We start from the raw sequence: 72,089 nt of genomic DNA, 5'->3' as shown, positions 1-72,089 counted from the left end.
ACAAAAAGTCTGCTTTGACGGTCACTACAAATAACTTGACCAGCTAAAACTGTGCAGATTTGGTTGAATAGAGATGTGAGACCTGTTTTTTTTTGCGCTGTGTGACAGTTATAGGTTTAATCACAGAATTACACTTCTATCAGCACGCTAGCGTGTGTCTTCGGTTTTTCTGAATGACACTATCAATAACTTCAATGTAAGATTTTCTTTTTGGGATAGATTTCAAGTAGGCCTGAAATACCACAAACTAGTTATTTTCAGAATGGCAAATTTGGGAATGCTTTTTCAACCCAGAACAAAAAGTCTGCTTTGACGGTCACTACAAATAACTTGACCAGCTAAAACTGTGCAGATTTGGTTGAATAGAGATGTGAGACCTGTTTTTTTTTGCGCTGTGTGACAGTTATAGGTTTAATCACAGAATGACACTTCTATCAGCACGCTAGCGTGTGTCTTCGGTTTTTCTGAATGACACTATCAATAACTTCAATGTAAGATTTTCTTTTTGGGATAGATTTCAAGTAGGCCTCAAATACCACAAACTAGTTATTTTCAGAATGGCAAATTTGGGAATGCTTTTTCAACCCAGAACAAAAAGTCTGCTTTGACGGTCACTACAAATAACTTGACCAGCTAAAACTGTGCAGATTTGGTTGAATAGAGATGTGAGACCTGTTTTTTTTTGCGCTGTGTGACAGTTATAGGTTTAATCACAGAATGACACTTCTATCAGCACGCTAGCGTGTGTCTTAGGTTTTTCTGAATGACACTATCAATAATTTCAATGTAAGATTTTATTTTTGGGATAGATTTCAAGTAGGCCTGAAATACCACAAACTAGTTATTTTCAGAATGGCAAATTTGTGAATGCTTTTTCAACCCAGAACAAAAAGTCTGCTTTGACGGTCACTACAAATAACTTGACCAGCTAAAACTGTGCAGATTTGGTTGAATTGAGATGTGAGACCTGTTTTTTTTTGCGCTGTGTGACAGTTATAGGTTTAATCACAGAATGACACTTCTATCAGCACGCTAGCGTGTGTCTTAGGTTTTTCTGAATGACACTATCAATAACTTCAATGTAAGATTTTCTTTTTGGGATAGATTTCAAGTAGGCCTGAAATACCACAAACTAGTTATTTTCAGAATGGCAAATTTGGGAATGCTTTTTCAACCCAGAACAAAAAGTCTGCTTTGACGGTCACTACAAATAACTTGACCAGCTAAAACTGTGCAGATTTGGTTGAATAGAAATGTCAGGTCTATTTTTTAGGAGCTGGGTGACAGGCTCAACTTGCCCCTGATGTAATATATGGCCAAAAAATAACCACACTGTTGATGGTTAAATGCACTTGGGTGACACAGGCTCAGCCTGCAGCTGATGTAGTATATGGCCAAAAAATAATCAGACTGTTGATGGTTAAATGCACTTGGGTGAAACAGGCTCAGCCTGCAGCTGATGTAGTATATGGCCAAAAAATAATCAGACAGTTGATGGTTAAATGCACTTCGGTGACACAGGCTCAGCCTGCAGCTGATGTAGGATATAGCACAAAATAACCACACTATCGATGGTTAAATACACTTGGTGATAACTCGTGCTGGCGCACCACAAGTCACAAAATGGCCGCCGATCACCCCAGAAAAAAAGTGATCTAAAAACGCTCTGGGCAGCCTCAAAAAAGTGAGCAAGTCAATAATAGCACTTCAATGATCCACAGCTGCAGATCGATCACAGAATGAAGTCTTTTGGAGGAGTTAATCTGCCTAATCTCGCCCTAACGTCGCAGCTGCAACCTCTCCCTATACTGATCATAGCAGAGTGACGTGCGGCGCTACGTGACTCCAGCTTAAATAGAGGCTGGGTCACATGGTGCACTGGCCAATCACAGCCATGCCAATAGTAGGCATGGCTGTGATGGCCCTTTGGGCCAAGTAGTATGACGCTTGTTGATTGGCTGCTTTGCAGCCTTTCAAAAAGCGCCAAGAAAGCGCCGAACACCTAACCCGAACCCGGACTTTTACGAAAATGTTCGGGTTCGGGTCCGTGTCACGGACACCCCAAAATTCGGTACGAACCCGAACTATACAGTTCGGGTTCGCTCATCCCTACTCCTGACCAGAAGGAGACGCCGGAAGATCAGAACATCGTCAGCGCTGTAGGCACGTGGGACGCCGCGACCACAGGCACAAACAGCACCAACCTACCGCTCCAAACACCGGGACTACAAAAATATCATCTGCGGCAGACACGTAGTATACTGGCTGACCCTCTGCTATACTGCGATACTGCCAGGCTGTGCTCAAGTCGAGTCATCAAACTGTGAGTAAGGGCATTGCCTCTTAGGCCGATTACTTACAATTGCAGGAACCGCTGAAAGTTGCTACAATTACTAATGTATTCCAAGGTATGATACCTCATTTCAACACTGAAGTGATACCTTGCTATATAATTGGAATTATTTAAAGCCATCTATTGCAATAGATATTGCCGTTTTACATAGTGGATGAACTCACTTATTTTTTATTATTTTTTGTTACATTTATACCAATGCAATTCCGCTGTGGATGAAGAATCTTTACACACAGTTTTCTATCAAATAGAGGTGGAATCCTCCCTCTTTTTTCCCTTTCCCTACAGGTGGAACTCTCCATATATAGGTGGAAACATCCTATATCTAAATGAATGATTTTTCTCCATAGGTGGACTCACTTTATTTATTATAATTTTAAAGGTGGACTCACGTTATTAATTTATTACAATTCTTTTTTTTTAATATTAAATATTTTTATTTTCATTTTCAACATATAAAAAATACAAGAAAACTCAAGGAATAGACAATAAAGATACACAAATATGCGCAAACATATGTTGCATGATTGCACATAACATCAAAATTCTATCCTTGTCTAGTTTCCTTTCACAAACAAAAAAATAAAAATACATACAAAAAAGAAACAATATAACCCGCCCTCCCCCCCGCCCTCGGTTGTTTTGGGAGTTTCTATAGGACATTTTCCTTTCATGATCTCATTTCAGGGGTTTCGGTCATCATTCATTCATTTATTTAATTTTCTACTCTTCCTTCCTCACTCCTTTTTGCCCCTTTTTCCACCTATTCGTTAGCGTTCCTTATTTCATTTTATCTTACAGGCTTGTTCATATCTCTGCACCCTCTCGCATACATTTTTCCACTCTACAACATTTGGCGGTCTGTCCGCTCCCCACTCTCTAGCCACCACAACCCGCGCAAGCATTAATCCTTTTTCCCATTTAATTTCACTTTTTCTATCCAACCCAATTATTCTAATATATCCAAGCACCGCTATCGTGATCTCCAATGGGGCATAGCACCCAGTTGCTCTGGTAAGCTCCTGAAATACCTGGGTCTAATAAACCTGCATAAGAGGACAATACCAGATCAAATGGATAAAATCCGCATTGTCCTTTCTGCACTTCCAACATCTTGCATCCTTTGTTTTAAACATCCTGCTCAGCACCCATGGAGTTATATAAGTCCGATGGAGAATAAAAAACTGCGTCAACCGGAAATTGCTCGAAATAGTACTCCTTTTTATACTTTTATAAATACATCTCCAGTCCAAGGTATTAGGCTCCACCTCTAGTGCCCATTTCTTTTCACTTTAAAATTTGGTCACACCCCCTAACCCGCTCTTAATTTTTTTTATATTTCTGTGAAATGGATATTTTAGTCCCAATACTGTAATAACAGAATTCTGCAAATTCTGAGTGTTTAGTAATTAAATATTCTTTATTCTCAGTTGAATCAAATGCATGCTTTAACCCCTTCACGCAACATCACGTACATGTACGTGGGGGAATGTGGTGCCTCACCGCATTCCCACGTGCATGTACGTGATCGGCTTTCACTGTCAGCGCAGGGAGCGAAGCGCTGAAGCTCCAGTGAAGCCGGCGTGCTGGGGTTGCTAGGCAACCAGAGAAGCCGGCAGGAGCTGTATTGTAGCTCTGACCCGCCTACGATCGCTGTGATTGGTCCATTACTGCAGAGGGACCAATCACAGCGCATCGGGGCAGGTAAGGGGGGGTTAGGGAGGGACTATGTGCTTCTCCTTCTCTGATCGCCCCAATTCCTGTCAGGGAAGCGATCAGAGAAGGAGAAAGTGTGAAAATATTCCCCACCTATGACGAGTATACTCGTCATGGCGCACTGCTACTTAGCGCGCCATGATGAGTATACACGTCATGGCATAAACTGTCACCATGTCTGCAGACATGGTGACAGCGCTGAGATCCCGGCTGTCACACACAGCCGGGCACCTTGGGTCAATGCCGAGGGGGGTCCTGTGACCCCCCCATGTCGGCGATCGCTGCAAACCGCAGGTCAATTCAGACCTGCGGTTTGTAGCGCTTTCTGCGGTTTCTGATCGCCGCGGTCCCTGACCGCGGGGATCAGAAACTTTACTATGCCCAAAATAAAGCTTTTTCACCCCCCCTGCACCCCTGAATGATGTTATGTGGGCGGGTGGTGCAGGGGGGGTGTCGCAGGCGGTGGGGAGGTGCGGTAAGCTGCGGGAGGCGGGCGGTGCGGCAGGCGGGATCGCGATCCCCCGCCCGCCTCCCTTTCAATGATCGTTGGTGTCTAGTGGGGATACCAGGGTGCCAGCACATTGCTGGCACCCGGGTATAAACGGCTGACATCTGCGATGCGATGTCAGCCGTTTAACCCTTTCCATACAGCGGTCCGTACGGACCGCTGTATGGAAAAGGTTAACAGCGCAGGGAGCTCTCTCCCTCTCCCATCGGGGGGCTGCTGTGCCTTTGCAGCCCCCCGATGGGAGAGGGAGAGAGCCCCCAGAGAGCCCCCCTCAGACCTGTACTTACCCTTCCCCGTCTGCGCAGTTCTGACCAGTACTGAGCGGACGGGGAAGGTTCCCATGGCAACAGGACGCCTCTCAGGCATCCTGCTGTCCATGGTGCTGAACAGATCTGTGCTGAAAGCATAGATCTGTTCAGACAAGTGTAAAATACAGTGCAGTACAATATATATTGTTCTGTACTGTATTATACAGACATCAGACCCACTGGATCTTCAAGAACCAAGTGGGTCTGGGTCAAAAAAAAAGTAATAAAAAGTGAAAAAAGTAAAGTTTCAAAAAAACACATTTATCACTGAATAAAAAAAAAATAAAAAAAAATACACTACACATATTAGGTATCGCCGCGTCCGTAACGACCTGATCTATAAAACGGTCATGTTACTTTCCCCGCACGGTGAACGCCATAAAAATAAAAAAATAAAAACTATGAGGAAATTGAAATTTTGCCCACCTTACTTCCCAAAAAAGGTAATAAAAGTGATCAAAAAAGTCGCATGTACGCCAAAAAAGTACCAATCAAACCGTCACCTCATCCCGAAAAAAATGAGCCCTTACATGAGACAATGGCCCAAAAAATAAAAAAACTATGGGTCTCAGACTATGGAGATACTAAAACATGATTTTTTTTTTGTTTCAAAAATATTATTGTGTAAAACCCTGATAAATTATAAAAAGGTAGACATATTAGGTATTGCCATGTCCGTAAGAACCTGATCTATAAAAATACCACATGACCTAACCCCTCAGGTGAACACTGTAAAAAAAATTTTTAAAAAACGGTGTCAAAAAAGCTATTTTTTTGTTACCTTACATCACAAAAAGTGTAATAGCAAGCGATCAAAAAGTCATGTGCACCCCAAAATAGTACCAATCTAACCGTCATCTCATCCCGCAAAAATGATACCCAACCTGAGACAATCGCCAAAAAACTGAAAAAACTATGGCTCTCAGACTATGGAGACACTAAAACATGTTTTTTTTTTGTGTCAAAAATGATATTATTGTGTAAAACCTAAATAAATAAAAAAGTATACATATTAGGTATCGTCACGTCCGTAAGAACCTGCTCTATAAAAATAGCACATGATCTAACCTGTCAGATGAACGTTGTAAATATTAAAAAATAAAAACAGTGCCAAAACAGCTATTTTTTGGCAAATTTTCCATTTTAATTCATTTTTTCCCATAACAAAGCAAGGGTTAACAGCCAAACAAAACTCAATATTTATTGCCCTGATTCTTTAGTTTATAGAAATGCCCCATATGTGGTCGTAAACTGCTGTATGGCCACACGGCAGGGCGCAGAAGGAAAGGAGCGCCATATGGTTTTTGGAAGGCAGTTTTTGCTGGACTGGTTTTTTGACACCATGTCCCATTTGAAGCCCCCCCGATGCACCCCTAGAGTATAAACTCCAAAAAATGACCCCATTTTGGAAACTACACCCCTCAAGGTATTCAAAACTGATTTTACAAACTTTGTTAACCCTTTAAGTGTTCCACAAGAGTTAATGGCAAATGGAGATGAAATTTCTGAATTTCTATTTTTTGTTACTTTGCCTCACAAAAAAGTGTAATATAGAGCAACCAAAAATCATATGTTCCCTAAACTAGTACCAACAAAACTTCCACCGTATCCCGTAGTTTCCAAAATGGGGCCACTTTTTTGGAGTTTCTACTCTAGGGGTGCATCAGGGGGCTTTAAATGGGACATGGTGTCTAAAAACAATCCAGCAAAATCTGCCTTCCAGAAACCATATGGCATTCCTTTCCTTCTGCACCCTGCCGCGTGCCCATACAGCAGTTTACGACCACATATGGGGTGTTTCTGTAAACTACAGAATCAGGGCCATAAATAAAGAGTTTTGTTTGGCTGTTAACCCTTGCTTTGTTACTGGAAAAAAAATATTAAAATGGAAAATCTGCCGAAAAAGTGAAATTTTGAAATTTAATCTCTATTTTCCATTTATTCTTGTGGAACACCTAAAGGGTTAACAGCGTTTGTAAAATCAGTTTTGAATACCTTGAGGGGTGTAGTTTCTTAGATGGCGTCACTTTTATGGAGTTTCTACTCTAGGGGTGCATCAGGGGGGCTTCAAATGGGACATGGTGTCAAAAAAAACAGTCCAGCAAAACCTGCCTTCCAAAAACCGTATGGCATTCCTTTCCTTCTGCGCCCTGCCGTGTGCCCGTACAGCGGTTTACGACCACATATGGGGTGCTTCTGTAAACTACAGAATCAGGGCCATAAATAATGAGTTTTGTTTGGCTGTTAACCCTTGCTTTGTAACTGTAAAAAAAATATTAAAATGGAAAATCTGCCAAAAATGTGAAATTTTGAAATTGTGTCTCTATTTTCCATTAAATCTTGTGCAACACCTAAAGGGTTAACAAAGCTTGTAAAATCAGTTTTGAATACCTTGAGGGGTGTAGTTTCTTAGATGGGGTCACTTTTATGGAGTTTCTACTCTAGGGGTGCATCAGGGGGGCTTCAAATGGGACATGGTGTCAAAAAAACAGTCCAGCAAAATTAGCCCTCCAGAAACCAAACGGCGCACCTTTCACTCTACGCCCCGCTGTGTGGCCGTACAGTAGTTTACGGCCACATATGGGGTGTTTCTGTGAACATCAGAGTCAGGGCAATAAAGATACAGTCTTGTTTGGCTGTTAACCCTTGCTTTGTTAGTGGAAAAAATGGGTTAAAATTGAAAATTAGGCAAAAAAATGAAATTCTCAAATTTCATCTCCATTTGCCAATAACTCTTGTGCAACACCTAAAGGGTTAATGACGTATGTAAAATCAGTTTTGAATACCTTGAGGGGTGTAGTTTCTTAGATGGGGTCACTTTTATGGAGTTTCTACTCTAGGGGTGCATCAGGGGGGCTTCAAATGGGACATGGTGTAAATAAACCAGTCCATAAAAATCAGCCTTCCAAAAACCATACGGCGCACCTTTTACTCTACGCCCCGCTGTGTGGCCGTACAGTAGTTTACGGCCACATATTGGGTGTTTCTGTAAACGGCAGAGTCAGGGCAATAAAGATACAGTCTTGTTTGGCTGTTAACCCTTGCTTTGTTAGTGGAAAAAATGGGTTAAAATGAAAAATTAGATAAAAAAATGAAATTCTCAAATTTCCTCCCCATTTGCCAATAACTCTTGTGCAACACCTAAAGGGTTAACAATGTATGCAAAATCAGTTTTGAATACCTTGAGGGGTGTAGTTTCTTAGATGGGGTCATTTTTGGGTGGTTTCGATTATGTAAGCCTCGCAAAGTGACTTCAGACCTGAACTGGTCCCTAAAAATTGAGTTTTTGTAAATTTCGGAAAAATTTCAAGATTTGCTTCTAAACTTCTAAGCCTTATAACATCCCCAAAAAATAAAATATCATTCCCAAAACAATTCAAGCATGAAGTAGACATATGGGGAATGTAAAGTCATCACAATTTTTTGGGGTATTACTATGTATTACAGAAGTAGAGAAACTGAAACTTTGAAATTTGCAAATTTTTCCAAATTTTTGGTAAATTTGGTATTTTTTTGTGCAAAAAAAATAATTTTTTTGACTTCATTTTACCAGTGTCATGAAGTACAATATGTGACGAAAAAACTATCTCAGAATGGCCTGGATAAGTCAAAGCGTTTTAAAGTTATTAGCACTTAAAGTGACACTGGTCAGATTTCCAAAAAATGGCCTGGTCCTTAAGGTGAAAATGAGCCCGGTCCTGAAGGGGTTAATCTAAGATATCTAAACCGTGTAAGATTATCTAAGCCTATACTAAGCCCCATTTCCTCTAGTGTCTTAAGCTTTCCTTCCGCCTCTGTCTGTGAAATAAACTTAATACCATTTCTTTCCCAAAATACAAAATCATCTAACCTCTGGAACTCACCAAAATTTATATTTCCCCATATATGGGTAAACCTTAATGAATAATTTATACCCAGTAATTTTTTAACATTAACCCATATTAAGTGCATCATATTGCTAATTGGGCACTTCCTGCCCTTTATTTTTATAATTCCCGTTTCTAAAACACTAACAATATTATATTGGAGACCTTCGAGCTCCCCCCCAGGAAACGGCGCAGTCTGTCATCCTCCATCATTAACCACTGAAGCTGGGATGCATACTAGTAGCCTTGAAAGCAGGGAACAGACAAACCGCCATCTTCTTCATCTAACCACAAATATTTTTGTTTCAACCTAACCATTTTTCTCCCCCAAATAAGATCATTTATCAATCCTTCCAATGCATTAAAGAAGTGGTCCCATATCCATACAGGGCAGGAGGAGATGACATAGAGAATCTGAGGTAGTAAAACCATCTTAATAATAGCAATTCGATCAGCCTGTCGAATCAAAAATTTTTGCCAGGTACTTGTTTTCTCTTTAACCCTTTTAAACAGAGGGCAGATGTTAAGTTCTATATACTCCTGGATCCTCGAACTGACTTTTATACCAAGATATTCAAATGACTCTGTGGGTTTCAGTATTTTGACATTGATATCCTTTTGCGTTATTTCATGTCCGATTGGGAGCAGCACCGATTTTGTACAATTCACTGAAACCAGAAATTTGACCAAACTGATTTACTATACCCATCAGGTATGACACCGTTAATGCCCCCCCTTCCAAAATGTCGTCCGTGTATCGGCATATTTTATCTAAAGCACTCCTTCCCCCAAATCCCCTGATTTTATCATCTGCTCGAACCTTACACGCCAGTGGTTCGACAAATATAGCGAACAATAATGGGGAGAGTGGGCACCCCTGCCTGGTTCCCCTTTGCAATGTTACCGCCTCTGATATCACGCAATTGATTTTTACCCTCACTTTCGAGTTACGATAAAGCAGTTGTACCCATCTGAAGAATTTTTCCCCCAAGTTAACCCTTTTATCACCAAGGGTCATTGATGCCCCAGTGTCCAGGTCAAAATTTACAAATCTGACATGCGTCACTTTATGTGGTAATAGCTTTGGAACACTTTTAATTATCCACGCCATTCTGAGATTGTTTTCTCGTGACACATTGTACTTCATGATAGTCATATATTTGAGTCAATATATTTCACCTTTATTCATGAAAAAATCCCAAATTTACCAAAAATTTTGAAAAATTCACAATTTTCCAAATTTCTATTTCTCTGCTTCTAAAACAGAAAGTCATACCTAATAAAATATTTATTACTTAACATTCCCCATATGTCTACTTTATGTTGGCATCATTTTGGAAATGTCATTTTATTTTTTTAGGACGTTAGAAGGCTTAGAAGTTTGAAGCAATTCTTAGAATTTTTAAGAAAATTTCCAAAACCCACTTTTTAAGGACCAGTTCAGGTCTGAAGTCACTTTGTGGGGCTAACATAGTGGAAACCCCCATAAATGACCCCATTGTAGAAACTACACCCCTCAAGTTACTCAAAACTGATTTTACAAACTTTGTTAACCCTTTAGGCGTTCCACAAGAATTAAAGGAAAATGGAGATGAAATTTCAAAATTTCACTTTTTTGGCAGATTTTCCATTTTATATATTATTTTTCTTTAACACATTGAGGGTTAACAGCCAAACAAAACTCAATATTTATTACCCTGATTCCACGGTTTACATAAACACCCCACATGTGGTCGTAAACTGCTGTACGGGCACATGGCAGGGCGCAGAAGGAAAGGAATGCCATACGGTTTTTGGAAGGCAAATTGTGCTGGATTGGTTTTCTGAACGCCATATGTTTTTTACTTTTCTGCCGATTGTCTTGTGCAGGGGCTCGTTTTTTGCAGAAAGTGTTGAGGTTTTTATTGGTACCATTTTTGGGTACATAGGATTTTTTGATCATTCATTATTACACTTTATGGGGCAAGGTGACCCAAAAATTGGCTGTTTTGGAACAGTTTTCATTTATTTATTTTTACAGCGTTCATCTGAGGAGTTAGGTCATGTGATTGTTTTATAGAGAAGATCGTTACGGATGTGGAAATACCTAATATGTATACTTTTTCTTATTTATTTAAGTTTTACACAATAATAGCATTTCTGAAACCAAAAAAATGATGTTTTAGTGTCTCTATAGTCTGAAAGCCATAGCTTTTTTATTTTTTGGGCGATTGTCTTAAATAGGGTTTAATTTTTTGCGGGACGAGGTGACGGTTTGATTGGTACTATTTTGGGGGTCATATGCCTTTTTGATCGCTTGCTGTTGCACTTTTTGTGATGTAAGGTGACAAAAATGGCTTTTTTTTGCACAGTTTTTATTTTTATTTTTTTATGGTGTTTATCGGACAGGGTCTATCATGTGATATCTTTATAGAAACGGTCGTTACGGACGCGAAGATACCTAATATGTGTAGTTGTTTTTTTTTCTTCATTTTTTATAGGAAAAGGCAATTTATTTTTTTAATTTTACATTTTTATTTATTTATTTTTACTTTTATTTTTTGTTCACATTATTTTTTTTTATCAAGTCCCTCTTGGATCTTGAAGATCCAGTGGGGCTGTACTATACTTTGCAATGCTCTTGCATTGCAAAGTGTAATACAATCAGATGCTCTGTAGGTGGCAACAGCGGACGCTTTTGCAAAGCGTCCGGTTGCCATGGCAACCTTCGGGGCTGCCATCACAGTGCAGCAGCCCCGATGGTGGAGAGAGGGAGCCCCCTCCCTCTATTAACCCCAAGGATTCCGCTGCCGCGGCATCTATGGGGTTACAGCAGATGTCAGCATAGAGCTGACACTCCGATGATGGAGGCGGCTCAGGAATGGAGCCGCCGCCATCAAACACAGCAGGGGGACCGAGCGGGGCAGCGTTGGAAGGGGGGGGAGGGAGGGAGGGTGGCACGGCCAGCAGGAGGAATGTATGGGGCGGGGAGGGGGCGGACTCAAGGAGGTGCACTGTGGACACAAGATGGGGCACAGATGGAGGGGGCACAGATGGAGGGGGCACAGATAGGGGGGCTGCACAGATCAGGGGGCGGCCTGCACAGATCGGGGGGGGCTGCACAGATCGGAGGGGGGCTGCACGGATCGGGGGGGCACGAGGACACTGTGATTTCAGGCTCTGATCTGCAGAGCGCAGATCAGAGCCTGAAACCGGCACTTTTTCACTGCCGCAATCCGATTGGTTAGTCTGCACAAACTAACCAATCGGATCGATTGCCGGCAAGGGGCCACTCCGATTGGTCCCTTGCCGGCATTACTGCACTGTATGCTATCCGTGACAGCATACAGGGCAGGGGCAGAAGCTTTAATCCAAGCGCTTTGCAATGCTTGGATTAAAGAGCTGCCAGAACGTTTATATACGTGGTAGCTGCATGGGGTATGTGCAGCTATCACGTATATATACGGATTGCGGTCGGGAAGGGGTTAAATTCATACATTATTTTCCAGAGGTATGCCCATTCCACCCTGTCAAACGCTTTTTCCGCGTCCAAAGACAGGATAGAATGGGCACCCTCCCCACTCATCTGAATATTCAGCAGAGTCCGCCGAATATTTGTTTGGGCCTGACGTTTTGGCACAAACCCTGATTGGTCCGGGTGTATTATTTTCTCTATAACTATTTTCAAATGGTTTGCTAGTAATTTAGCACACAATTTAAAATCGGTGTTGAGAAGAGAGATAGGGCGATACGAGTCCACCTTGCTCTCATCCTTCCCTTTTTTCCCCAACAGAGTTATAACCGCCTCCGAAAGAGAGGCAGGGAGTTCACCCCTGTCCATTGATTTGTTAAGGACCTGCACAAAGACTGGGAGAATAACCTCTCTATATCTTCTATATATCTCGAAGGGGAGACCATCCAACCCGGGGCTAGAGTTGCCCTGTATAGATTTCAAAGTATCCCGTAATTCCTGCAATATAAAGTTATTATAATATTTAGGTGGTTTCACGATTTATTATACAGGGTGGGCCATTTATATGGATACACCTTAATAAAATGGGAATAGTTGGTGATATTAACTTCCTGTTTGTGGCACATTAGTATATGTGAGGGGGGAAACTTTTCAAGATGGGTGGTGACCATGGCTGCCATTTTGAAGTCGGACATTTTGAATCCAACTTTTGTTTTTTCAATAGGAAGAGGGTCATTTGACACATCAAACTTATTGGGACTTATTTCACAAGAAAAACAATGGTGTGCTTGGTTTTAACGTAACTTTATTCTTTCATGAGTTATTTACAAGTTTCTGACCACTTATAAAATGTGTTCAATGTGCTGCCCATTGTGTTGGATTGTCAATGCAATCCTCTTCTCCCACTCTTCACACACTGATGGCAACACCGCAGGAGAAATGCTAGCACAGGCTTCCAGTATCCGTAGTTTCAGGTGCTGCACATCTCGTATCTTCACAGCATAGACGATTGCCTTGAGATGATACGAGATGTGCAGCACCTGAAACTACGGATACTGGAAGCCTGTGCTAGCATTTCTCCTGCGGTGTTGCTATCAGTGTGTGAAGAGTGGGAGAAAAGGGTTGCATTGACAATCCAACACAATGGGCAGCACATTGAACACATTTTGTAAGTGGTCAGAAACTTGTAAATAACTCATAAAAGAATAAAGTTACGTTAAAACCAAGCACACCATTGTTTTTCTTGTGAAATTCCCAATAAGTTTGATGTGTCAAATGACCCTCTTCCTATTGAAAAAACAAAAGTTGGATTCAAAATGTCCGACTTCAAAATGGCCGCCATGGTCACCACCCATCTTGAAAAGTTTCCCCCCTCACATATACTAATGTGCCACAAACAGGAAGTTAATATCACCAACCATTCCCATTTTATTAAGGTGTATCCATATAAATGGCCCACCCTGTATACTTCACGTTTGTGTTTTTATTATTTTTACCATTCTTATCTTGTGGTCCCACTGTGGATAACATTTACTGTTTTCACTTGGCCGAATTGTGGATAAATTTTCGATCACTATATTAATGAATTCTGATTAATGATTATACCCGTTTGAAGAGAATTGCCATATTTTACATATACATTTTTTTATTTCACATATTTATAATATTATTTCAATTATAATACTCTTTCTGAATGGTTAGAGGTTTATATAATCATATGGGGACTATCTGAGACATCCATTGGCTTACCCGACCCTGGTCCGCCCTTGAGTGTCTCTGAGACTCCTTACATATTAGATACTGCCATATAGTTATTGGATTAAAAATTTAGTCAATATATTTTTCTATAGGTTAGTTGTATTCTTCCAAATTAGGTGTGCACAACTACTCTATATTCTACATTGATTCTTTTTATTTACGGGGTATGTCTATATCAGTTGGGGCACCCACTCCATATGCGATAGTAGTGTGAGCCACTACAAACAATTATAGATAGGTTGTACTGTATTGTCCTTTTTGTATGTTTTGTTATAGGAGCAGGAAGGCGTAACTTCATTGTAGGTATTATATAATGCACTATGTCCTCCATAAAATAACTATGGTCTAGGGTGGTTTTGAAACACGTTAGGCTACTTTCACACTAGTGTTAGCAGGGTCCGGCAGGAGAACAGCCTTCCTAATCCATGATAATGCTAGCCCACAAGTGCCGCTGGAAGTCCACTCCAGCCCCATTCACTATAATGGGGGCAGGCCGGAGGTCGATTTGCAGTACGGCAAACATGCTGAGAGGCGGACAGACAAAAACTGCAGTATGTTGCATATCTCTGCCTGCCCCCATTATAGGGAATGGGGCCGGAGCATATTTCTGGCGACAGATCTGGCAGCCTGTTCCCTGCTGGAACAGCCTACCGAACCCTGCTATTGCTAGTGTGAAAGTACCCTTAGATTTATAATCAGCAGTCATCTGGAAACAACACTTACCGATTCAACTGTATGAGGCTACATGTGCTGCATTTAAAACCATATACATAAGGCATCACTCAATAGGCTGGTAATACAGCATACTTTCTGTGTTGAAGCATGATGCCGGCTCCACAAAGGGAAATTAGTGGCGAGTACCGCCTGGATGTAGACGTAGGGTGCGTTACTGAACAGAGGAAGTTCCCTGGATATTTGTAAGGTCACAACAGTGATTATATGCCTAGTAACAATTATTTTTATCTGAGAGGAACAAAGTAGTATGCCATTTAGCAACATAAAACATCATTGGGAAATATAACTTATTGGTGATGATTCACTGTAGACAAGACAACCGGAGCAATATTGTTGTATATTTTCTGAGGAACACTGGCAACTTTTATAACTGTTGAAACTCACTCTATTTATGGTTGCTTTCAGCTGAATTAAAAAGAGATATTATCAGTGCTAATGCACAAGCACTAATTACCCATTGAACCCTAGTACACACCTAGTGCTTTATTGATTTATTTATTTTTTGAAATCTTTATTTTTTTTTTTTTCTAAATAGCTTTTGAAGAATAGTTTTTATTTTCTTATTATGTTGTATATACAGTATGTGAAATATTTGGTTTGTTCCATGCTTATGGTGACCTCCAATACATTTGGCTACTTTCACACTGGCGTTTTGGCTTTCTGTTTGCGAGATCCGTCATGGGCTCTCACAAGCGGTCCAAACGGATCAGTTTTGCCCTAATGCATTCTGAATGGATAAGGATCCATTCAGAATGCATCAGCTTGCCTCCGTTCCGCCTTCATTCCGCTCTGGAGGCAGACACCAAAACGCTGCTTGCCTAACGATGCGGAGGCAAATGGATACACATTGTAAGTCAATGGCATGGACTGAACCAAACAGTGGCCTAAGCTTCAAGTAGTGGCCCCATGACAGAGTGGGAGGGTGTCAGCAGTAAGGTTGTATTGATATCACTGTCTATTTTTCCCTTCTTCTGATCCATAAGAACAGTCCAAAAATAGCGGATCCTGTATTTTGAGCACCCTCCTTAATACAGTCAGCATTTTTTTGATTGAAAACAAATTTATTACAATGTGGATTGTAAGTCTGTGGCAGTCCAGGATGGACATGTTCTCCCTCCTGAGAATGAACCGGTTCCTGGCAAACCATATAGAGTCCTTAAAACAGTTCATAAGGCGCCAGGCCTCCTGAATGGCTCCAACAGTATGAATCCCAGGAAATAGTCCGGACAGCACTGAAGTTCCTGGGCACAAAGTCTTTGAGTTCATGTTCCAGGGCATCCAACAGGCCCTGCGTAAAGGGGCATTCCCAAAACAGATGTTTCCTTTTCGAAAGGGCACCTGGGGCAGTACCGGGTTTTGCACAGGTTGTGGGAGTGCATAAATGACCGGATGGGCGAGCCACCCTAGATGCCCATCCATGACAAGTCCCTGTGCCCATTGGTTAACCTGTCTGAGGACACATTAGTCCAAACTGTCTCTACGGTGTCGTCATGGATCCCTGGAATTGACTCCACTGCATCCTTTGCTCTGATGAGCTTGTGGATAGTCTTTGGTTTCCACAAGTCGGGCTTGAGGCCCTCCAGTTGGTGCTTCCTCACAAACTTGACAACATCTCCGTAATACCAGGGAGCGTGCCAGTTTTAAGGGATGGAGCTATCCCACTTGTCCCAGCCCAGACCCCTCCAGAGGGGCAGGAGGAAGAAGCGAGACATAGCCTTATCTGCAGAACTGTTGGCTGTTCTCAGAGTCCGACGAACGCTGTCACAAACAAAGGCGATCCGCAGTAAAGTGGGCAGGTCCGGAATGCCCTTTCCATCCTTACGGCGCCCTTTGTACATGATGGCTCGCTTCACTCTGTCCATCTTGGACCCCCAAATGAAGTGTAACACTGTCCTAGTGATTGCCCTGGAAACGGTGGCAAGAGGGGGCCATGCCGGTGCGGTATACTGTAGCACAGGCAGAACTTCATTATGCAGGACGAGTGCTTTGCCCTCAATAGTGAGTTGTCTGAGGCTCCACAGTCAAATTCTCTGGTTGACTTTGGCCAAGCGTTCTTCCCAAGACTTGAGGGCTGCTTCCTTCCTTTCTGAACCAGACTCCCAGAACCTATAAAGTCCTATAAAGTCCAATTTGATGGTAAATGGGAAGGGGGTAGAAGAAGCCAGTTGCCAGTCCCCGAAGAGCATGGCTTCCGACTTCCCGCAGTTGACTTTGATCCCTGAAGCTTGTCCGAACTCCTCGCAGGTCTGGACGAGTGCAGTCACCGAAAGCCAATCAGCGCAGAAGACGGTCACATCGTCCATGTACAGCGAGCACTTGACCTCATAGTGTCCTGGTCCGGTGATCCCTCTGATCTCTCTATTCTGCCGGAAAGGTACATAAGGTTAGCAAACAAGCAGAACCTCCTGCCCAGACCCAGCTTGCGCAAAGCCCTGCCCATGAATTCATGAGACACTCGGTCAAAGGCCTCCCCCACCGTCAGAGGGTGATCCACGGCCTACGCACCTGCAGGGTCAATATGGTTAGTGATACCTGACAGGAATTTATCGGCAGCTTTCGGGTCGGTGTTCTTCAGGGAGTAGAGGTCGCTGTAGTACGACTCCCATCACTTCCTACTTCCCTGTTGCCATCCTTGTCTCGAAGTTCGTACAGGGGCGTGTGGCCAGCGTGTAGTTTCCTGAAAAAGAACTAGTTACACTTCTCTAGGTTCTCCACTTTAGAGCGGAAGATGATTTGCTTGGATTTCTCCTCAAAGTGCCTTTTCAGGCTCCTTTTGGTCTCCTCCAGCTCCTCTCTAACGCTCCGGCCGCACCAGTGAAGGTCTTGCAGGGACCGCAGCTCATGCTGCAGCTCTCTGAAGGCCCTCTTCTTCTCACACGCCTGTTGTTGTTTGGCCTGAAAGAAACAACGAAACTAGAATTTAACATACTCCCACCAGTCACTAGTCCGTTCAAACAAGCATTTGTCATTCTGCCAATCTACGTAGACCTCTCTAAGCCCCGCAATCACATCATCCCGATTCAACAGAGCGCAGTTCAGTTTCCAGGATCCAGAGCCGGGGGGAAACCCGTTCCCTAGGATGCACTGGATCTGAATGGCTCTGTGATCGGAGAAGAAGCAGGGAATCATAGAGTGCCCACACTGCCTGACTACCCAAGAGGTAAACACAAAGTTTATCCGAGAACGGTCAGCATTTGATCAGAAACAGGAGTGGGTCCAAAACAGAGATAAAATGTGATGGAAATATATTTAAATGTGATGGGAGTATGTTTTGGACCCACTCCTACTTTTGAATTTAAAATCATGATCAAATCCTGATGCAAAATACTGACTGTGTGATAGCGTCCTTATGACGTTCCAATGACAGGACAGATTTTTAGTTTTCTGTTCTTTTGACAGATCAGAAGAACGGAAAAATAAACAGTGATGTTAACACAACCAAACAGGGACACTAGTGGCCCTGTAAAATACTGCTGAGGGTGGCAACGGCATGTAGAGCAACAGCCTAAAGAGTCACAATAGTGCCCCATAACAGAGTGATGAGGGTGGCAATAGCCTAAAGAGTCCCAATAGTGGCCCCAGAAAAGAGTGGTGAGGGTGTAAAAAGCATGAAGAGTCACAATAGTGGCCCAAGAACAGAGTGGGGAGAGGGGGGACAACAGCAGTGGCAGTAACAGCCCAAGATGGTGGCAAATCACAATAGGAGCAGATGGCTATAAAGGCAACAAGCATGTGGCATTAGGCAGGGGGCAGCATCAGAATAGTGGCAGCCGCATGTGGGCAGAAGTAACGGGCCATTTGTCACAATGTTCCAGTGTGGCAGCACACTACAGTTTGTTAAGCAGCCGCCGGAAGTAGAAGCACTGTGCGCAGTGAGCCGGCTGCTGCTTCATGAATTATTTTCACAGGGATCGCAGGTCAGTGAATGTAACGGAGCATTAGATTGCATAGAAATGGGGAATATAAATGTAATTTTAACTCCTAAGACTCCTGTGCCCAGCCTTCTGTCTCTCAGGGAAGCACGAGGCAGAAGCACAGCGTCTGCACAGCCCATCTCCCCTTTTCTAATCGGAGACGGATGGCCCTTTGCAACTCTCTTTTGAAGAGTGCTGCTAAGGGCCATTTCAGCCCCAGTTTTCTAACAAAAATAAACGTTTTGGCTAAATAAAGTCTATTGCAAAATTGTTACCTATCACTTGCCCTACACTTTAGCAATAAATAAATAAAAATATGACAGTTATCCTTTAAGTTTCTGTTGAAGGAGCTGGTGCTGCTCCTGTCCTTCCCCCCTTCAGCAGTCATGGCAGTGGAGAGTGAGCTCAGAGGGTCCTCTCGATAAGACCTTTGTGATGATGGGCAATGGCACATGTAGGCAGTGACCAACTGACTACAAAGGATGTCTTGACAGTAGATTAGTTTTCATCCCTCTCAGAAGGTGCAAAAAAGTCCAGATTTTGGACTGGTAGCGAGGGTCTAACTTTGTGGAGAGCCAGTAGTAACCCCTCTGCCAAATAGTAATAATGCGCCTGTCACTACGCAAGCAACTCAGCATGCATCTGCACAAGGGCCATTTGCACAAGGGACTCAGAGGAACTCCCTTTCTCCATCTCCACTGCATACTGCCACGGTCTGTTGGGGTCATCTGCGTCATCTTTGTTGTCGCCCTCTAGATCCTCTTGCTCCTCTCCTGTTGATTGGGCAGATAAGCCACCTAGTTCTGTACAGAATTCCTGGTTGTGTATGTCCTTAGCCTCCATAGGGCTTAGGTGGCTGTGAGATGTAGGAGCATTTGTCTTCTGTCCCCTCGCCAGTCAGATTTATCAGCATCCACTCCAGGATGTGAAGGAGTGTAATGACATCATTCATCCTGTAGTCCTGACAATTGACAAATAAAGTGGCCTCCTCAAAGGGCCTGAGCAAACAGCAGGTGTTACGCATGAGCTGCCACTGACTAACATCGAAGTTACACCGGGGAGTAGTCCTGTCTGTCTGCATCATCAAGAAATTGGTTATGGGATTCCTGTACTTATACAGTCGGTTCAACATGTGGAGCGTGGAGTTCTATCGTGTGGAAATGTCACATATGAGGCAGAAGAATACCCTTGCAGATCAAGGAGGGTGTGTTTTGCATGATAAAAGTGGCTGAAGTCCATGCACAGTTTTCTGGACATCTTTAACAGCTCTCGTAGTTCAGTGAAAGACTTGAGGAACTGGATGACAACAAGATTGAAAATGTGCGCTATGCAGGACGCATGGGTCAGCCCTCCCTGACGCAGCACAGACAGAATGTTCTTTCTGTTATCGGTGACCATAGTTCCTATCTCCAGTTGGCAAGGAGACAGCCAAGATTCAATTTCTTGATGACATGAAGCAGTTATTCCCCAGTGTGACTCAGTTTGCCCAGGCTGACCATCTGCAGAACCTCGTGACAACGTTGTGCTTTGCATTGGTGGTATGCAGGAGGACCACTGTGAACTGTGCCTACAGTGGAGGCTAAAGTCTAGGTATAGGATGAGGAGTAGTGATGAGCGAAGTATTGAAAAATTACTTCGTCACAAAGCCCATTTCTTTGTAAGTAGGGGGTGCACAGGGAACTGTGATTGCGCCGCTCCCCGTCATTGTACCACTCAGATGCCACATTCATTGCTAATCATTTGACATTAATATTGAAGTGTAAAATAAAAAATGTATTAATTAAATCATACTTACTTCATCGATTTGATTGCGAAGAACCAGCCGCCGCCATCTTGATTGAAGATCCAGCGCAAAATCTCGTGTGGCCTGTGATGACATCGCCACGTTGGCTAGTGTGGTGATGTCATACGTTACCGAGCATGGAATTTTCCGTGGGATCTTCAAACGGATGAGGTAAGTATGATTTTTTTTTTTTTTTTCGTCGCTTATGTCACCCTCACCAGTCTCATGGCCATGTCTCTGACCGCTTGCAACACATGATCCCACTCAACTGTCATCATCTGTTGTTGCACACCTAAAAGAGGAAGTAGCTACCACAACTCTTCTTCTGCTACTACTTGTGCCGCTATAGCAGGCATGCTCAACCTGCATGCCTGAACAGCCTACAGCTATCATCCTCCAGCAGGGCATTGTGGGAGTTGTAGTTTTACAACAGCTGGAGGGCCGCAGATTGAGCATGCTTGCGGTACAGCAACATTTTTGCCACTACCCATTTCTTTTGAGGCCAACACAATTAAAAGTCTCTTATATGTTGCCTGTCACTTTTGCACTGCAGGTCCTAAAGTGAAGTGGGTAGGTTCGCACAGTCAGTCTTGGCGTTTATCGGACTGCGCTGTTTTAAATCCTCAGGAAGTGTTCCTTTTTAGGTTAGGGCCATCTGCATCTTCAGGAATAGGAAAACATTGATATCCACACCAATCGCCCTCCTTCTCAGTGAGCCACTCTGCGAATCATCAAAGAGGTTGCAACCTATAGGGAGGTACCATCAACAAGGGTCAAATCGTAAAAATGTATTTTACTCACAGATGTAATCAAATTTAAAACATATCATAAAGAGGTTCGCCCCTGACAAAGCGTGAGCGAAACCTGGGTTAGGCAGAAACACGAGGGTTATCCAGTGCTTTATGATATGTTTTAAATTTGATTACGTCTATGAGTATAATAAATTTTTATGATTTGACCCTTGTTGATGGAACTTCACTATCAGTGCGACCTCTGATTATTCACAGAGTGGCTCACTGAGAAGGAGAGCGATTGGGGTGGATATCGATGTTTTCTTTGTCTGAAGGTGCAGATGGCCCTAAACTAAAAAGGAACACTTCCTGAGGATTTAAAGCAGCGCGGTCCGATAAACGCCAAGACATTCCTTTTGAGGGCCCAGGCAACTGTCTGTTGGCCCCAGTGTACAGTAATTGAATCAGTAATGTAACTGTATAACCAAGTATGAATGGCGCAGCTGGTGAACTAGATAAACACACCAATATATTAAACTGCCTGTAGACGCTGAATCTGATGCACAGTAAGTCTATGTATAACAGAACAGATTAAGTTTAAATGGCGCAGCAGGTGAACTAGATAAACACACCTAGATAAAAAACATTACTCTGTCCTCCTTCTCCTTGACCTGTCCTCTGCCTTCGACACTGTTGACCAGTCCCTTCTGTTGCAAACTCTCTCATCTCTTGGCATCACTGACCTGGCCCTCTCCTGGATCACATCATACCTCACAGACCGGACATTTAGAGTCTCCCACTCTCGCACCACCTCCTCGTCCATTCCCTCTCTGTTGGTGTCCCGCAAGGCTCCGTCCTAGGACCTCTGCTCTTCTCTACACTTTTGGCCTGGGACATCTCATAGAGTCCCATGGCTTTTAGTATCACTCTTATGCTGATGACTAAAGTTGAGCGGACACCTGGATGTTCGGGTTCGGCGGGTTTCGGCCGAACTTCACAAAAAAGTTCACATTCGGGACCCGAACTTGACCCAAACTTGACCTTGAACCCCATTGAAGTCAATGGGGACCCGAACTTTTGAGCACTAAAATGGCTCTAAAAATGTCATGGAAAGGGCTAGAGGGCTGCAAATGGCATCAAAATGTGGTTAAGAGCATGGCAAGTGCTCTGCAAACAAAGGATAGGGAAATGACTTTAAATAACATAAAATACATAAAAATAAAAAATAATAATCTTGAGCTAGGAGGACGAGAGGTTGAGATTGCAGTGGGTGGGGCGGTGTAGGTTGAAGCCGCGGTGGAGGAGGTAGCCTACACTGCATTTTGGTTTTAAATTTATTTTTATTTTTTTAAATTAGGGTACACCCCAAAACATTGGGAAATATAACCTGTGATAACCCCCTCCAGTCGTGCTAAACACACGTTTAGACAATACACTGGCTGCAGGGCAGGCCAGCACCTCCAAGACGTAAAGGGCAAGCTCAGGCCATGTGCCCAATTTGGAGACCCAGAAGTTGCAGGGGGCAGACCCATCAGTCAGTTCGTGTAGGCGTGTGCACACATACTGCCCCACCATGTCGCACGTCCCCGTGATGTTCACGATCCAATTAGATATACGATATGCTCTATCAACTTTCGATGTTCTTTTCTGCGCTTACCATGTTGATAATGGTTAGCGGCGAATCAGGGTTCCACACCGGAGAGGGAGCGTGAGAAAGGGATACTACATCCAAGGGAGGTCAATGGATGAAATTCAATGTGATCTAGCGGAAATGTGTGACAAAGTATTGAAGCAAAAGCTTCTAAGTTAAGGCGGGGGCGCGCGGCAATTACCCACTCCCGACTCGGGGAGGTAGTGACGATAAATAACAATACAGGACTCTTAAAATGCCCTGTTATTGGAATGATTAATAAAAAATTATAGGGAATGTCACTGGGGTATATCTATATGACTCTAGATAACTTCTGCCTGATCGCACATCCCCGTGACCTCCACGATCCATTTGGATATCTTCTCTATCAACTCTTGATGTTCTTTTCTGAGCCTATCATGTTGATCACGGTTATTGGAGAATCAGGGTTCCACGCCGGAGAGCGTGAGAAAGGGATACCACATCCAAGGGAGGTCAATGGCTGCAATGTGACCGAGGTGAAATGTGGGACAAGTTATTAAAGCAGAAGGATCGAATGAAAGGGCCAATTAAAGACAAATTTAGCAAATGTAATTCCCTGTCACCTATGCAGAGCAGGGATTTTTCATCGCCAGAAATGGGTTAATGTCACCCACCAATGGAACAGATGATTTTTAAAAATTTTGGTCCCTGTCACCTATGCAGAGCAGGGGTTTATTCACGGCAAAAATGGTAAAATCTCACCCTACTAGGTAGAGCAGGGGTATATCACACATAAAAATTGGTGAATTACACCGAATATGTAACAGACAAATTTGTGAAATGTTTTTAACTGTCTACTAGGTAGAGCAGGGGTATATAACACCCAAAAATTGGTGAATTTCACTTGAATATGTAACAGACAAATTAATCATATTTCTTTACCTGTCTACTAGGTGTAGCAGTGATATATCACACCCAAAAATTGGTGAACTTCACCAGAAAATGTAACAGCCAAATTAGTGAAATGTTACCTGTCTACTAGGTAGAGCAGGAGTATATCACACTCATAAATTGGTGAATTTCACCCGAATATGTAACAGATAAATTAATATTTATTTTTTTGCCTGTCTACTAGTTATAGCAGTAGTATATCACAGCCAAAAATTGGTGAATTTCAACTGAAAATGTAACAGACAAATTTGTGAAATGTTTTTACCTGTCTACTAGGTACAGCTGGGGTATATCACACTAAAAATTGGTGAATTTCACCCGAATATGTAAAAGACAAATTAATGATTTTTTTTTACCTGTCTAATAGGTATAGCAGTGGTATATCACACCCACAAATTGGTGAATTACACCCGAATATGTAACAGACAAATTAATGATTTTTTTTTTACTTGTCTACTAGTTATAGCAGTGGTATATCACAGCCAAAAATTGGTGAATTTCACCCAAATATGTAACAGACAAATTAATGTTGTTTTTTTTTTACCTGTCTACTAGGTACAGTCGGGGTATATCACACCCAAAAAGTGGTGAATATTACCAGAAAATGTAACAGACAAATTAGTGAAATGACATAAAATAAAATACGTACAAATTAAAAAAAATAAACTTGATTTATGAGGTGGAGGTTCATATGGAGTAAGAGTTTGAGGAGGTGGTGGACATAGCGGTGTAGGTGTAAGCGGCGGTGGAGGAGGACGAAGTAGCCAACACTGGTTTTTGGTTTAATATTTTTTATTTATTATGGTACACTCCAAAAGTGTGAAATATCCAAAATACAACAATGAGCAATTGCGCTGTAGTATAACATTGGATGGTTAAGGCCGGTATACATGTCTATTCTGCACAAGGTAGGGACAAGTCCTGTGGGATCCATGCCTGGTTAATTTTAATGAACGTGAGCTTGTCCACATTGGCTGTGGACAGGCGGCTGCGCTTGTCCGTGATAACACCCCCTGCCATGCTAAACACATATTAAGACAATACTCTGGCTGCAGGGCAAGCCAGCACCTCCAAGGTGTAAAGGGCAAGCTAAGGCCATGTGCCCAATTTGGAGACCCAGAAGTTGAAGGGGGCAGACCCGCCATTCAGTACGTGTAGGCGTGAGCACACATACTGCTCCACCATGTTGCTGAAATGCTGCCTCCTGCTAAGACATTCCATATCAGCTGGTGGTGCTGGTTGTTGTGGCATGCTGACAAAGCTTTTCTACATTGCGGCCATGCTAACCCTGCCTTCTGAGGTGCTGGTGGTGCCCCAGCTGCGTTGGCGACCTCTTCCTCCTCCTCTGCCTTCGCCTTGTGCTTCCACTGTGACGGAATTAAGGATGGTACATTGTCCTTGTAACGGGGATCCAGCAGTGTGGCCACCCAGTAATCAGCACACGTTAGAATGTGGGCAACTCGGCGGTCGTTGCGGAGACACTGCAGCATGTAATCGCTCATGTGTGCCAGGCTGCCCAGAGGCAACGAAAAGCTGTCCTCTATGAGTGGTGTATCGTCTGTGTCCTCTGTATCCCCCCAGCCACGCACCAGTGATGGCCATGAGCTGGTTTGGGTGCCACCCTGCTGTGAACACGGTTCCTCCTCCTCCATCTCCTCATCCTCCACCTAGTCATCCTCCAGAACTGTGCCCTGGCTGGACAATTGTGTACCTGGCGCTTGTGGGTGCAGGAACCCACCCTCGGAGCCACTTGTGAATGACTGGCCGGAAACCCTATGAAATGATCCCTCTTCCTCCTCCTCCTCCTCCTCTTGTGCCACATCCTCTTCCATCATTGCCAGCAGCGTTTTTTCAAGGAGGCATAGAAGTGGGATAGTAACGCTGAGAATGGCTTTATCGGCACTGGCCATGTTGGTGGAGTACTCGAAACAGCGCAACAAGGAACACAGGAACTTGAACGGAAAAGAAAGGAAAATCCAGCACCTTGTTTTTCTTGCTTGACGGTGTTTATTCCACAAACCAAGTGTACAGCGGTAATAGAACCCTCAAAAAATAAGCCCCAATACGGTCTACATGTTTCGAACCAGATGGTTCTTAATCATGACCTCCACAATAAATTTCCAACACAGTGTACATATAGAAGTGAACACAAAAATCCCTCCCCCATTAAACTGGCAGGGCGGTGCTGGTCATCTCAGGTGTTGTAATTAAAAGTGCTAACAGAAATTTAAGTGCACAGAAACACATTTAAAATTAAAATCCAAAATGAGCCATTATGAACAGACATTCCATAGCATTACATCCAGCAGGTGGGGAGGAGAGAAAAAAGACAGTCGCGGGACATAAATAAATAAATAAATATAAATATATGAGAATATCTCAAAAAAACTGCTCTGTCTGAACACTCCTCTATATCTGCTGGCTGCAATCCATTCCAGTTCAGTTAGGCTATACAATATTTTCCTTCAAAGTTGCAACATGATGTAGTTGTTAATGCTATTAGTAGATATACATAAGTTCTTTTCTCTGATTTAGTCCTGCAGGACTTCTGGAATTTAATTTTAGAATCCAGAAGGCTTCTCTTTGATATACAAGCTTTTTGAAATCTCCACCTCTTGTGGGCAAAAACACTCGTTCTATGGCATAAGCTGTAAATGAAGATAAACTTCTATTATGAGCCGTAATAAAATGTTTTGCCGCACTTGAAATGTTAACATATGCAGGATTTAATATATAATTGATATGCTCCAACAGCCTCACTTTAAATTTCCTGGTTGAACAACCCACATATATTAACCGACATTCCTCACATTCAATGATGTATATAATTCCTGATGTATTACAATTAATGTAAGTTTTGATGTAATATTTATTAATGCCTCCAGAATCTTGAAATTGTTTTTTTGGGGTTACATAATTACAAGCTCTACATGGGGAGCTACCAAATCGTGTAAAGCCTGTATATCGCAACCAACATGTCCGTGATTTTCCCACTGATTTTGAACTGAAAAAAGGAGACAGTGAGGCACCCAAAGACGCAGGTCTCTTGGATACCACTCTGTGTCCTCCCCTTAGTATTTTGTATAATTGTGGATCCTCATACAGGATGGGAATGCACTTGGAGACCGCTTTTTCTATTATAGAGAATTGATTACTGAAAGTTAGTACGAGTGTTGGGATATTAGAGGATTTATCCTCATAATCTGGTTTGATTCTGTTATCTCTCTCCTGTCTATTTTCAGCAGTTTTTTCTCTATTACTTTCCTTTCTGTTAGATTTTTTATAATTCAAGGGAGTTCCAAACAATAAATCTTGCCGTTTCTTTCTTTTGGCTATATTAGTTGCCCTTTCGGTCATCCACAGTGGATATCCTCTATCCTGTAATCTGTTGGCAATTATTTGTATCTCCTCATAGAAGTCAGAGTCCCTGCTGCAATTACGCCTGGCTCTGATCATCTCCCCCACTGGAATGACAAGGAACACAGGTCTCGCATGGAGGCCCAGTCATTGGTGGTGAAGTGGTGCTGTTCCGCAGAGCGACTCACGCGTGCGTGCTGGAGCTGAAACTCCACTATCACCTGCTGCTGCTCGCACAGTCTGGCCGGCATGTGCAAGGTGGAGTTCCACCTTGTGGGCACGTCTCATATGAGGCGGTGAGCGGGAAGACCGAAGTTACGCTGCAGCGCTGACAGGCGAGCAGCAGCAGGGTGAGAACGCCGAAAGCGCGGACAGACGACCCGCACTTTATGCAGCAGCTCTGACATATTGGGGGCAGAGAAGGGATGGCACACCTGGAAAAGTTGTGGCGGCTGGGCACGACATACTGTGGGACAGCCACCGCCATAAAGATTTTAAAACTCTCTGTCTCCACCAGATGGAATGACAGCATTTCAAAGGACAGTCATTTTGAAATGCTGGCATTCAGGGCAAGGGATCGCCGGTGGGTAGGGGAGTACTTCCTCTTCCGCTCCAGTATTTGGGAGATGAAGAGCTTAACACTTCTGTGGGACATTGTGGAGATGCTTTGTGACCCAGGTGGTGGTGTTGCTGGCAGATCCTCTGTTTGCGGGGTGGCAGGTGGCACTGACACTCCAGAGGTGGATGAAGAGGCCGAGACTGCAGCAAAAGAGGAAGCAGGAGGAGCCAGAGACCTTTCTTGGTTTTTGAGGTGTCTACTCCACTGCAGCTCGTGCTTTGCACTTCGATGCCTGGTCATGCAGGTTGTGCTCAGGTTGAGAACGTTTATGCCTCGCTTCAGGCTCTGATTGCACAGCGTGCAAACCACTCGTGTCTTGTCATCAGCACATTGTCTGAAGAACTGCCACGCCAGGGAACTCCTTGGAGCTGGCTTTGGTGTGCTCGGTCCCTTGCTGCGGTGGGCAGTAGCAGGCGTACTGTCTAGGGGACGGCAGCTCCGCTTTTGCACCCTGCTCCCTCTTCTGCTGTGCTGGTGGCTCTGTGCGACCACCGCCTCCGAACTACACAGATCACTCGCACGACCTTGATTCCATGTGGGGTCGAGGACCTCATTGTCCTCTACATTATCTTCCACCCAGTCTTCACCCCTGCCCTCCTTGTCGGTCTGCACACTTTCAAAAGCCTCAGCAGTTGGCACTTGTGTTTCGTCATCGTGGTTGGGCATCAGTGCACTTAATCTCTTCCACTTCTGGGGCAGGGCTAGGTGGATGGCCCTGGGAAACCCTGCTAGCAGAATTATCAAAAAGCAGAAGAGACTGCTGCATTACTTGGGGCTCAGACTGCTTGGCTGATCTGCAAGGGGGTGAGGAGAAAGACTGATGGACATCGGCTGCAGGTGCCAACTCTGATCTTTCAGCAGGAGAGTGGGTGGGAGACAATGTAAAGGAACTGTAGGCACTGTCAGCAAACCAATCTACTATCGCCTGTACTTGTTCTGGCCTCACCATTCGTAGAGCCGCATTAGGCCCGACCAAATACCGCTGAAGGTTCTGTCGCCTACTCGCACCTGAGGATGGTGTTTCACTTGTGCGTGTAGCTGGCACAGATCGACCACGTCATCTCCCTGCAACAGGAGCTCCACCAGCAGCACCACGACCGGGGCCACGTCCCTTAATTGACGCTCTCCTCAAATTTCTCAAATTTCGATTTTTGCCCTAAATGGGTGTTTTTTTAATACCAGAATAGCACAGCAGTATCTATAGCGTGTATCTCACACGTACAGATGCAGCCAAGGCCGCAAATTAAGATTTTTGCCCAAAATGGGTGTTTTTTAATACCGGAATAGCACAGCAGTATCTAAAGCGTTTATCTCACACGTACAGATGCAGACAAGACCAGAAATTAAGTATTTTGCCCAAAATGGGTGTTTTTTAAAACCCAGAAAATTATTGAAGTATTTCAAGCTTGTTTTAACAATAACAGATGCACCAAATGCTGCAATATTAAGTACTTTGCCCAAAAAGGGTGTTTTTTTAATAACAGAATTTGACAGCACTATATAACGCTTGAATTTCACAAGTACAGATGCAGACAAGGCCAGAAATTAAGTATTTTGCCCAAAATGGGTCTTTTTTTAATACCAGAATATGACAGCAGTATATACTGCTTGAATTTTACACGTACAGATGCAGACAAGGCTGAAAATTAAGTATTTTGCCCAAAATGGGTGTTTTTTTTAAAACACAGAAAATCATAGATGTATTTATAGCTTAAATTGCACACTAATGTGGCAGAGGCCCCAGATGGGGGGAATTGCAAAAAATTGGTGTTTTTTAAAACCCAGAAAATTATTGAAGTATTTCAAGCTTGTTTTAACAATAACAGATGCAGCAAAGGGAGAACCCCAGAAACCCCCTGCTCGGAAGACAATAGGGTGTCTGGTTCATAAAAAATAGTTAGAAATTGATGGAAACCCCATCAAAATGTAATATTCTAAAAAACAAATATATAGCAATATAGCGAAAATATGTCATAATCATAATTATGTAGTAAGTCAGTGATAATATCTGACACTGGTAATGCTCGGCAATAACTCAGTGTAGATCGTGAGTTATTACCCACCTTTCTTAGTGTCAGATTTTATCACTGAGTTATTACCCAGCTTTCCCAGTGTTAGATATCATCCTAATGTAGATCGCGAATATTGTAATCGTGAATTTTTATCGCAAATTTTTCATTCAAAAGGCTACACTAATAAGCTTGTCATAAGACTCAGTCTACTATTCTTGTCAGAAGTCTATGAAACCAATAGATGGCGCTATTGAGTTATGAACAGCGCCCTCTATTGTTTTCATAGTCTTCTAACAAGAATATTAGTTTTGTCAGAAGACTGTGAAACCAATAGAGGGCTCTGTTCATAACTCAATAGCGCCATCTATTGGTTTTCATAGTCTTATAAGAGCTGAAAAGCAGGCAGATTCTGCTCATTTGCATGTCTTTCCCATATGCCCATGTTTATGCAAATTAGTTTTGACATGACAAAACTGTATAGAAAGGTTATTGAATATTATGTTAGAAGAATCAGAAAACTTTTTGTTGCCCTAATGATATTGATCTAGGTGAGCAGGTCCACCCAAGCCATCCAACAGATACAAAATAACTTTGAGGTTTACTGGTTCTCAGTCAGATGAGAGCTGGTTTGGAATATCTCATAGTGCACAAGGCTGCCATTGTAAGGTATGCTGGCTGTTATCTGTCTCCTGAATAGATTGATGGCTTGCACATAACTGGCTTTTGGCATATAGCCTTTGTGTGGTTGTCTATTGTATGTCGTACATAATATGAGTCTAAGATGCATCCAGCTATCCTCTTAATGCTGTTTCCAAACAATTTTGATGGGTTTTCCATCAATATATAACCTTTTTTATGAACCAGACACCCTCTTCTCTTCCAAGCAGGGGGTGCCTGGAGTTCTCCCATTGACTTCCATTGTGTTTGGTAGAACATACATACCAATGTGTTTGGCCAGAGCACACAAGCACTTCGGTGCTTGCTCAACACTAATAGCGATGCTTGAGCCGAATGGCAGTTCGGCCGAGCATGCTCGCTCAACACTAATTAGCAATACTGATGAATTACTGACCAAATGCTGATCAAGTGAAGGCGGATGCTCCACAGACAGGATCCGTTTTTTGGGGGTTATTGTTCTGACGGATCAGAGGAAGGGCAAAATAATCAGTGACGTCAACACAAACTTACTGCTGACACCCTCTCTACTCTGTTCGGGGGAGCTCTACTTGTATAAGTGTTTAGTAGAAGAGGTTCTGTAGACATTTATGTGGAATCAGCTGACGATGGTGTAAAAGGAGTGCGCTTCTTCTTGGCGCTAACATCAACCTGTGAGGCTGAGTTCATACTTGAGATATTTGGTCCGTTTTGGACCTGTGACTGCCCAAATAAGTGAAGTGTGCAGTGATTCTAAGAGCGAAGCCTGTCATCTGCATGTCATACGGACTCACAGTATTATTTCACTACCAAAGCAGACTACCTATGCGTGTTACTGCCAGGCACAGTATTCTACACCACTATAAAGGCTCTCTGCAGCCAGGAGATAGCCGTTTTTTAACATGATTCGCCGCAAATATATTCAGATCGAACCAAATTTTTCAAAAAAGTTTGTCGAACCGGCGAATCGGATTTTTATTAAATTCGCTCATCTCTAAACATAACCCAGCATCGCAGAAACTACATTTTATATTAATGTAGTTTCAGCGATAGACATGTGATGGACATTTTTTTAATTGGCCATTACACGTCTGTTTTAAGACGGTAGTCTATGGGGTTATTCACGCGTCATTTATTTATTTTTTTTTAAACCAAATTTTATTCATTTTGTTTTATCAATCAGTTACATTGTACATAATCCAGTGCTTACAGAATCATAATGCATAGATCTATTGGTAATTATTACAAAGGATTAGCAAACAGAGCCCTTTATATTACAGTTCAAACTCCCCCCCTCCCTCCCCCCCACCCTAGCTTCAAGAAGATCAGGTACTATCCCTCCCTAACACGACTTTAGCTTCCCTAGATTCCATGATAACCGACTTCCTATTGAAGCTAATAGAGGTCCTACTGTTCCAATTTACCTAGAGTACCTTTCATTTGCTCCAGTAAATACCAGGAAGTTTGTTTCAAAGGATTCATTAGCGTTTTAATCTCAATGGGATCTAGAACGTTAATAGCGGCAGTTTTTTTTAACGGTCAGTGAAAAATGGATGTAAAAAAATAGGACATGTTCTATCTTGTGTGTTTTTTCACTGATAGACTGCCCACCCATTGAATGGGTCAGTTTTTAACGTCCAATTCTCAGAAAGGCATCAGTGAAAAAATTGTCTGTTAAAAATGGAGAGTTTATCTGTTTTTATCAGACTTTGCCTAAGGGTGGGTTCACATCAGTGTTATGAATTCCTTCATTGCTTCCCATTCCTTCATTGATTCATAGTTATAATGGAAAATAATGGAATTTGAGAGATGGAATTTAAAACAGAAACCTTTTGAGGCATCCAATCTACTCTCATCAGCAGCTCAACACCATGATGTTTGCTGTATATCAGCCTCTGAGCCAATCAGGACAAGCTCTCTTCTCCACTTCCTTCCAGTGCCATGTGACCATCCTTCTTCTTCCTCCGTCAAGTTTTTCCCAGCCAATCTGACAGTAGAATTGCACTGGGAGCCACCTTTATGCAATTCATCCAAAGCAAATCAGAAAAGCTTTGGGTTTGTTTAGCGGATAAACTTGTGAAATTCATTATGAATCTGGTTCATTACAAATCAATTCACTCATATTTAGTCAGCTCCTGTCCATTGTGTCTATGGTTCTTGTGGCTGCTTTAAATGCTCTTAACAATAGCTCATACAAGATGGCAGCCCCCATAATCATGTTCAGGAAATCAATTTAAAAATCTACAATCAGGAAAAACAGATTAGAAAAAAAAGATGTGTCACTTTCTGGTTTTAACTTCCGGAAAATAATATAGGTGATACAATCCCTTTAATAGACTTTTGAAGTCCTACCAGCTACTATAAAAGGTCTGATAAACAAAGACCAGTTGACAGGCTCCCTTTAATACCATATTTATTCTGCCACTTCCAACTCAAGAATATCTCTCAGATACACACATTTCTTGACCATTAGTCCACAAAAATGGTTTTATATTCCCTCCTTATCTCCCACCTAAACTACTCTAACATCATCCTCTGTGCCCTCCCATCTAGCACCCTCGAACCCCTCCAATCTATACTCAACTCTGCTGCCTCTCCCCCTGTTACTGCTCTGCCTCTTCTCTCTGACAATCCCTTCGCTGGCTCCTCATTGCCCAAAGAATCCAGTGCAAAACTTTAACTGACATAGATTCTGTCAGTGTCTATTTCTTATACTGTCTCAGGACAGCACTGCTCTGTGGTTATGGCAGCGCAGGCTTCAACTACGGCCTAGTAGGGGACATCTAGGACTCTCTGTAATGGCACCATTTAGGAAGGTGAAGCTTTGGGAGCATGTACAGCTCCATGATTTTGGCCAAAGGACTTGTTTTTAGTTTTTGCCTGGAGTGGCCCTTTAATAATAAAAAGCCTTTGAAGAACCACGACAACTGCTAAGACAAATATTTTTCTCAATGTTGTTATAGTATTAATTTATAATGAGCCAACATATTCTGCAGAACTTTATATTTTCCTCACTACATGTCCCCATTGGTACTCATAAGCTGAGTTCCAAATTTACCTATTTGTATGTTTTTAGAGTGAGAGAGGGAACCCACACCAATGCTGGGAGAACAAACTCCATTTAGAGATTACCCTTGGCTGCATCGCACTATTAAGTCACTGTGATGTCCAAAGCTCATTTCTACTAAAGTATCTGTATGATTTCAGATATTTATCTGACTTGAAAATGTGTCCATGTTACCTCCTTCACCTTATCTGCGGATTTTGTCATGGACAACCAAAAAATTCCTTGCATTCAAACACAAATTAACAAACAACCATATGTAGAAAATATATAGTTTTTCCACCAGTTTCCACTACCAGTACACCAGGTACCAATACGCAATTCAGTGGCAGAACATAGGTGGATCTAGTGACCATAAAAATTTCCTTTGATCTGGGGGGGCTTCTGTTTCTCCTTCCATAGAGCGCCATGTAGGCATAATAAGTCTTACATGCTTTCTTTTCCTTTTGGAAGAAGGTCTGATTTGCAAACAGATTTCCTTTGAAAGAATTGCAACTCTATGACACACAATATGCAGTCATTTCCCTATTCTATCTACCATCTTTGACGCATGAGTTAATTTTATGGCTTACATGGTAATACTGTATATCTTATCCTATCTTTTACTGGGAAAAGAGAAACTCCCTTGGCACAGTGCCCTTGGCATCAGGGCCAAACTGGGAGTTAAATTCAGCCCTGGTATTTGAAAGTGCACAGTGTGGTAAAAGGAATACAGTATGTTTGTGTGGTTATAGATTACAGATGGGGCTACAGATGGAGTATACAACACATTTACAGAATACAAACTGCTGTAAATGTCCATGCACCTTGCAGTGGATCAAGAGTACACAATCTCAAGTCTATGGTAATGCTGAGTAGCTTTTATTTCATAGACAGTGCTTTGTTGCATGAAACCCTACTACTGTGTAGAGCAAATCACTCAAGAATGCTTTTTCACGTAACAAAGTGTCCAAAAATTGTCATTTATCAGGGGAGGATGATGTTTAACCCTTTCTACCCGGGGCCAGTTTTCACCTTCCTGCCCATGACATTTTTTGCAAATCTCGCATGTGTCACTTTATGTGGTAATAACTCTTTTCTCATGACACATTGTACTTCATGACAGTAGTAAAGTTGAATCAATATATTTTTCCTTTATATATAAAAAAAATCTCAAATATACAAAAAATTCACAATTTTCTACATTTTAATTTCTCTAATTTTAAGACAGATAGTGATGCCTCATAAAATAGTTATCATTCATCATTCCCCATATGTATACTTTATGTTGGCATCATTTTGTAAATGTCATTTTATTTTTATAGGACGTTAGAAGTTTAGAAGACATTCTTCAAATTTTCAAGAAAATTTTCAAAACCGTTTTTTTTAAGCACCAGTTCAGATATATAGTGATTTTGAGGGGCTTACATAATAGAAACCACCCATAAATGACCCCATTTTAGAAACTACACCCCTCAAATTATTCAAAACTGATTTTACAAACTTTGGTAACCCTTTAGGTGTTCCACAAGAATTAAAGGAAAATGGAGGCGAAATTTCACAATTTAAATTTTTTTGCAGATTTTTCATGTTAATCAATTTTTTCTTGCAACACAGCAAGGATTAACAGCAAAATAAAGAGACGCTGAACTTTACGTAGAGCGCATGGACCACAAAGGGCGCACAAAAACAACCGGTCGTGGGCAAAGTTTTCGGTTACGGCAGTGTTCAATTTATTCGTAGGACCTAAGTTCAGCGTCTCTTGCTTTCATACCGTTACCCGAGTGGCAGGGTGGCCCCTGCCCAAGGCGATCGGACGAATCTAGGCTGCACCAACCGTTACTCATCCACATTTGATCTTCATTGCGGTTGCGTCCAATTGATGCAACCCCAATAGTGGGCAAACCATTTTCTTTTAGTAGAAATTTGATTTGCTGAACTTACTCACAATATGAGCGCCTTTCTCCATCCTATTGGCCACTATTTGCTAACAGCAAAATAAACTTCAATATACATTACTCTGATTCGGAAGTTTGCAGAAATACCCAATATGTGGTGGTTAACTGCTCTATTGGCATGTGGCAGTGGTCAGAAGCAAAAGAACGCCATATGGATTTTGGAGGCAGATTTTGCTAGAATGGTTTTTAGACACCATTTTGCATTTGAAGAAGCCCTGACGTACCCCTACAGTGGAAACCCTCAAAGTGACCCCATTTTGGAAACTACACCCCTCAAAGAATTTATTAAGGGGTATACTGAGCACTTTGACCCATAAGCGTTTTATGGAATTTGGAAATACTTGGCTGTGAAAATTAAAAGTTTCATTTCTTTCAATAAAATGTTGCTTTAGTCCTATATTTTTCATTTTCACAAGGAGCAACAGGAGAAAAGCACCCAATACTTTGTTACCCATTTTCTCCTGAATACGGCAACACCCCATATGTAGTGGTAAACTGCAGTGGGGGCATATGGCAGGACTGGAGTGGAAGGAGCGCAACATGGCTTTTGTAATGCAGAATTTAATAGATTGGTTTACGGGCGCCATTGGTTTATTTTTTGAGTGATTGTCTTATGTCAGGTTTCATTTATTGGGAGATTAGATGATGTTTTAATTGTAAGCATTTTTGAAGTACATGTGACTTTTTGATCACTTGATATTATCTATTTTGTAAGCCGAGGTGACAAAAAATTTGTGTTCTGGCACGATTATCATTTATTTATTTTTACAGCGTTCATCTGACCGGGTAGGTCATGTTATATTTTTATACGGCAGGTTGTTTCGGATGCGGCGATACTGTAATGACCGGCGTCACGCACAGGGAGGGAAAAGGGAAAGACCTGCCCAAGGGAGAGGGAAAGGTGGTGACCCCTGACTCACCTTGCGGCTGGCACATGACTGCCCTGACGTCCCTAGACGGGTTCCTCACCCGTGCGGCGATCACGTGCCTAAACCCTGGCTTTCCCTAAAATGAGCCCTAGATAGTGAACGGGCCGGTGGGATCGCTAGTCCGCACCACTGACACTAAGAGGGAAACACCAGGGAGAGGACAGACAATACAGACAAACACATAAACCCAGGTGGGCGACCACAGCAGACCACAAAGGTCCAACAGGGATCCGGAGGGTAACGTTCTGGACCAACAACCAAAGAACGCAGCAACACAGCTCCAGAGGGTCAGTATAGAAGTCCAGGCAGGAAGCTCTATATCTGGCAACCAGAGAAGTGTGAGAGGGGAATATAAGGAGATTGGGAGTGCTGGACAAGGAACAGCTGAGGAGAAGGAGCTACGGATCCCTGAGTGAGCCAAAAAGGGTTGCAAAGCAAACCCAGAAAGCTACCATAAGGAAACAGCCCTATCTTACATAGAGCGCGCAGCCACCCGCTGCGACTTCCTGACCCCGGGTATAACGGAGTCAGGCGTGGTTCTTGACACCCTCGTGACAGATACCTAATATGCCTATTATTTTTATTTTCAATTAAGTTTTACACAGTAAAAGCATTTTTGAAAAGAATAAAATCTAGCTTTTGTGTTGCCATTTTCTGATAGCCATATGTTTTATCATTTTGAGCGACTGTCTTAGGAAGGGTCTCATTTTTTGCGTGATCAGATGACGGTTTGATTGGTACCATTTTGGGAGACATATGACTTTTTGATCACTTGGTATTACACTTTTTGTGAGGCATGGTGTTTTGGCACAGTTTTTAATTTTATTTTTATACAGCATTTACGTTAGGGGGTAGATTATGTGATATATTTATATAGCAGGTTGTTACGGATGCGGTGATACCTAATATGTAAAATTATTTTTTTTTGTTACGTTTTAAAAGCATTTTTTAAAATAAAAATATCATGTTTTTGTGTTGCCTTTTTTGGAGAGTCATATTTTTTTTTGAGCGATTGTCTTATTTAGGGTCCAATTTTTTGCGGGATGAGATGACAGTTTGATTTGTACCATTTTGGGGTATATGTAACTTTTTGATCGCTTGGTATTACACTTTTTGTGAGAGAAGGTGTTTTGGCACAGTTTTTTTACAGTGTTCACCTATTTTTATAGAGCCGGTTGATACGGATGTGGCGATACCTAATATGTCTACCTTTCTTTTTCAATTTTTTTTACAATTTTCTTATTACTTAATTATGGGAAAAGAACGCTTTTTATTTTTTACTTGAAACTTACATTTTTATTATTATGCAAAACCGCAGCATAGTAAGGATTAATGCACTGGCATTCGTGTTTTAAGTGCAGGGGTCCGGCTAACGGGAACAGCTCCTGCACCCGCCCGATCAGCTTGCCGTAGTACTGGTCGGGAAGTCACTATTACGGCGCTGGTCGGGAAGGGGTTAAACACACATAGTGTTATGTGATAAAAAATCTTTTTAAAAGTGGCTGGGGGTGGGGACCAAGTGTCCAAAAATTATGCCTTGAAAGGGTTAGAATGCTTTCCCATACCACATGGACAACTGTTGACTGTCAGAAGAAAAAGTAGCTCCCTTTTAATTGGGAGCAGCAGCAGTGCAGTGTGCATGTAGAAAGGGTACAGATTTAGTGGCATGTGGCCATAATAGTAGCGGCAGCAGAAGCAGCAGAGCATAGAACATACAAGGCAGTAGGTCAGCTGTCTATGGGTAGTAGTTAGAGTTGAGCGAACACCTGGATGTTCGGGTTCGAGAAGTTCGGCCGAACTTCCCGGAAATGTTCGGGTTCGGGATCCGAACCCGACCCGAACTTCGTCCCGAACCCCATTGAAGTCAATGGGGACCCGAACTTTTCGGCACTAAAAAGGCTGTAAAACAGCCCAGGAAAGGGCTAGAGGGCTGCAAAAGGCAGCAAAATGTAGTTAAATCCCCTGCAAACAAATGTGGATAGGGAAATGAATAAAAATAAAAATTTAATAAATAAAAATTAACCAATATCAATTGGAGAGAGGTCCCATAGCAGAGAATCAGGCTTCATGTCAGCAGAGAATCAGTCTTCATGTCATTGCAGAGAATCAGGCTTCACGTCACCCAAAACTGGAACAGTCCATTGTCATATATTTAGGCCCCCGGCACCCAGACAGAGGAGAGAGGTCCCATAGCAGAGAATCTGGCTTCATGTCAGCAGAGAATCAGTCTTCATGTCATAGCAGAGAATCAGGCTTCACGTCACCCACCACTGGAACAGTCCATTGTCACATATTTAGGCCCAGGCACCCAGGCAGAGGAGAGAGGTCCCATAGCAGAGAATCTGGCTTCATCTCAGCAGAGAATCAGTCTTCATGTCATAGCAGAGAATCAGGCTTCACGTCACCCAAAACTGGAACAGTCCATTGTCATATATTTAGGCCCCGGCACCCAGACAGAGGAGAGAGGTCCCATAGCAGAGAATCTGGCTTCATGTCAGCAGAGAATCAGTCTTCATGTCATAGCAGAGAATCAGGCTTCATGTCACCCACCACTTGAACAGGCCACTGTCAGATATTTTTAGGTCCCGGCACCCAGACAGAGGAGAGAGGTCCCATAACAGAGATTCAGGCTTCATGTCAGCAGAGAATCAGTCTTCATATCATAGCAGAGAATCAGGCTTCATGTCACCCACCACTGGAACAGGCCACTGTCAGATATTTTTAGGCCCCGGCACCCAGACAGAGGAGAGAGGTCCCATAACAGAGATTCAGGCTTCATGTCAGCAGAGAATCAGTCTTCATATCATAGCAGAGAATCAGGCTTCATGTCACCCACCACTGGAACAGGCCACTGTCAGATATTTTTAGGCCCCGGCACCCAGACAGAGGAGAGAGGTCCCATAACAGAGATTCAGGCTTCATGTCAGCAGAGAATCAGTCTTCATATCATAGCAGAGAATCAGGCTTCATGTCACCCACCACTGGAACAGGCCACTGTCAGATATTTTTAGGCTCCGGCACCCAGACAGAGGAGAGGTCCATTCAACTTTGGGTTGCCCCGCAATATAATGGTAAAATGAAAATAAAAATAGGATTGAATGAGGAAGTGCCCTGGAGTACAATAATATATTGTTAAGGGGAGGTAGTTGATGTCTAATCTGCACAAGGGATGGACAGGTCCTGTGGGATCCATGCCTGGTTCATTTTTATGAACGTCAGCTTGTCCACATTGGCTGTAGACAGGCGGCTGCGTTTGTCTGTAATGACGCCCCCTGCCGTGCTGAATACACGTTCAGACAAAACGCTGGCCGCCGGGCAGGCCAGCACCTCCAAGGCATAAAAGGCTAGCTCTGGCCACGTGGACAAATTGGAGACCCAGAAGTTGAATGGGGCCGAACCATCTGTCAGTACGTGGAGGGGTGTGCACAGGTACTGTTCCACCATGTTATTGAAATGTTGCCTCCTGCTAACACGTTCCGTATCAGGTGGTGGTGCAGTTAGCTGTGGCGTGGTGACAAAACTTTTCCACATCTCTGCCATGCTAACCCTGCCCTCAGAGGAGCTGGCCGTGACACAGCTGCGTTGGCGACCTCTTGCTCCTCCTCTGCCTTCGCCTTGGGCTTCCACTTGTTCCCCTGTGACATTTGGGAATGCTCTCAGTAGCGCGTCTACCAACGTGCTCTTGTACTCGCGCATCTTACTATCACGCTCCAGTGCATGAAGTAAGGTGGGCACATTGTCCTTGTACCGTGGATCCAGCAGGGTGGCAACCCAGTAGTCCGCACACATTAAAATGTGGGCAACTCTGCTGTTGTTGCGCAGGCACTGCAGCATGTAGTCGCTCATGTGTGCCAGGCTGCCCAGAGGTAAGGACAAGCTGTCCTCTGTGGGAGGCGTATCGTCATCGTCCTGCGTTTTCCCCCAGCCACGCACCAGTGATGGGCCCGAGCTGCGTTGGGTGCCACCCCGCTGTGAACATGCCTCCCTCTGAGTCACTTCGAAGAGACTGGCCTGAAAAAGCTAAAAATGACCCCTCCTCCTCCTCCTGGGCCACCTCCTCTTCCATCATCGCCCTAAGTGTTTTCTCAAGGAGACATAGAAGTGGTATTGTAACGCTGATAACGGCGTCATCACCACTGGCCATGTTGGTGGAGTACTCGAAACAGCGCAACAGGGCACGCAGGTCTCGCATGGAGGCCCAGTCATTGGTGGTGAAGTGGTGCTGTTCCGCAGAGCGACTGACCCGTGCGTGCTGCAGCTGAAACTCCACTATGGCCTGCTGCTGCTCGCACAGTCTGTCCAGCATGTGCAAGGTGGAGTTCCACCTGGTGGGCACGTCGCATATGAGGCGGTGAGCGGGAAGGCCGAAGTTACGCTGTAGCTCAGACAGGCGAGCAGCGGCAAGATGTGAACGCCGGAAGCGCGAACAGACGACCCGCACTTTATGCAGCAGCTCTGACATGTCTGGGTAGTTGCGAATGAACTTCTGCACCACCAAATTCAGCACATGCGCCAGGCAAGGGATGTGCGTCAAACCGGCTAGTCCCAGAGCTGCAACGAGATTTCGCCCATTATCGCACACCACCAGGCCAGGCTTGAGGCTCACCGGCAGCAACCACTCGTCGATCTGTTGTTCTATACCCCCCCACAACTCCTGTGCGGTGTGGGGCCTGTCCCCCAAACATATGAGTTTCAGAACGGCCTGCTGACGTTTACCCCGGGCTGTGCTGAAGTTGGTGGTGAAGGTGTGTGGCTGACTGGATGAGCAGGTGGAAGAAGAGGAGGAGGAAGCTGAGTAGGAGGAGGAGGAGACAGGAGGCAAAGAATGTTGCCCTGCGATCCTTGGCGGTGGAAGGACGTGCACCAAACAGCTCTCCGCCTGGGGCCCAGCCGCCACTACATTTACCCAGTGTGCAGTTAGGGAGATATAGCGTCCCTGGCCGTGCTTACTGGTCCACGTATCTGTGATTAGGTGGACCTTGCCACAGATGGCGTTGCGCAGTGCACACTTGATTTTATCGGATACTTGGTTGTGCAGGGAAGGCACGGCTCTCTTGGAGAAGTAGTGGCGGCTGGGAACAACATACTGTGGGACAGCAAGCGACATGAGCTGTTTGAAGCTGTCTGTGTCCACCAGCCTAAATGAAAGCATTTCATAGGCCAGTAGTTTAGAAATGCTGGCATTCAGGGCCAGGGATCGAGGGTGGCTAGGTGGGAATTTACGCTTTCTCTCAAATGTTTGTGAGATGGAGAGCTGAACGCTGCCGTGTGACATGGTTGAGATGCTTGTTGACGCAGGTGGTGGTGTTGGTGGTACATCCCATGTTTGCTGGGCGGCAGGTGCCAACGTTCCTCCAGAGGCGGAGGAAGAGGCCGAGGCGGCGGCAGCAGCAGAAGAGGCCGAGGCGGCAGCAGCAGAAGAGGTAGCAGGGGGAGCCTGAGTGACTTCCTTGTTTTTAAGGTGTTTACTCCACTGCCGTTCATGCTTTGCATGCAGGTGCCTGGTCATGCAGGTTGTGCTAAGGTTCAGAACGTTAATGCCTCGCTTCAGGCTCTGATGGCACAGCGTGCAAACCACTCGGGTCTTGTCGTCAGCACATTGTTTGAAAAAGTGCCATGCCAGGGAACTCCTTGAAGCTGCCTTTGGGGTGCTCGGTCCCAGATGGCGGCGGTAAGTAGCAGGCGGAGTCTCTTGGCGGCGGGTGTTCTGCTTTTGCCCACTGCTCCCTCTTTTGCTACGCTGTTGGCTCGGTCTCACCACTGCCTCTTCCTCCGAACTGTGAAAGTCAGTGGCACGACCTTCATTCCATGTGGGGTCTAAGACCTCATCGTCCCCTGCATCGTTTTCCACCCAGTCTTGACCCCTGACCTCCTGTTCAGTCTGCACACTGCAGAAAGACGCAGCAGTTGGCACCTGTGTTTCGTCATCATCAGAGACGTGCTGAGGTGGTATTCCCATGTCCTCATCATCAGGAAACATAAGTGGCTGTACGTTAGTGCATTCTATCTCTTCCACCCCTGGGGAAGGGCTAGGTGGATGCCCTTGGGAAACCCTGCCCGCAGAGTCTTCAAACAGCATAAGAGACTGCTGCATAACTTGAGGCTCAGACAATTTCTCTGATATGCATGGGGGTGATGTGACAGACTGATGGGCTTGGTTTTCATGCGCCATCTGTGCGCTTTCTGCAGAAGACTGGGTGGGAGATAATGTGAACGTGCTGGGTCCACTGTCGGCCACCCAATTGACTAATGCCTGTACCTGCTCAGGCCTTACCATCCTTAGAACGGCATTGGCCCCCACAAAATATCGCTGTAAATTCTGCTGGCTACTGGTACCTGAGGTAGTTGGTTCACTAGGACATGTGGCTGTGGCAGAACGGCCACGTCCTCTCCCAGCACCAGAGGGTCCACTCACACCACCACGACCATGTCCGCGTCCGCGTCCCTTACTAGATGTTTTCCTCATTGTTACCGTTCACCACAATGAGAAAAATAGTATTTGGCCCAATGTATTGAATTCAAATTCAGGCCTTTTTTTTACAGACACCTAACACTATCTGGCTATCTATTTAGGTACCGTATTACTCTAATATAGGCACAGCAGTAATGACAGATTTAGCTGAATATAAATTTGAGGCCTATTATTTAGGCGCTGGGGGACAGGTATACGTTTACGGACAGAATTAGCCTTGGATCTGCACAGTAGCGTGTGTGTGAAGTTATTGAAAATTACCTTATCAGCACCTTGAAACTAATATACCCTTTTAGGGATAGATTTAAAGTAGGCCTGATACAGCAGAAACCACTAATTTAGAGAATTGCAAAATTGGGAATTGTATTTCAACCCAGAACAAAAACTGTGCTTTGACGGACACTAAATAACTTGACCAGCTAAAGCAATAATGACAGATTTGGATGAATATAAATTTGAGGCCTATTTTTTAGGCGCTGGGTGACAGGTATACGTTTACACACAGAATTAGACTTGGAATTGCACAGTAGCGTGTGTGTGAAGTTATTGAGAATTACCTTATCAGCACCTTGAATCTAATATACCCTTTTAGGGATAGATTTAAAGTAGGCCTGATACAGCAGAAACCACTAATTTAGAGAATTGCAAAATTGGGAATTGTATTTCAACCCAGAACAAAAACTATGCTTTGACGGACACTAAATAACTTGACCAGCTAAAGCAATAATGACAGATTTGGATGAATATAAATTTGAGGCCTATTATTTAGGCGCTGGGTGACAGATATATACGTTTACAGACAGAATTAGACTTGGATCTGCACAGTAGCGTGTGTGTGAAGTTATTGAGAATTACCCTATCAGCACCTTGAATCTAATATACCCTTTTAGGGATAGATTTAAAGTAGGCCTGATACAGCAGAAACCACTAATTTAGAGAATTGCAAAATTGGGAATTGTATTTCAACCCAGAAAAAAAACTGTGCTTTGACGGACACTAAATAACTTGACAGCTAAAGCAATAATGACAGATTTGGATGAATATAAATTGGAGGCCTATTTTTTAGGCGCTGGGTGACAGGTATACGTTTACACACAGAATTAGACTTGGGATTGCACAGTAGTGTGTGTGTGAAGTTATTGAGAATAACCCTATCTGCACCTTGAATCTTATATACCCTTTTAGGGATAGATTTAAAGTAGGCCTGATACAGCAGAAACCACTAATTTAGAGAATTGCAAAATTGGGAATTGTATTTCAACCCAGAACAAAAACTGTGCTTTGACGGACACTAATTAACTTGACAGCTAAAGCAATAATGACAGATTTGGATGAATATAAATTGGAGGCCTATTTTTTAGGCGCTGGGTGACAGGTATACGTTTACACACAGAATTAGACTTGGAATTGCACAGTAGCGTGTGTGTGAAGTTATTGAGAATTACCCTATCTGCACCTTGAATCTTATATACCCTTTTAGGGATAGATTTAATGTAGGCCTGATACAGCAGAAACCACTAATTTAGAGAATTGCAAAATTGGGAATTGTATTTCAACCCAGAACAAAAACTGTGCTTTGACGGACACTAAATAACTTGACCAGCTAAAGCAATAATGACAGATTTGGATGAATATAAATTGGAGGCCTATTTTTTAGGCGCTGGGTGACAGGTAAATTGTATTTCAACCCTGAACAATAATATATCCTTTGCCAGACAGCAGACAGTATTACAATTGGCTGGCCACAGCTAAAACACCAGATTTTGGGTACTGCTATTTTGGCAATTATATTTCACCCCTCAATAAAATAGCAAGCACAGCCAAGCCCCATATGTAGGATATAGCCAAAAAATAACCACACTATTGATGTTTAAATGCACTTGGTGTGACAGCTTGCCCCATATGTAGGATATAGCCAAAAAACAACCACACTATTGATGGTTAAATGCACTTAGTGACAGGCTCAGCTTGCCCCTGATGTAGTATATGGCCAAAAAATAACCACACTATTGATGGTTAAATGCACTTGATGACAGCTTGACCCCGATGTAGGATATGGACAAAAAATAACCACACTATTGATGGTTAAATGCACTTGATGACAGCTTGACCCTGATGTAGGATATAGCCAAAAAATAACCACACTATTGATGGTTAAATGCACTTAGTGACAGGCTCAGCTTGCCCCTGATGTAGTATATGGCCAAAAAATAACCACACTATTGATGGTTAAATGCACTTTGTGACAGGCTCAGCTTGCCCCTGATGTAGTATATGGCCAAAAAGTAACCACACTATTGATGGTTAAATGCACTTGATGACAGCTTGACCCTGATGTAGGATATAGCCAAAAAATAACCACACTATTGATGGTTAAATGTACTTGGTGGCAGCTTGTGCTGGCGCACCACAAGACACAAAATGGCCGCTGATCAACCCAGAAAAAAGTGAATGAAAAACGCTCTGGGCAGCCTAAAAACAGTGAGCAATTGAATAGCAGCAGTTCAATGATCCACAGCTGTAGATCGATCACTGAATGAAGTCTTTTGGAGGAGTTAATCTGCCTAATCTCGCCCTAACGTCCCAGCTGCAACCTCTCCCTACACTTGTAACAGCAGAGTGACGTGCAGCGCTACGTGACCCAAGCTTATATAGAGGCTGGGTCACATGCTGCACTGGCCAATCACAGCCATGCCAATAGTAGGCATGGCTGTGACGGCCTCTTGGGGCAAGTAGTATGATGCTTGTTGATTGGCTGCTTTGCAGCCTTTCAAAAAGCGCCAAGAAAGCGCCGAACACCGAACCCGAACCCGGACTTTTACGAAAATGTTCGGGTTCGGGTCCGTGTCACGGACACCCCAAAATTCGGTATGAACCCGAACTATACAGTTCGGGTTCGCTCATCCCTAATCCTGACATCTAGGAATGCAATGCTATCCCTCTGTATCTCGTAAGTAAACCCTTGTCCTATCTGATTAATGTTTAGCACCCCTACGAATTTCACAAACTCATCGGTGTTACCATCCCAGATGACAAATATGTCATCGATATAGGGTGTCCAAGAAATTATCTTCTCCATCCACCATTCCTGATGATCAGGGAAGACAATGGTGTCTTCCCACCAGCCCAGGAATAGATTAGCATACGTGGGGGAATAGGGGCTCTCCATAGCCATCCCCCTAAACTGGTGGTAAAAATGAGGGTGGAAAAGAAAGAAATTATGTGTGAGTGTGAACTCCAGTAGGCTTAGAATAAATGCATTGTGTGCCCTAAACTGTGTTGTATCCATGTGGGTAAAAATTGTTCCACTGCGGATATACCTTCTTTATGAGGAATGGAGCTGTATAAAAATTCAACATCAATAGATGCCAATAGACATCTGAAATCAATATGCAATGCATCAATCTTTTTGATAAAGTCCATGGTATCCCTCATATGTGAGGGGAGGGAAAATATAAATGGTCTAAGTACCTCATCTATATAGACCCCACAATTTTGAGTCAAAGAATTGACACCCACTACAATTGGTCGACTCTTAAGTGGACTAACCCCCTTATGGACCTTGGGAAGGCCGTAAAATGTAGCGATACATGGCTTGGAGGGTAATAAAAACTCGAATTCTGCCTTATTGATAACTCTTTGGGTCAGGCCTGTGCACAAAATCGCCTTGAGTTCCCCTAGAAACCTATCGGTAGGGTCAGATAATTTACGATATCCTTCAGGATCCTTAAGTAGACCCACACACATTTTGTGATATTGGTGATGGTTGAGAATCACCAAATTACCCCCTTTATCTGATGGCTTAATTATGATAGATTTGTCTTGCTCCAAGTCTCTGAGGGCCTGTATCTCAGCGCAAGAGAGGTTGAATTCATGATGGTAATGGGACTACTAGACGAAGAAATATATCAATATGTTCATAATTGGCTTGGGGTGGCATACGTGTGCTTTTGTTCTTAAGGTTCGTAAATGGACCTTCACCTACATTACGCGATCCTTCCTCCCAACGGTCCATAAGGACCTGTAAATCAAGGAGGTCCTCTGAACTAATGCCAAGTCTATCACAGGTCTTCTTGTCAGTGTTACTGAAAAATGTATGCCACTTGAGCTTTCTCACGAACAGGTGTAAATCTTTAACCCATGTAAACAACCGAAATTTTGTGGTAGGTACAAATGATAACCCACTCCTGAGGACATTACATTTGGTGTCATTAAGAATACGTGTGGTGAGGTTAATGATTTGTAGTTCGTGTGGGGAGTGCGGTTCTCTACTGTCTTCACACAATCTCGCAGCTGGTACGGTGCTTGGGTCTTCTCTAAAAAAGAGGGATTTGGAGGCGTGTAATTCATTGATGCAGAAGAGGGCATAGATGGAAACGAAGGTGTAATACTTCCTCCACGGGGAGCTCCCCTTTGTCTTCCCCACCTTTTCCATCTTCTACCTGCCCTCCTTGATTGTGGGGCACCCCTGTTGTAGATACCCTTGTGAGGGTTCTGTTGGGTCTCGCCGTCGGAAAGGGCAATATCCAACAACGAGATCTCAGAGCCAGAGGGAGGTATAGATTTTGCCTCAATACAGTAGGCCTTGTTCTCCCTAAACTCACCAAGATCGCGTACAAATTGTCCTTGCTTGTGTTCCTTAAGTAAGTTTTAGAATCTTTCTACGAATGTTTATAGGGATGCTTCGCGTTTAGAAAAGTCAGCGTCACTTTTAAACTTAAGGGCGGCCCCTAAGTTCTGGTAACTTTTTTGCAGTATGTTCAAACTCTTTTTTTTCCTCTTCAAGCTAAATTTTCATTAGGTTAAGGGAGCTGCGTGTCAATTCTTCCTCCCACAACACAGTAAGGGATAGAGAAGAGATATGGGTAGCTGGTACAATGGGAATTCGTAAGCCTTTTGGAACTATTTTATTCTCAAGGTAGCTTTCTAGTGATCGTAACTCCCACCAGGATTTTAAATTATCCTTATAGCCAGAGTAGAGATCCCTAAATGCTATTTTACAAGTAGCAGAGGAGGAGAGTCCAGGTATATCCTTATCTGAGAAGATATCCTTAGCCTTGTTAAGGAGTTCCTCAGTGAATAGAGTGCCTGACAGAAAACTGGCCATAATCAAAACTAGAAATACATTTACATATGTTATTATATTTACAAGGGATATATGAATGAGTCTAATTATCAAAGTAATTCGTCCACAGAAATATATGTAAAACCCTTAAAACTATCATTTTTAATATGTCAATCTAAAACCTATTGCCCAAACTATGATTGGAAAACGATGCCAATCAATGGCCCTGGTACTTCAAAAATTACAAAAATTAATAATGAAACAAATGTACAAAGAGGAGCGGGCTGGGGTCCCGGGGGAAGGTAATGCACTGACCCTGGATGACCCTGTTGAACCCCCCAGCCCAGAGAAGAATCCCAATGGTGGAGACTCCCTGTCCTCATTCTTCAGTTAGATAACCCTAAATTATCCTAAAGGTGTTTTGGGGGTGAGAACCCCCAAGACCCCGACGGGTTTCCCCCAGCAAAATGGGTTCCTCCGGGGGTCAGGATATTGGGTATAATTATAAACACATAGATATATCACAATAAAGTAAATAATATAAATAATATATAATACAGTGAGGTGGCAAGAATAGACAGACAGAGTGATAGATTATACTACCAGTCTCACTGTTTAGAAGTCAACCGGAGTAATATTGACAGCCTGATACTTGACCTCTAAACTTCAGACGTGTGCCACCCCCTGTAGATGCCTGATACTGTGGGCATGACTACAGAAACTGAAACTTTTCCGGTCTTTAGTTTTATCAGTTTAAAATAGTGAATTTTTTTGTTGTTGCCATTCTCATTCATAAAAGATCCCACAAAAACATTCAGGTCTATTCAGTAAAAGGCAAATTGCTGGAGAATTAAAAAATCTAGACCAATAAAGACGATTTGGAAAGTGAGCTAAATGGGAGAATTTTTCTGGTTTGGCTATTTCTCCAATTCAGCTCACTTAACAAATTGTATATATTGATCTAGATTTTGAAATTCTCCTACTATTCACCAGCGTTAGGGCTTCCGTTATGGCTTTCCGTTATAACATAGTTATAACTAGGGTTGAGCGAATCCGAACTGTAAAGTTCGGGTTCGTACTGAACTTTAGGATTTTTGGACCCCGGACCCGAACATTTCCATAAAAGTTCGGGTTAGGTGTTCGGTGCTTTCTTGGCTCTTTTTGAAAGGCTAGCTGGCTCTTTAACAAGCAGTTAACTGTCTGACCTTAGAAGCCATCACAGCCATGCCTACTAATGGCATGGCTGTGATTGGCCAGAGCAGCATGTTACTCAGGCTTTATATAAGCTTGAGTCACATATCGCTGCACGTCACTCTACTGTTACAAGTGTAGGGAGAGGATGCTTGTGATTTCAGGGAGATAATAGGAGAGAATCTAACTCAGCGATCTACAGAGAAATAGTTGTGTGGGTACAGGGCACAATCGTTTTACCCTGCCCTGAGCCCAATGACCCAAAAAACTAAAAGAACTTTTATAATTCCGTTAGTTATTAGGCGGCAGCGGCGGCCATTTTATGCAAGCTCAGTGCACCAGCATTGCATCTGAGCTTTTGGGACATTGCAAATCACATTTATTTTGGCATACTACAACATCTTGATTAGTCAGTGTGCAATTTAAGCTAGAAATACAGCCATCATTTTCTGGGGTTGGAAAAACACACTTATTTTTTCAAAAAACAGTATTTTCCTGATCTGCAAGTGTTAAATTCAAGTTTAATATATACAGCTTTCATATTCTGTTACCAAAAAAACACTTTTTTGGCAATTTACAACATCTTGATTAGTCAGTGTACAATTTCAGCTAGAAATACACCCATCATTTTCTGGGGTTTGAAAAACACACTTATTTTTAAAAAAAACTGCATTTTCCTGATCTGCAAGTGTTAAATTCAAGTTTAATATATACAGCTTTCATATTCTGTTATAAAAAAAAAAGAACACTTTTTTGGCAATCTACAACATCTGGATTAGTCAGTGTGCAATTTTAGCTAGAAATACACCCATCATTTTCTGGGGTTTGAAAAACACACTTATTTTTTTTAAAAACTGCATTTTCCTGATCTGCAAGTGTTAAATTCAAGTTTAATATATACAGCTTTCATATTCTGTTACCAAAAAAACACTTTTTTGGCAATCTACAACATCTGGATTAGTCATTGTGCAATTTAAGCTAGAAATACACCCATCATTTTCTGGGGTTTTAAAAACACACTTTTTTGAAAAAAAACAAACACTATTTTCAGGCCTTGCAGCATCAGCACGTGTGAAATTACAAGCTTATATACTGCTGTCAAATTCAGTTGTTAAACAAACACTCGTTTGGGCAGAAAAAATTTAATTGGCAGTCTTTGATGCCATTGTGAGATACACCCTTAATACATTTGGGTTACATTCAGAGATTTTAAATACCGCCATTTGGTGCACCAATATTGAATTCAGGCCTACACTGGTTCAAGCCCTGTGAGATACCCCCTCTACATACAGGGGTTTGATTCAGGCATTTGAAATACAGTCATTTGAAATACATCCATTTTGGGCAAAGAAATATTTAATTTAGGCCTACACTGGTTCAGGCCCTGTGAGATACTCCCTCTACATACAGGGGTTTGATTCAGGGATTTGAAATACAGCCATTTAAAATACAGCCATTTTGGGCAAAGAAATATTTAATTTAGGCCTACACTGGTTCATGCCCTGTGAGAAACTCCCTCTACATACAGGGGTTTGATTCAGGCATTTGAAATGCAGCCATTTGGAATACATCAATTTTGTGCAAAGAAATATTTAATTTAGGCCTACATTGGTCCAGGCCCTGTGAGATACCCCCTCTACATACAGGGGTTTGATTCAGGCATTTAAAATACAGCCATTTAAAATACATCCATTTTGTGCAAAGAAATATTGACTTTAGACCTACACTGGTTCATGCCCTGTGAGATACGCCCTCTACATACAGGGGTTTGATTCAGGCATTTGAAATACAGCTGTAACCCTGTGAAGTTACACTGGCTGCGTTATCTGAAATGCCCAGTAGATGGACTCAGTATGCTGTTAATAAGACATTGAGCATTGATCACATGACTGGCTGGAATAAGTCACATGGTTAGTGACATCATCGCAGGTCCTAAAACACTGCTGGCTGCACAGCTCTAAAGAGGAAGGTCCTGGAAAAGTTTCTAGAAGCTACGATTTGCTCAGCCAGAGAGAGGACATGGGTCTGGCATTGAGAGACTGCAGCACAGAGATAGAACCTGGCGGAGAGAACTTACTTCACCCAAGATCACACCTGCTGAGAGAGGGACCGCTGGCAAAGACAAGCACTGAGTCCAGACGTCTGGTGAATCCTGTGAGAGGAGACTGCTGCTGACTGACCTGGTAAATGGTGTTGTGAGGGTAAGTCAAACCTCTCCCTGCATCACCACAGGGCACCTGTCTCCTCACTCACAGTAAAGACTCTGAGGTCCAGTGACGGACATTACACAGCTCAGGCTGCTTCAGTGACCCTGCGGAGCAAGAGCTTATAAGGGCCCCAACTCTCCTATGTGCACCAACGGCCATTAGGGCGAAGATAGGGGGTGGGACGCAGGTGTGCTAGTGGGTGGGTGAGGAAGAATCCACATTACTCTGTTATTTGTGTTACGCTATTGTATTTTCCTATGTATGTTGGTTCATTTTGTTACGCATTATATAAAGTTAATTCCAGTTAGGCTGTGTCAGTCTCATTTGCACCAAGTATGTTCCCAGTGGAGCCTCACATCCCTACCCCGGATGTTCCACTGGGTGGAGGCACTGCCGCAGACATGTACCCCAACTCCTAGATAGCGGAGGCTCAGGATCCGCCTGTCAGGCATAGTGAGTTAACTAGGGTTAGGGACCCCATAGACACTAGGGGGCGCCACCAAAACCCCGTTACATATGGAGGCACTGCTGAGATCAATTGGGGTACAACCAGTGAGAATAGATTAAGTCCTCAGGCCACTCCCTCCTTTGCAAAAGAGTGGGCCCAGCAAAGAAATGTACCACTGCAGCAAGCTGTGATGTTATGCAGAGTCCCATCCTGCTGTGAGATGAATCACATCATCTTGTGTATAGAACTTCGATTGGGAATAGAAATGGCGACCGTCAGGGATATCCTGCAGGATTCTGAAGGCCAAACTTACATGTTAATATATTGTCATACGGACTTGGGAGACCGTGAGATGCCTACCAACATTCATTTATATGGAGCCCCGGATGAAGGATGCTCTTTAGTGTACGCTCTACTTGAGAAGAAAGAAAGGGTCTCGCTGCAACAACCCTTTAAATTAGAACAGAGAGATTATGTCACAGAAAATTATTCTAAGCTCCTGACTCTCATCTCTGGAAAGGCCGGAGCCATTCCTAAACAAGCTGCCCATCCTCCTAGAGAACGGAGGATGATTACTCATAAAGCAGAATTTCATCCATCTACAGCATTACTGAAATCAGACAACCCTGAAGTCCGCACCCCGCCTACAGGAGGTAGTGATGTATCGGACATACTCCAGAAACTCTCAGAAGCCATAGTGACGGCAAACAACACCCATAGTTACCGCAAACTAAAGGTGTTTTCTGGGAATCAGCCTGTTCCTTCAGGAGAAGAGCCTTTTGAGGTCTGAAAGGATAATGCTATGCAGTTGTTGGAGGAATGGTCTTGTACGGATACCATAAAGAAACAGCGGTTGGTGGAGAGTCTTCGGTTTCCCGCTACAGACATGATAAGACTGTACAAGGGAGTAAATGGGCAAGCTGCTGTGCACGACTATCTACAAGTTTTGCAGGATGCTTATGGGAAATCAGAAGATTTGGATGATCTGCTGGTTAAGTTCCTAGCCACTAAGCAGAAGGAGCATGAAAAAGCCACTGACTATATCAACCGGTTACAGCTATCGCTTAGAAAGTTATTCCATAAAGGAGCAGTTCCTGCCTCTGAGTTGGATGCTCGGCTATCTAAGCAAATTCAGAGAGGTGGCTTAATCAATAATCCAATTATGATTCTGCTGAGAGCCAAGTTGGATGATAAAGTCCTGCCTTATTCCACCTTAATAAATACAGCCAGGAGATTGGAAGACCAGATGTGTCCACCCCTACAGAAGGAGAAAGAGGATACAGAACTGTCAGCTCTTAGGAAGAAGGTGGCTGAATTGGAGTTCTTATGCAAGTCACCACCAGAGAGAGCAGATCCTCCCCCTGGAAGTGGGGGGCAACACAGGAAGACTCAGAAAAAACTGTTTCCTGAGTATTCACCCCATCGAGGGGATTGCTTTAAATGTGGAAAGTCAGGGCATTTTCAGCGGGAGTGCCCTGCGAATTCCATGGAGGTGGATGTGGAGGTGCTGGCAACCGAGCTTGAGGAGACTCAAATGACCAGGTCTTACAAGCGAAGGAAGACCCGGCCTACATATGGGTTATCTGTAGGAGCCAAGATTGGGCCTAAATCTTTGATACACGTGCAAGTAGAAGGAATTCAGGCTTCAGCATTGCTAGATACAGGTTCTCAAGTCACCATTATCTACCGAGACTTCTATGAACGTCATTTGAAACACATTCCTATGGAACCTGCAGGAGAGTTTCAGCTATGGGGCGTTGGTTCTCAAGCTCAACCTGTGGAGGGATGCATAAAAGTGACCATAACTATTCCCCAGTTAAACACTGGGATAATATGTCCTATGGAGCTGGAAGCTTTAATATGCCCTGCAGCCAGGAAAGTGTGTGCCCCAATAATATTGGGCACTAATGCAAAGATGGTACAGGATGTATTCAAGGCCTATCTGACAGAAGTGGGAGATGTCTCCTTAGACCGACTGATGGAGGTCAGCCCTGTCCTAGGGAAAGAGTGTAGACGACTAGCCCTTGAAACAAAACCAGGGTCGTGTCACTATTCAGGAACAGAACCTGCATTTGTGAAGCCTGGTGAGACCAAAACCTTACGAGCCATAGCCTCAATGCACCATAAAATGTTGGGGGGAACTGGACAATACCTTATTGAGTCTCTGCCTGAAGAGGATCAGAAGAAAGGGTGGACTCTCATACCTGAGGTAAAAGATTGGCGGAAAAGGTGGTGTCGGAGCTTTCCTGTGATGGTACAGAATTTAACCCCCACGGAAATCCGGATTGATCGTCATCAGAAGATTGGTGTGATACACCTTTTGGATCAAGTTTCGTCCATCATGTCTGTGAGTGCAGAACAGAAGGATCACGTGAAAGCACCTTTAGATTTTGATCTAGAAGATTCTCCTCTACCACAGGAGTGGAAAGACAGCCTTTATTCAAAACTGGTCACCCGAGAGGGAGTGTTTTCCAGAGCAGAGATGGACGTGGGGTGTTCTAAGAGTGCCACCCATACTATAAGACTTGCTGATTCTACTCCTTTCAGAGAAAGGTCAAGAAGAATACCCCCTCGAGATGTGGAAGATGTCCGGGACATACTCCAGCAGATGGAAGGAGCAGGCATCATCACAGAGTCTCGGAGCCCCTATGCCTCACCTATTGTGGTAGTGAGAAAAAAGAATGGTTCAGTTCGGCTATGTGTGGACTACCGTACTTTGAACAAGAGGACTGTGCCAGATCAGTACACTTTGCCCCGGATAGAGGATCTTCTGAACGCCCTATCTGGCAGCCAGTGGTTCAGTGTGCTTGACTTGAGGTCTGGATATTATCAGGTACCCATGAAGAAGGAGGATCAGGAAAAGACAGCTTTCATCTGCCCTTTGGGGTTTTTCCAGTTTACCAGAATTCCACAGGGAGTCACAGGAGCTCCTGCTACTTTTCAGAGGCTGATGGAGAAAACTGTGGGGGATATGAATCCCAAAGAGTGTCTAGTGTATCTAGATGACCTAATTGTTTTCGGGAAGACACCAGAGGAGCATGAACAAAGATTGCTAAAGGTGTTGGATCGACTTCAAGCTGAAGGCCTGAAGCTATCAGTGGACAAATGCCGATTTGCCCAGAACTCTGTCACTTATGTGGGGCATATAGTCTCCGCTGAAGGAGTAGCCACAGATCCTGCTAAAATTGAAGCAGTGTTGAATTGGCCAAGACCAGATAACATCAGTGAGTTGCGGTCCTTTCTCGGATTCTGTGGTTACTACGGAAGGTTTGTGAAAGACTACTCAAAGATTGCTCGAGAGTTACATGACCTACTGAAGATTACCTCTGACGTAACGGGTGCTAAGGCACCATCTCCTAAAGACCCCTTTGGAGAGAAATGGACTTCAGGATGTGAAGATGCCTTTCTGACATTGAAGAAGAGACTTACAGAAGCTCCTGTCTTAGCCTATGCAGACCCTGAGAAACCATATATCCTCCATGTGGATGCCAGTATGGAAGGTCTAGGGGGTGTACTGCACCAAAGTTATCCAGAAGGATTGAGGCCGGTGGCTTACATAAGTAGAAGCCTTACAGGTGCAGAGAAGAACTATCCAGTCCATAAATTGGAATTTCTGGCACTCAAGTGGGCCATCGTGGATAAGCTACATGACTATTTGTATGGAGCAACATTCGAAGTAAGGACTGACAACAATCCACTTACCTACATTCAGACTACAGCTAAGCTGGATGCCACAGGACATAGGTGGTTGGCTGCCTTATCAAGCTACAGTTTCAGCCTGAAGTACAAGCCTGGGCCCAAGAATGTCAGCGCAGATGCCCTGTCCCGCAGACCTAGACTCCCTCCTCACCAAGAAGAAGAGGAGTGGGAAGAGATCCCTGGGCCGGGGGTAGGAGCCTTTTGTCAGATGTATGTGGTGGCCGAGAGTCAAGAAGAGTTTGCCGAGCTAAGGGTGATAGACTCCATTAGCCACTCTCCAGAAGCCGTGCCTGAGGTGTTCCATGCTCCAGTCATGCTTCAACAGTGGTCCAGTATAACCACAGAAGACAAAAAGAAGGCTCAAGCGCAGGACTGGTATATTGGGATAGTTATCAGAGCAATAAAGACTAAGAATCCTAAATTGCTGACTTCTCTACCTGTGAGTCAAAGAGAATTATACCGAAGGGAATGGAGCCGACTACATCTTGAAGATGGAGTACTCTATAGGGTCGTGAAGTATCATGATCACCCTGACAGAAAACAATTGGTACTACCCCACAGATACCGTGGCATGGTCCTGAGAGCTCTCCACGATCAACATGGGCATCTCGGGGTGGACAAGACCTATGGCCTAGTACAAGATCGGTTCTATTGGCCTCGCATGAGGGAACATGTCGAGCAACATGTAAAGACATGCAGGAGGTGTATCCAGAGGAAGACCCTGCCTGTGAGAGCTGCCCCTATGGGTCATCTGAAAAGTACGGGACCCATGGATCTTGTGTGCATGGACTATCTCGGCATTGAGAGCGATACATCGGGAATTGGAAATGTGCTGGTGGTAACGGACCATTTCACCAGATATGCTCAAGCCTTCCCCACTAAAGATCAAAAAGCTGTGACTGTAGCCAAAGTCCTTTGGCAGAAGTATTTTATTCACTATGGACTACCCAATCGGATACACTCTGATCAAGGTAGAGACTTTGAGAGTAAGTTGATCAAGGAGCTGTTGGACATGTTGCAGGTGCAGAAGTCCAGAACCACACCATATCATCCGGAGGGTGATGCACAGCCAGAACGGTTCAATAGGACCCTCCTAGATATGCTAGGGACTCTCAAGCAAGTCGAGAAGCGGTCTTGGAGTAAACATGTGGAAGCCATGGTCCACGCATACAACTGTACAAGGCATGAATCTACAGGGTTCTCACCCTATTTCCTAATGTTCGGAAGAGAAGCTCGATTACCGATAGATGTCCGTTTGGGAGTGTCTCCTGATGGAACAGATTCAACTTCACACTTTCAATATGTGAGGAACCTCAAACAAAACCTTCATCGGGCCTATGAGTTGGCCACCCAAGCGGCAGCAAAAATGGAAGAACGGAACAAAAGAAGGTATGATTCTAAGGTGAGATATCGGGAGATTCAAGCAGGGGATAAAGTTCTTCTCCGGAATCTAGGTGTGCCTGGAAAACACAAACTGGCTGACAGATGGAAAGATACCCTGTTTGAGGTTGTGTCCAAACTGGAAGGACTGCCAGTGTACAACATTAGGGGCCCGGAGGGCCGAATAAAGGCTTGGCATAGAAACCATCTGCTTCCAGTTGTGTATGCTGATGAAGAGGAAGAGAGTAGTGAAGAACTGGAGGAAAACCCAGCAGAGAGTCCTGGAAATGGGGCAGAGGAGACCCCGGGAACTCCCAGTGCAGAGGATCAGTAGTGGTCATCACCCGCAGAAGAAACACAGCAATTGCCTCTTTTAACTCCGGTGGTTCCACAAAGTCCCGGAACCTCTCCTGGGTCACAAAGTCCTCCAAGGTTGAATCCAGAAAGTCCATGTTTTGTGCCTGGAACTTCCCTTAGAGACTCTACTTCGAAGGCAGGAGTCGAAGTCCCACAGTTGATGTCCCAAGATCCTCTCCCACAGCGAGAACTGAGACACAGTACCAGAGTGCGGCAACCCCCTAGGGCCTTAGTTTATGATAATATAGGAGAGCCCAGTTATGCCCCGCTGACACAAGCAGCATCTAAAATGGCCACTTTCCTAAATGCACTAGCTGAAGTGGTAAATGTTAGTGACTCTTTACCCTAAATAAATAGCTAGCTAGGATATTACTGTGCCAACTGTACTGTATGTATGCTAAACATTTTTCTGTTGAATTTTTGTTAAGCCCCCTGGCTCGGACTTGCCAGTGGAAGGCAAGTATTTTTCAAGGGGGAGCATGTAACCTTGTGAAGTTACACCGGCTGCGTTATCTGAAATGCCCAGTAGATGGACTCAGTATGCTGTTAATAAGACATTGAGCATTGATCACATGACTGGCTGGAATGAGTCACATGGTTAGTGACATCATCGCAGGTCCTAAAACGCTGCTGGCTGCACAGCTCTAAAGAGGAAGGTCCTGGAAAAGTTTCTAGAAGCTACGATTTGCTCAGCCAGAGAGAGGACATGGGTCTGGCATTGAGAGACTGCAGCACAGAGATAGAACCTGGCGGAGAAAACTTACTTCACCCAAGATCACACCTGCTGAGAGAGGGACCGCTGGCAAAGACAAGCACTGAGTCCAGACGTCTGGTGAATCCTGTGAGAGGAGATTGCTGCGGACTGGCCTGGTAAATGGTGTTGTGAGGGTAAGTCAAACCTCTCCCTGCATCACCACAGGGCACCTGTCTCCTCACTCACAGTAAAGACTCTGAGGTCCAGTGACGGACATTACACAGCTCAGGCTGCTTCAGTGACCCTGCGGAGCAAGAGCTTATAAGGGCCCCAACTCTCCTATGTGCACCAACGGCCATTAGGGCGAAGATAGGGGGTGGGACGCAGGTGTGCTAGTGGGTGGGTGAGGAAGAATCCACATTACTCTGTTATTTGTGTTACGCTATTGTATTTTCCTATGTATGTTGGTTCATTTTGTTACGCATTATATAAAGTTAATTCCAGTTAGGCTGTGTCAGTCTCATTTGCACCAAGTATGTTCCCAGTGGAGCCTCACATCCCTACCCCGGATGCTCCACTGGGTGGAGGCACTGCCGCAGACATGTACCCCAACTTCCAGATAGCGGAGGCTCAGGATCCGCCTGTCAGGCATAGTGAGTTAACTAGGGTTAGGGACCCCATAGACACTAGGGGGCGCCACCAAAACCCCGTTACACAGCCATTTCGAAATACATCCATTTTGGGCAAAGAAATATTTAATTTAGGCCTACATTGGTCCAGGCCCTGTGAGATACCCCCTTTACATACAGGGGTTTGATTCAGGCATTTGAAATACAGCCATTTGAAATACATCCATTTTGGGCAAAGAAATATTTAATTTAGCCTACACTGGTTCATGCCCTGTGAGATACTCCCTCTACATACAGGGGTTTGATTCAGGCATTTGAAATACAGCCATTTTGTGCAAAGAAATATTTAATTTAGGCCTACACTGATTCAGGCCCTGTGAGATACTCTCTCTACATACAGGGGTTTGATTCAGGCATTTAAAATACAGCCATTTGAAATACAGCCTTGTTGGGCAAAGAAATATTTAATTCAGGCCTACACTGGTTCATGCTCTGTGAGATACCCCCTCTACATACAGGGGTTTGATTCAGGCATTTGAAATGACTCTGTTAGCAGAGTTTCCCAGGGCCATCCACCTAGCCCTGCCCCAGAAGTGGAAGAGATTGAGTGCACCGATGCCCAACCACTTATTTTTTAAGATGAGTACATGGGAGGACCATCGCAGCACGTCTCGGATGATGATGAAACACAGGTGCCAACTGCTGGGACTTTCGAAAGTGTGCAGACCGACAAGGAAGGCAGGGGTGAAGACTGGGTGAAACATGATGTGGAGGACGATGAGGTCCTCAACCCCACATGGAATAATGGAATCAATTATGCGAGTGACCTACATAGTTCGGAGGAAGAGGCGGTGGTCGCACAGAGCCACTAGCACAGCAGAGGAGGGAGCAGGGTGCAAAAGCGGAGCGGCCGTCCTCTAGACAGTACGTCTCCTACTGTCCACCGTAGCAAGGGACCAGGCACACCAAAGCCAGCTCCAAGGAGTTCCCTGGCATGGCAGTTCTTCAGACAATGTGCTGACGACAAGACACGAGTGGTTTGCACGCTGTGCAATCAGAGCCTGAAGCGAGGCATAAACGTTCTTAACCTGAGCACAGCCTGCATGACCAGGCATTTAAGTGCAAAGCATGAGCTGCAGTGGAGTAGACACCTCAAAAACCAAGAAAGGTCTCTGGCTCCTCCTGCTTCCTCTTCTGCTGCAGTCTCGGCCTCTTCATCCACCTCTGGAGTGACAGTGGCACCTGCCACCCCGCAAACAGAGGATCTGCCAGCAACACCAACACCTGGGTCACCAAGCATCTCCACAATGTCCCACGGAAGCGTTCAGCTCTCCATCTCCCAAACGCTGGAGAGGAAGAGGAAGTCCCCCCTACCCACCCGCGATCCATAGCCCTAAATGCCAGCATTTCTAAATTACTGGCCTTTGAAATGCTGTCATTCCGTCTGGTGGAGACGGATAGTTTTAAAGGCCTTATGGCGGTGGCTGCCCCACAGTACGTTGTGCCCAGCCACCACTTCTTTTCAAGGCGAGCCATCCCTTCCCTGCATAACCAGGTAGGGGACAAAATCAGGTGTGCACTGCGCAACGCCAATTCTAGCAAGGTGCACCTGACTACGGATACTTGAACCAGTAAGCACGGTCAGGGCTGTTATATCTCCATAACAGCACACTGGGTAAATGCAGTGGCTGCTGGGCCTGAGGCGGATAGCAGTTTGGCATATGTCCTTCCACCACCGAGGATTGCAGGGCGCTTCAGTTTACCTCCTGTTGCTTCCTCTTCCTACTCTGCTTCCTCATCCACTACCAGCTCCTCATCCGGTCAGCGTAACACATTCACCACCAACTTCAGCACAGCCAGGGGTAAACGACAGCAGGCAGTTTTAAAACTTATCTGTTTGGGGACAAACCCTACACCACGCAGGAGCTGTGGACAGGCCTTGAACAACAGACCGATGAGTGGTTAGTGCCAGTTAGCCTCAAGCCCGGCCTGGTGGTGTGCGATAATGGGCGAAATCTCGTAGCAGCTCTGGGACTCGCTGGTTTGACGCACATCCCTTGCCTGGCGCATGTGCTGAATTTGGTGGTGCAGAGATTCCTTAAAAATTACCCTGATATGTCAGAGCTGCTTCATAAAGTGCGGGCCGTCTGTGCGCGCTTTCGGCATTCTCACCCTGCTGCTGCTCGCCTGTCAGCGCTGCAGCATAACTTCGGCCTTCCCCCTCACCGCCTCATATGCGACGTGCCCACAAGGTGGAACTCGACCTCGCACATGCTGGCCAGACTGTGCAAGCAGCAGCAGGCGATAGTGGAGTTTCAGCTGCAGCACGCACGGGTGAGTCGCTCGGCGGAACAGCACCACTTCACCACCAATGACTGGGCCTCCATGCGAGACCTGTGTTCCTTGTTGTGCTGTTTCAAGTACTCAACCAACATGGCCAGTGCCAGTAACGCCGTTCTCAGCATTACTCTCCCACTTCTATGCCTCCTTAAAAAAACGCTCCTGGCGATGATGGAAGAAAATGTGGCACAGGAGAAGGAGGAGGAGGAGGAAGAGGGATCATTTCGTAGGGTTTCCGGTCAGTCATTCTCAAGTGGCTCCGAGGGTGGGCTCCTGCACCCACAAACCCAAGGTACACAATTGTCCAGCCAGGCCACAGTTCTAGAGGATGAGGAAGTGGAGGATGAGGAGGAGGAGATGGAGGAGGAGGAACCATGTTCACAGCAGGGTGGCACCCAGACCAGCTCATGGTTATCACTGGTGCGTGTATGGGGGGATACAGAGGACACAGGCGATACACCTCCCACAGAGGACAGCTTTTCGTTGCCTCTGGGCAGCCTGGCACACATAAGCGATTACATGCTGCAGTGTCTCCGCAACGACCGACCGAGTTGCTCACATTCTAATTTGTGCTGATTACTGGGTGGCCACGCTGCTGGATCCCCATTACAAGGACAACAAACAGTCCTTAATTCCCTCACTGGAGCGTGATCGTAAGATGCGCGAGTACAAGCTTACGCTGGTAGACGCGCTGCTGGTGGCATTCCCACCTGACAGCGGGGGCACAGTGGAAGCACAAGGCGAAGGCAGAGGACGAGGTGTAGGTCGCCAACGCAGCTGGGACACTGCCAGCACCTCAGAAGGCAGGGTTAGCATGGCCGACATGTGGAAAAGCTTTGTCAGCACGACACAACAACCAGCACCACCAGCTGATATGGAACGTCTTAGCAGGAGACAACATTTCACCAACATGGTGGAGCAGTATGTGTGCAAACGCCTACACGTACTAAATGACGGGTCTGCCCCCTTCAACTTCTGGGTCTCCAAATTGGGCACATGGCCTGAGCTTGCCCTTTACGCCTTGGAGGTGCTGGCCTGCCCTGCAGCCAGTGTATTATCTGAACGTGTGTTTAGCACGGTAGGGGGCGTCATCACAGACAAGCGCAGCCGCCTGTCCACAGCCAATGTGGACAAGCTCACGTTCATTAAAATGAACCAGGCATGGATTCCACAGGACTTGTCCGTACCTTGTCCAGAATAGACATGTATACCGGCACTAAGCAGCCATTGTTATACTGCAGCGCAATTGCTCATGTTTGTATTTTGGATATTTCACACTCTTTTGGAGTGTACCTTAATTTTAAAAATTTACATTAAAACCAAAAACCTGTGTTGGCTATCTTGTCCTCCTCCACCGCCGCTTCCACCTACTCCAACTCCATATGGAACTCCACCTCATAAATCAATTTTTTTTTTGTACATGTTTTATTTTATATCATTTCACTTATTTGTCATTTACATTTTTGGATGAAATTCACCAATTTTTGGGTGTACAGTACCACTGCTATACCTAGTAGGCCGGTAAAAAAATAAAATAATTATCATTAACATTTTCGGGTGAAATTCACCAATTTTTGGGTGTATAGTACCACTGCTATACCTATTAGACCAGTAAAAAAAAAATAACATTTGTTATTTTTGGTCAAATTCACCAATTTTTGGGTGTAATATACCCCTCCTCTACCTAGTTGACAGCTTAATAAATTTCAATAATTTTTATTTTACATTTTTGGGTGACAATAAACAATTGTTTTCTGTCATAGACCCCTGCTCTACCAAGTAGACAGGTTAATTAATTTCTGTAATTTTTCTGTTACATTCTTGGGTTGACATTATACAATTTAAAACGTGAATAAACCCCTGCTCTGCATAGGTGACAGGGAAGAATACAATTTCTGAAATGCTCCTTTAATTGATGCGCGCCACCTCCTTTGATTCAATGCTTAAACTTAAACAAGTTGTACCACATTTAGGCTACAATACTTTGTCCCACATTTCCTCTACATTTCCCCAACATTTGCACCTCAATAGCTTTCCCCACAATTCCGCTTGACTCTTTTGGCCCACATTTGGGCTTCTGTAATTTGTCCCACATTCGCGCCTCAATAGCTTTTCCCACATTTCTGTTTGATCCCAATTTTTTTTTATACATTTATCTCCCTTAAATTTGGTCTCTTTTTCTCACGCTCCCTCTCCGGCCTGGAACACTGATTCCTCGCCACCCATGATCACCATGGTAGGCGCATAAAGGAACATCGAAAGTTGATAGAGCAGATATCAAATTGGATTTTTACAGCCATTTTAGTGCTCACAAGTTCGAGTCTCTATTGACTTCAATGGGGTTCGGGTTCTGGGTCAAGTTCGGGTCCCGAACTCGAACTTTTTTCCGAAGTTCAGCTGAACACGTCGAACCAGAACATCCAGGTGTCCGCTCAACTCTAGTTATAAAGGAAAATAACGGAATCCATAAAACGGAGGACGTATCCGTTCTGCAGCCCATAGACTTGTATTATGACGGAATGAAAAACGAAAGCCTTTAAAAGGCATTCAGTTTGCTTTCCGTCATAATAGAAGTTTATGGGAATCAAAACGGATCAGTCTGGTTCCCTTTATGCAAGACGGAAAACAAAGTCCTGTTCACAGTACTTTGTTTTTCATCTTGCATAACGTGACCCAGACAGATCCATTATGCTTTCTCATAGACTTCTATTAGGACAGAACAAAACAGAATACCTCTTAAAGGCTTACGTTTTGCATTCCATCTGGCCATTCCATTATATTCCGTTTGAAACGGAACCTATAACGGAATAGCCTAACGCAGATGTGAACCCTCCCTTAGGAATAGATTGTTTCTGAATACTCAAGTGTACCGAGGAAGAAAGGAAAACTCTTGAAAGCTTGTCTTTTAAGTATTAGGTTGGTACAATAAAAAGGTATCCCTGCATACCACAATACTCTCGTATTTTGTTATCTTATTTATACATACTAAGGCTACTTTCACACTAGCGTTCAGAGCGGATCCGTCTGATGTTTCATCAGACGGATCCGCTCCTATAATGCAGACGTTTGCATCCGTTCAGAACGGATCCATCTGCATTATAACTATAAGTGTGAAAGTAGCCTGAGCGGATCCGTTCAGACTTTACATTGAAAGTCAATGGGGGACGGATCCGCTTGAAGATTGAGCCATATGGTGTCATCTTCAAGTGGATCCGTCCCCATTGACTTCCATTATAAGTCTGGACGGTTTCCGCTCGCCTCCGCACGGCCAGTCGGACACCCGAACGCTGCAAGCAGCGTTCAGGTGTCCGCTCACTGAGCGGAGCGGAGGCTGAACGCCGCCAGACGGATGCATTCTCAGTGGATCCGCCTCCACTGAGAATGCATTAGGGCTGGACGGCTGCGTTCGGGACCGCTTGTGAGCCCCTTCAAACGGAGCTCACGAGCGGACACCTGAACGCAGGTGTGAAAGTAGGTTAACTTAGAAAAATTTCTAAGTGTGAAAGTAGCCTGAACGGATCCGTCCAGACTTTACATTGAAAGCCAATGGGGGACGGATCCGTTTGAAGATTGAGCCATATAGTGTCATCTTCAAACGGATCCGTCCCCATTGACTTACATTGTAAGTCTGGACGGATCCGCTTGCCTCCGCACGGCCAGGCGTTCAGGTGTCCGCCTGCTGAGCGGAGCGGAGGCTGAACGCCGCCAGACTGATGCATTCTGAGCGGATCCGCGTCCACTCAGAATGCATTAGGGCTGGACGGATGCGTTCGGGGCCGCTTGTGAGCCCCTTCAAGCGGAGCTCACGAGCGGACACCCGAACGCTAGTGTGAAAGTAGCCTTATTTTGTTTTTTGAGTAGTATGATTAAGTGGTGAAAATTATTAGTGCCCCCGCATTTTTGACTGTGGTATCTTATGTGCCCCCCCCTATATATTGTTCCTAGAGTCGCCACTGCCTGCTAGTGAAAGTGACCCAATCTGAGTGTGTACCATTAATAACCACCCTCTGTTTTCAATAATTGAGCCAGTTACTTACCCACATACAGATGTTTTCTCCCAGTCCGAGCATTCTCATTTAATATACTAACCTTTTATGTGGTACAGTGTCAAATGCTTTGGAGAAGTCCAGATATACGACATCCATTGATTCGCCGCAGTCAAGTCTACAACTTACCTCCTCATAGAAACTGATTAAATTAGTTTGACATGGCCGATCCCTCATGAAGCCATGCTTATATGGCATTATTTGCTTATTTTCATTGAAGTAATCCAAGATAGCATCTCTAATAAAACCTTCAAACCGTTTACCCACGACAGATGTTAAACTTACCGGCCTATAGTTTCCAGGATCTGTTTTTGGAGCCATTTTGAATATTGGCACCACAGTTGCTATGTGCAAATCCTATGTCAGTATTGAGTAGAGATGTCGCGAACTTAAAGTTTTCCGTTCGCGAACGGCAAACGCGAACCGCCATAGACTTCAATAGGTAGGCGAATTTTAAAACCCACAGGGACTCTTTCTGGCCACATTAGTGATGGAAAAGTTGTTTCAAGGGGACTAACACCTAGACTGTGGCATGCCGGAGGGGGATCCATGGCAAAACTCCCATGAAAAATTACGTAGTTGATGCAGAGTCGGGTTTTAATCCATAAAGGGCATAAATCACCTAACATTCCTAAATTGTTTGGAATAACGTGCTTTAAAACATCCAGTGTGTGTATACGATCAGGTATGATGTTGTATCGATCAGGTAGTGTAAGGGTTACGCCCCCTTCACAGTGACAGACCAAACTCTAACAGACCAAACGCCCCGTTCAACGCACCGCAAACAACCGCAAACAGTCCATTTGCACAACCGCAAACTCCCCATTTGCACAAGGTTGGATACCAAGCTAGCCATGTCCCGTTCCTTGTCCTCACTGACGTCATTGAAGGTCTCTTCCTCCACCCAGCCACGTACAACACCAAGGGTCCCCGAAAGGTGACAACAAGCCCCCTGGGATGCCTGCTGTGGTTGGTCTTCCACCTCCTCAAAGCCACCTTCCTCCTCTGACTCCTCTTCTTCAGACTCCTCTCTCTGCGTTGCCGCAGGTCCAGCAATCGACAACGACAAGGCTGCTTCTGGTGGTGATGGTGACCACAACTCTTCCTCTTCATGCTCATCTACGGCCTGATCCAGCACTCTTCGCAGGGCACGCTCCAGAAAAAACGCATATCGGATCAGGTCGATGATGTTGCCTTGGGTTTGACTGACCAGGTTTGTCACCTCCGCAATAGGACGCATGAGCCTACAGCCATTGTGCATGAGCGTTCAGTAACGCGGCCAAAAAATACCGTCAAAAAAGGGATCCCTAGGGGACAATACTTGCGGGTTCGCAGGAATTGTTCGTCAGGAGGTAATTTCTATCAAGAGGCAGGTAAACTTAGAGAAAGACTAAACGAGAGGGGTTACCCTTCTAAGATTTTGAGGGATTCTTTCCAGTTCGCAGAATCAAGGAGGAGAGAAGAGCTTCTAATACCCAGACAAAAGGATACTAGTGGGAATCCTATACGCCTGATCTCCACCTTTGATTCTGGGAACCGAGAGGTAGTATCCATACTGAGAAGGCATTGGGCAATCCTAACCATGGACCCTGACCTAACTCAGGTAATCAAGAATTATCCTCAGATTACCTACCGTAAAGGAAGAAGCCTACGAGATCGCCTAGTGCATAGCCACTATGAGGGCCCTAAGAGGATGGGCACTTGGCTGGATCGTAGGCCTCTCGGAGTCTTTAAATGTGGATCATGTAAAGCCTGCAATTTCATCAATCCTTCAAAAACAATTACCTGCTCCGTGACCCAACGGCCTTTTACCATCCGCGACTTTGCAAATTGCAAGACCAAAGGGGTCGTTTACATCTGCCAATGTAGCTGTCCTCTTGACTACATTGGCAAGACTAAAAGGGAGCTACGAAGAAGGATGTGTGAGCATCTAAATGATATTAGGAAATCTAAAGATACCCCTGTGGCCCATCATGTTAATAGCTGCCATAGGGGTGATCTGAGTTCGGTTCGTTTTTCAGTTTTGGAGGTTGTCCCTTTCCCGGAGAGGGGGGGAGACTGGGATAGAAGGATTCTTCAAAAAGAGTCCTCCTGGATTTATCGTTTCCAATCCCATTCCCCCCTCGGTCTCAATGAGAGACTTAATTTCGCGTGTTTTATCTAGAAACCCTCCCTGTTCTCTTTTAGTCCTGACTACTCGAAGTAAATTCATTGTTGGTACCAAGGGTATGTTACCCTAAGAAACTATGCTGATCAGTGCGGAAAGCACTACATCTAGTTTAAGGGGGTAATATAATCAACTCCTTATATCTTTTATTATGACCAGGCACCTTCAAACAATTTATCAATTTGATTTGAGCGCCAGTTTGGTCTGTAATGCTACATATGTCTTCTAATCAATATATATCACTAATTCATTGGTGGTTTTATGTCTTTCTCCTTTTATTTGGGGGAGGTGGTTACCTAATGGTTAGCAGTGCCCCCCACCATAGTTAGTGAGTTATATCCACTTTTTGCCTAGACTGGTTGGTGTCCATAACAAAGAATAAAATGGTTTTTTGGTTATATGCAGCGTTGGTGATAACTATAATCATGGTTGTCACATAATTTATTTCCTAACCCTCTCCCAAATCTTAAATCTATATATATCCTCCCGGCACCGGCATCAAGCCCCAAGCGGCTCATGATGCGTTCCACGGTGCCGGAAGTGACATAAGCCGGAAGTTCCGATGCGGTCCATGGTGCGCCCTGGGTGCCGGAAATCAATTACCGGCATTAATGGCGATATTTATCACTATAGGGCTCCTATTATTATCATTTGTTTCTTCCCTTCGCCCACCATTAGCATGATACTCATTTGTATCCTTCCGGTGCCGGCATCGCGCCCTTTGCGGTTCACGATGCGTTCCACGGCACCGGAAGTGACCTAGGCCGGAAGTCCCTATGCGTTCCAATGTGCGTTCCGGAAACCGGAAGTCGATTTACCGGCGTCCGGACGCTCTGAACCTGCTCCATAAATAGTGGCCTTTTCAAATCAGCAAGTCTCCTGGACCTCTGAGCAGGCTAGCTGAGAGGGGGGTAACATTGCCAGTATCACTATCATGTAAGTCTTTCTTTCTTTAAGAACTGTGACTCTGTGACTTTGAAGCTGTGACCACCTCCACTTTACTTTATTATATGAGATGTAACTTACCACTTGTATCCTATTACACCATTCTAGGTATTCTGTGATGGGGGCTTATCGTGCCGCCTGGTAGCCATTGAGCTTCTACTTCCCCGTTTCTCTGAAGCATCTATAGCTAAGTATAGACCCACATTTATTATCATATTTTTCAGTCTCAGGTTTTGTTTGTACCATCCCTGGACTATGTCCAAGTACCTATCCACCTCCTGATGAACCTGCCTCGTTTCAGGTGAAACGCGTCGAGGTTTTTGTATTAGGATGGGCATATGAAAACGTACGTGTTATTGTTATTGTGAGAGGATTGTGTGCTATCTTATAAATCTACCCCCTCTCTCCGCTCCTCTTATCCTGATTAATTCCGGTGTATGCCCCGAGTGGGCAGGTGGTCATTCCATATCTTTGGAACACCTTCCACTTGCGGCTTTATGGGCCTTTTTTTAACTGTTTTTGTGTATCCAATACTTTTTCCCTGGATAGGGTCGATCTAGGGATTCGTTAGCCCTAGGTTCGGGGACAGGGAACTCCCACCATCAGGGGGCGACCCTGGGCTGAGCAGACGTTAGGGCATCTAGGGTAAGCAATTGTCTGCCCTGCCCTACCGCAGTACATGTCTTCATTCCTCGAACTACCAAGTATCTAGACTATCTGTGTGTCACTAATGTATGTTGAGGGGTTGCTACTCCCCAGTCAAAAGTAACTTATATATAATTCTTTTGAATTGTAGCATTGTCTGTTGGTATATACATACCTATACCCGCACGTCGATCAATAAAGGTAATTTTAAAAGTCACTAAATTAATAAATGAACATGTTACAAATCTAAGTGATAAGGAATCTTCTAAATAATCTAATTAATTGGTAATTGTGTTTCAAAAAATACCTAGCTCCGCAGAGGCTGTCCTCTTTTTTTAAATTAAAAAAATCTGTTCTTACCAGTTTAATCTCTGTTTTGTCCCCTATCAGGGGCCGGTGTATGGAATAGATTTTAGGAACCGGGAGATGGAAAAAGATGCTTGGTCGGTCCTTTTATTTTCAATTTGGGGCACTGCATGTGCGCCGTGCAATGTACTGTGCCACCCTATATAAGGGCTCTTTCACACTTGCGTTCTTTTCTTCCGGCATAGAGTTCCGTCGTCGGGGCTCTATGCCGGAAGAATCCTGATCAGTTTTATCCTAATGCATTCTGAATGGAGAGAAATCCGTTCAGGATGCATCAGGATGTCTTCAGTTCCGGACCGGAACGTTTTTTGGCCGGAGAAAATACCGCAGCATGCTGCGCTTTTTGCTCCGGCCAAAAATCCTGAACACTTGCCGCAAGGCCGGATCCGAAATGAATGCCCATTGAAAGGCATTGATCCGGATCAGGCCTTAAGCTAAACGTCGTTTCGGCGCATTGCCGGATCCGACGTTTAGCTTTTTCTGAATGGTTACCATGGCTGCCGGGACGCTAAAGTCCTGGCAGCCATGGTAAAGTGTAGTGGGGAGCGGGGGAGCAGTATACTTACCGTCCGTGCGGCTCCCCGGGCGCTCCAGAGTGACGTCAGGGCGCCCCAGGCGCATGGATGACGTGATCGCATGGCACGTCATCCATGCGCATGGGGCGCTCTGACGTCATTCTGGAGCGCCCCGGGAGCCGCACGGACTGTAAGTATACCGCTCCCCCGCTCCCCACTACTACTATGGCAACCAGGACTTTAATAGCGTCCTGGCTGCCATAGTTACACTGAACGCATTTAGTAGACGGATCCGTCTTCAAATGCTTTCAGTTCACTTGCGTTTTTCCGGATCCGGCGTGTAATTCCGGCAAGTGGAGTACACGCCGGATCCGGACAACGCAAGTGTGAAAGAGGCCTAAGTGGTGTGTTAAGTAGTACTATTCTTATCAGTTTAATCCCTGTTACTTCCCCTATCAGGGGACGTGTATCGAATAGATTTTAGACAACCGCAAAGAGTTGTCAATAGTTGACACACTCATGACATAAATTTTATTCCTCTATGCTTCAATCTTGGTGTAGTGATGACTGTGCTCGTGCACACATTTGGGAGATTGCAGGCGATGGCGGTTTTTCAAAGCCTGTGGTCGTGCTCAAGTAGTTCAGTGACAGTTAAGTGACCCAGAAAATAATGATTCTGCAGTGTGGGCCTATTGTTGGCCTATTAGGCATTAATGATCACCTTAGATGATCACAAAGAAAATTCATGTTTTTTCTATGCAAAATTCAGCCGATCTCTTTTGGTCTGTTCACAATGAAGCAACGACCTTATCATCTGCGGTGTGCCAACATTGCCAACACACTCATAGAGGTGATCGCTTCATTGTGATACGCAAGCCCCTTCACCACTACAAGGTAAGATATGAGTGGTGGGCAGTGGGCACAGTACAGTCTGTGGGCCTGACACACACTGGCAGGCAACTGCAATTATATTACAGAGAAAAAAATTGTACTACTTTTTTTTATCTGCAAGGTACTGTGCCACCAGATATGAGTGGTGGGCAGTGGGCACAGTACAGTCTGTGGGCCTGACAGACACTGGCAGGCAATTGCAATTATATTACAGAGAAAAAAATTGTATTACTGTTTTTATCTGCAAGGTACTGTGCCACCAGATATGAGTGGTGGGCAGTGGGCACAGTACAGTCTGTGGGCCTGATACACACTGGCAGGCAACTGCAATTATATTACAGAGAAAAAATGGTATTACTTTTTTATCTGCAAGGTACTTTGCAACCAGATGAGTGATGGGCAGTGGGCACAGTACAATCTGTTGGCCTGACACACACTGGCAGGCAACTGCAATTATATTACAGAGAAAAAATTGTATAACTTTTTATCTGCAAGGTACTGTGCCACCAGATATGAGTGGTGGGCAGTGGGCACAGTACAGTCTGTGGGCCTGACACACACTGGCAGGCAACTGCAATTATATTACAGAGAAAAAATTGTATTACTTTTTTATCTGCAAGGTACTGTGCCACCAGATATGAGTGGTGGGCAGTGGGCACAGTACAGTCTGTGGGCCTGACACACACTGGCAGGCAACTGCAATTATATTACAGAGAAAAAATTGTATTACTGTTTTTATCTGCAAGGTACTGTGCCACCAGATATGAGTGGTGGGCAGTGGGCACAGTACAGTCTGTGGGCCTAACACACACTGGCAGGCAACTGCAATTATATTACAGAGAAAAAATTGTATTACTTTTTTATCTGCAAGGTACTGTGCCACCAGATATGAGTGGTGGGCAGTGGGCACAGTGCAGTCTGTGGGCCTGACACACACTGGCAGGCAACTGCAATTATATTACAGGGTAAACCTTGTATTACTTTTTTATCTGCAAGGTACTGTGCCACCCGATATGAGTGGTGGGCAGCCGGCACAGTACAGTCTGTGGGCCTGACACACTCTGGAAGGCAACTGCAATTATATTACTGAGAAAAAAATAAGTGGGATTTCTTGCCTTATAAATGGGGTTGGGACCATCAGTTGCGTTGTGGAGAAGTCAGGTGGATACACAGCTGATAGTCCTACTGAATAGACTGTTAGAATTTGTATAATGGCATGAAAAAAGCAGCTAAGTAAAGAAAAATGAGTGGCCATCATTACTTTAAGAAATGAAGGTCAGTCAATCCGAAATATTGGGAAAACTTTGAAAGTGTCCCCAAGTGCAGTCACAAAAACCATCAAGCGCTACAAAGAAACTGGCTCAAATGCGGACCGCCCTAGGAAAGCAAGACCAAGAGTCACCTCTGCTGCGGAGGATAAGTTCATCCGAGTCACCAGCCTCAGAAATCGCAGGTTAACAGCAGCTCAGATTAGAGACCAGGTCAATGCCTCACAGAGTTCTAGCAACAGACACATTTCTAGAACAACTGTTAAGAGGAGACTGTGTGAATCAGGCTTTCATGGTAGAATATCTGCTAGGAAACCACTGCTAAGGACAGGCAGCAATCAGAAGAGACTTGTTTGGGCTAAAAAACACAAGGAATGGACATTAGACCAGTGGAAATCTGTGCTTTGGTCTGATGTGTCCAAATTTGAGATCTTTGGTTCCAACCACCGTGTCTTTGTGCGACGCAGAAAAGGTGAACGGATGGACTCTACATGCCTGGTTCCCAC

This window comes from Bufo bufo, chromosome 5 (assembly GCF_905171765.1).
Source record: "Bufo bufo chromosome 5, aBufBuf1.1, whole genome shotgun sequence".
Taxonomy (NCBI): domain Eukaryota; kingdom Metazoa; phylum Chordata; class Amphibia; order Anura; family Bufonidae; genus Bufo; species Bufo bufo.
This window is presented reverse-complemented; position numbering follows the sequence as displayed.